The 72,089-nt window shown below is 32.7% G+C and overlaps 4 protein-coding genes and 2 pseudogenes across 4 annotated transcripts; all 6 read right to left on the bottom strand.

Annotated features, from left to right (window-relative positions):
* Positions 1-25,265: 25,265 nt before the first annotated feature.
* Positions 25,266-26,707, bottom strand: LOC132932751 (tigger transposable element-derived protein 6-like). The gene is made up of 3 exons (XM_060999116.1): positions 26,642-26,707; positions 25,655-25,883; positions 25,266-25,588 (listed from the first exon to the last, which is right to left on the bottom strand). Exons 1-3 carry the CDS (start codon positions 26,705-26,707, stop codon positions 25,266-25,268), a joined length of 618 nt encoding a protein of 205 aa, XP_060855099.1.
* A 5,504-nt stretch (positions 26,708-32,211) lies between these two features.
* On the bottom strand, positions 32,212-39,517 carry LOC132932750 (uncharacterized). The gene is made up of 12 exons (XM_060999115.1): positions 39,495-39,517; positions 38,794-38,835; positions 35,627-35,832; positions 35,410-35,547; positions 35,149-35,220; positions 34,924-35,010; positions 34,671-34,766; positions 34,230-34,247; positions 33,752-33,889; positions 33,496-33,663; positions 33,319-33,421; positions 32,212-32,274 (listed from the first exon to the last, which is right to left on the bottom strand). The coding sequence occupies exons 1-12, from the start codon at positions 39,515-39,517 to the stop codon at positions 32,259-32,261; spliced, it is 1,107 nt and encodes a 368-aa protein (XP_060855098.1). The 3' UTR covers positions 32,212-32,258.
* A 756-nt stretch (positions 39,518-40,273) lies between these two features.
* LOC132932749 (zinc finger MYM-type protein 1-like) lies at positions 40,274-42,892 on the bottom strand. Its single transcript, XM_060999114.1, has one exon. It carries the CDS (start codon positions 42,890-42,892, stop codon positions 40,274-40,276), a length of 2,619 nt encoding a protein of 872 aa, XP_060855097.1.
* An 8,418-nt stretch (positions 42,893-51,310) lies between these two features.
* LOC132932748 (uncharacterized protein K02A2.6-like) lies at positions 51,311-53,233 on the bottom strand. The gene has a single exon (XM_060999112.1). The coding sequence runs from the start codon at positions 53,231-53,233 to the stop codon at positions 51,311-51,313; it is 1,923 nt and encodes a 640-aa protein (XP_060855095.1).
* A 5,705-nt stretch (positions 53,234-58,938) lies between these two features.
* Positions 58,939-61,881, bottom strand: LOC132932746 (uncharacterized; annotated as a pseudogene).
* A 236-nt stretch (positions 61,882-62,117) lies between these two features.
* Positions 62,118-62,715, bottom strand: LOC132934390 (uncharacterized; annotated as a pseudogene).
* Positions 62,716-72,089: the final 9,374 nt, after the last annotated feature.

Here is a 72,089-nt window from a genome sequence, read left to right as displayed (position 1 = left end):
TTTGAAAAAATTCATCAAAAGTGATAAGGCGGAAGTGATAGCGAAAGGAAAATAACGAAAAAAAAAAACGTGAAAAAAAAAATTCCGGATTGACACGGCCGCCGCAAATTATCTCCAATCCCGGCGGCCGGCATCGAAACCACGACCCCCGGATCATCCGCACATACGCCTAAACCTACCTACCTACCTACTGAGTTGAAAACTGGTGTCGAATCTATGACTCTTAAGCGGTTTCGCCGTCCCGGCGAATCACGAACGCTCTCCCGGCGTTTGCAGAGGGCTTTTGAGCCGGCGATCCCACGGCTTCGGGCAGCGGACGACCGGCTCCGCCACTCCCGGACGTCAAAAACGCGATATTCGTGAAAAAAATCGAACCTTCCGACGCACGTATTTATGCCTGTATATAGTAATACCCACTCGACGGCGGCGTTCTCCGCACTCGGCTCTCGGCGTCGTCCCGCGGACCCGGGACTCGTACCGGACGAAGTACGGCCGCGCGCGGCCTATAAATTTAGCGGGGAACGCGAATAAGTCTTCGACGGGGAGGTCCGACGTCTTCAAAAGGGGTGAAACTCGAATTTAAAAAAAAAAACGTCAAATTTTCGTCAAATCCGTATATCACGATAAGGCGAAAGTGATGGCGAAAGGAAAATGACAAAAAAAAAAACGCGAAAAAAAAAAATTCCGAAATTCCCGGCGGCCGGCATCGAAACCACGACCCCCGGGTCAACCGCACCGACGCCTTACCTACCTACCTACCTACCGAGTTGAAAACTCGTGTCGAATCTATGACTCTTAAGCGGTTTCGCCGTCCCGGCGAATCGCGAACGCGGTCCCGGCGTCCGCGGAGGGCTTTTGAGCCGGCGATCCCACCGCTTCGGGCGGCGGACGACAGGCTCCGCCACCCCCGGACGTCGAAAACGCGATATTCGCGAAAAAAACTCGGACCCTCCGACGCACGTATTTACGCCTGTATATAGTAATACCTACTCGACGGCGGCGATATCGGCGCTCCGCTCTCGGCGTCGTCCCGCGGCCCCGGGACTCGTCTCGGACGAAGTACGGCCGCGCGCGGCCTATAAATTTAGCTGGGAACGCGAATATCGCGTCGACGGGGAGGTGAGACTTTCAAGAGAGCGGCGAGACGCGACTTTAGTCGAAAAAGTCGGAAAAATCGGTAAGACGGCGACGACGCCGCGCTTTCCGCTATCGTTTTCTGCGCCGCGGCGCTCTAAAATATTCGAGTACGGCCGCGCGCGACCTATAAACGTAACGGGGAACGCGAATAAGGGGCGAACGGGGAGGGCGGACGCCTCGAAGAGGGCTAAAACTCGAATTCTCGAAAAAAAAGGCAAAAAACGCACGCGACGGCGGCGCTCGGTCTGCACGTGATCGCCACCGCGGTGGGCCCGCCGGGAAAAGAGTGCGGCCGCGCGCGGTACGTAAATTTAGCGGGGAACGCGAATAAGGTCCGAGCGGGGCCTCCCGGAGACCCCCGGGGGGGTAAAACTCGAAAACGTGAAGAAATTTTGAAAATCTGGAAAAAAATCGCGAAAAGTGATAAGGCGGAAGTGATAGCGTGGCGACGGATCCGCCGCCGCGTCCCGACCGTCCCATTGGCGGGTTCTCTGTTTTCCCTCCATTATCCTCTATGCTGGTACGGGAAAACGCCATAGGGGGCGCCACACGGGTCTTCGTTTTATACTATAAGACTAGCTCTCCGAGCGTCGCTGGGGGAGACCCCCAGACCCCCCGTGGTTGGTGAGGAGTGTTGTCGATGTCGGATGCCGCAGTGGTCTTGTGGTCTGGTCGTCAACCGAAGCCGACGCGGTGTATGGGTGATACAGAGGTCTAGTGATAGGGATCTGTGAAAAAATTAAGTGATAAGGAAAGTGGATTTATGATAAGGATGGTGGATTAGTGATAAGGATTCTGGGTTAATGATAAGAATAGTGGATTGTGAATGGTGGACAATGTGCGACAACTGGGTAACTTCGTCAGGTATGCAATCCGACTGCGTCGAATCGCGGACAGCGTTCATTACTGTCACCGAGAACGGAAAAATTAATTACTTGAAAAAAAATTCAAAACATTTCGGGCTTCTATGCAAATCATATAGCAATCGTCTTTTAAGGGTGTCTAGCAGGTCAGTCACCTCAGTGGTGTGGGTAGGCAATCCGACTTCGTCAGATTGCAGACAATATGCGTCGGCCGGGTCACGTCATCAGGTATGCAATCCGACTGCGTCGAATAGCGGACAGCGTTCATAACTGTCGCCAAAAATGCAAAATTAAGTAATAAATTACGTGAAAAAAAATTATGCAAAATTCAAAACATTTCGGGCTTCTATGCAAATCATATAGCAATCGTCTTTTAAGGGTGTCTAGCAGGTCAGTCACCTCAGTGGTCCGAGTAGGCAATCGTCGGATAGCGGACAATGTGCGACGGCTGGGTAACTTCGTCAGGTATGCAATCCGACTGCGTCGAATCGCGGACAACGTTCATTACTGTCACCGAAAACGGAAAAATTAATTACGTGAAAAAAATTCAAAACATTTCGGGCTTCTATGGAAATCATATAGCAATCGTCTTTTAAGGGTGTCTAGCAGGTCAGTCACCTCGGTGGTCCGAGTAGGCAATCCGACTTCGTCGGATAGCGGACAATGTGCGACGGCTGGGTAACTTCGTCAGGTATGCAATCCGACTGCGTCGAATCGCGGACAACGTTCATAACTGTCACCGAAAACGGAAAAATTAATTACGTGAAAAAAAATTCAAAACATTTCGGGCTTCTGTGCAAATCATATAGCAATCGTCTTTTAAGGGTGTCTAGCAGGTCAGTCACTTCAGTGGTCCGAGTAGGCAATCCGACTTCGTCGGATAGCGGACAATGTGCGACGGCTGGGTAACTTCGTCAAGTATGCAATCCGACTGCGTCGAATCGCGGACAACGTTCATAACTGTTCATAACTCCCCGGGTCATCCGCACCGACGCCTTACCTACCTACCTACCTACAGAGTTGAAAACTGGCGTCGAATCTATGACTCTTAAGCCGTTTCGCCGTCCCGGCGAATCGCGAACGCGGTCCCGGCGTCCGCGGAGGGCTTTTGAGCCGGCGATCTCACCGCATCGGGCAGCGGACGACCGGCTCCGCCACCCTCGGACGTCGAAAACGCGAAAAAATCGGACCCTCCGACGCACGTATTTATGCCTGTATATAGTAATACCTACTCGACGGCGGCGATATCGGCACTCCACTCTCGGCGTCGTCCCGGACGAAGTCCGGCCGCCCGCGGCCTAGAAATTCAGCGGGGAACGCGAATATCACGTCGGCGGGGAGGTGAGACTTTCGAGAGAGCGGTGAGACGCGACTTTAGTCGAAAAACTCGGAAAACTCGGTAAGACGGCGACGACGCCGCGCTTTTCGCTATCGTTCTCTACGCCGCGGCGCTCTAAGATATTCAAGTACGGCCGCGCGCGGCCTATAAATGTAACGGGGAACGCGAATAAGTCGCGAACGGGAGGTGAGACGTTTCCAAAACAGTTAAAACTCGACTTTTCGAAAAAATTATCGAAAAACGCAGGCGACGGCGGCACTCCTATCGCACGTCGTCTCGGCCGCGGCGGGACGGGCCGAGACAAAGTACGGCCGCGCGCGGCCTCACAATTTAACGGGGAACGCGAATAAAGTCCGAACGGGGCCGTCCGAGGTGCGCGAAGGCGTTAAAACACTAATTTTGAAGAAATTTTGAAAAAATTCATCAAAAGTGATAAGGCGGAAGTGATAGCGAAAGGAAAATAACGAAAAAAAAAAACGTGAAAAAAAAATTCCGGATTAACACGGCCGCCGCAAATTATCTCCAATCCCGGCGGCCGGCATCGAAACCACGACCCCCGGATCATCCGCACATACGCCTAAACCTACCTACCTACCTACTGAGTTGAAAACTGGTGTCGAATCTATGACTCTTAAGCGGTTTCGCCGTCCCGGCGAATCGCGAACGCGGTCCCGGCGTCCGCGGAGGGCTTTTGAGCCGGCGATCCCACGGCTTCGGGCAGCGGACGACCGGCTCCGCCACTCCCGGACGTCAAAAACGCGATATTCGTGAAAAAAATCGAACCTTCCGACGCACGTATTTATGCCTGTATATAGTAATACCCACTCGACGGCGGCGTTCTCCGCACTCGGCTCTCGGCGTCGTCCCGCGGACCCGGGACTCGTACCGGACGAAGTACGGCCGCGCGCGGCCTATAAATTTAGCGGGGAACGCGAATAAGTCTTCGACGGGGAGGTCCGACGTCTTCAAAAGGGGTGAAACTCGAATTTAAAAAAAAAAACGTCAAATTTTCGTCAAATCCGTATATCACGATAAGGCGAAAGTGATGGCGAAAGGAAAATGACAAAAAAAAAAAACGCGAAAAAAAAAAATTCCGAAATTCCCGGCGGCCGGTATCGAAACCACGACCCCCGGGTCAACCGCACCGACGCCTTACCTACCTACCTACCTACCGAGTTGAAAACTCGTGTCGAATCTATGACTCTTAAGCGGTTTCGCCGTCCCGGCGAATCGCGAACGCGGTCCCGGCGTCCGCGGAGGGCTTTTGAGCCGGCGATCCCACCGCTTCGGGCGGCGGACGACAGGCTCCGCCACCCCCGGACGTCGAAAACGCGATATTCGCGAAAAAAAATCGGACCCTCCGACGCACGTATTTATGCCCGTATATAGTAATACCTACTCGACGGCGGCGATATCGGCGCTCCGCTCTCGGCGTCGTCCCGCGGCCCCGGGACTCGTCTCGGACGAAGTACGGCCGCGCGCGGCCTATAAATTTAGCTGGGAACGCGAATATCGCGTCGACGGGGAGGTGAGACTTTCGAGAGAGCGGCGAGACGCGACTTTAGTCGAAAAAGTCGGAAAAATCGGTAAGACGGCGACGACGCCGCGCTTTCCGCTATCGTTTTCTGCGCCGCGGCGCTCTAAAATATTCGAGTACGGCCGCGCGCGACCTATAAACGTAACGGGGAACGCGAATAAGGGGCAAACGGGGAGGGCGGACGCCTCGAAGAGGGCTAAAACTCGAATTCTCGAAAAAAAAAGGCGAAAAACGCGCGCGACGGCGGCGCTCGGTCCGCACGTGATCGCCACCGCGGCGGGCCCGCCGGGAAAAGAGTGCGGCCGCGCGCGGTACGTAAATTTAGCGGGGAACGCGAATAAGGTCCGAGCGGGGCCGCCCGGGGACCCCCGGGGGGGTAAAACTCGAAAACGTGAAGAAATTTTGAAAATCTGGAAAAAAATCGCGAAAAGTGATAAGGCGGAAGTGATAGCGCGGCGACGGCTCCGCCGCCGCGTCCCGACCGTCCCATTGGCGGGTTCTCTGTTTTCCCTCCATTATCCTCTATGCTGGTACGGGAAAACGCCATAGGGGGCGCCCTCGGGTTTCTGTTTTATACTATAAGATAAGAAGAAGGTAATTCTAAAATATAAATATTATTGATAAAATTGTAAGTTAGATAAATAATAATTTATTATGAATTACACTTTAATCGTAACTTACGTAGCTATTTAGAAAAAAATTATGTCACATACTTATATAGGTATACATTATATGGTAGGTTAAAATAAATTAAAATTACCGAACTTAATAAAACTATAATTATTAATTACCTGTTTGTTTTCGGATTCTATCTTCAATTTTGTAAAAATTACGGATTAAATACACGGTATAATATACGACAACTTCTCATGAGCGTCGCCAAATCGGTAATGATAATAATATGATATGCGTTTCACGCACCTACCGACCCCGTCGATTATCAATTTCACCATAATTAATATTATATATCCCAAAATAAACTATAACAATAGTTTACTTAGATAAGAGCACACCAGATTTATGTAGCAGAACTGGTTTTGACCGTTGCTGCCCGGTGTCGTGCTATTCTGAATACAATATATAAATATATTTTCCTGATTTTTAATTCTCAAGTCAAAAAAGGTGCTCTGCTGTACTGTAGGCTTACTTACAAGTGGGTCACTACTCACTGTATAATTGATGGTATTAAATTTGAATTCAATGATATAATATCATTGTATAAGAAAAACGATTCTGAGCGGAGACGGTATGTCAGTCTAGGTATAAGACATATTCTATACAAATCTAGGCATTAAAAAAAAATTGACCTATAATAGGTACTATAGGTAAATTATTCATAATATCACAATATCCATTAAGTACCTACTTATAACGCGTTATACATCAACAACAAACCATGATACTATCATAGATATATTATAATACTTAGTAGGTACCTACATTTTAGTAGTTTCAAGTAATCACGAATAAATTTATACAATCACAACAAAATAACTTAAATAATTATTCTAGGTTTTTTTTATATGTAATTCGTTCAAATTTGAACTTAAAATGACTATAAAAATAAACTAAATGTTTTGGTAACAGAAATAACTACTTACGTGGAATCTTGTTTTAAATTTACAATCCTTAGATATAAAAGTTAAACATTTTACAATTGTAATTTATAATGTTACACATGATAACATAATAACTCCTATGGTACACTGTAAGTTACAACATACAGACATAACGGAATGTACCTAAAGACTAAACGATTAAAACTGCAGATTTGGTTCCAAAAATCAAAACAGCGAGGAGTGTCGTACAAATCAATACAAACGTGGAACAAGGAATGGTATAATAATATTTTTGAAAGCCTTAATTAGGGGTGATAAGATATATGAATCCCTGAGTAACTTCTAAATTGTAAAAGCGAGCCACAAGCATATTTTAAAATTATTAGCTTTATTTGATAACCAATTATAAAATTCTCGATCGAAACAGTTGGCCCAAAATTCCCAGCTTCAAAAGCTAATGGCGGCCGCCATAGTGACTTGCAAAGTTGCAAATGTCTGTTATAATAATTACCTTTCGTTTGATACCTACCCACTTTGAAGTTTCAGGTCTTTTAGAAACAGCGAGACTACTTATAAGGAGTACTTTATACCGTAGGCGTACACAGCCTTAAATTTATGGTCAAACAATAATAGTGCCATACTGCCATAACACTTCGACTGTGCTTTCATTTTTTTCAACACATCAACATATAATCAATCATAAATTACAAAACGAATAAAATATGTGTTATTGATACCGATAAAAATAAAAAACTAATTTGAATAAAAAATGGCAACAGTAAAACTTCAAAAGTAAGAAACCACTTCTAGCGACCACCTTAATGACTTGCAAATTCTAAAACTGGACTTGCAAATACTTGCAAATGAAAAGCTATTGTTCGGTACCATTTTCAAAGTTTTAGGTCGATTTGGGTGGGCTAACTTCGTAACTTTGACAGCTCTTACTGGCCGCCCGAGTTACTTGCAAATTCTAAAAGTAGACTTGCAAATACTTGCTAATCATTAGCTTTCGTTTGATACTTATTTTGAAGTTCTGGGACAACTTGGGTGGGCCAACTTCCAAACTTTGAAAGCTCTTAGTGGCCGCCCGAGTGACTTGCAAATTCTAAAAACGAACTTGCATATTCTTGCTATTCATTAGCTTTCGTTTGATACCTATTTTGAAGTTCTGGGACAACTTGGGTGGGCCTACTTCTAAACTTTGAAAGCTCTTACTGGCCGCCCGGGTGACTTGCAAATTCTAAAACTGGACTTGCAAATACTCGCTAGTCATAAACTTTCATTTGATACCTATTTGGAAGTTCTGAGACAACTTGGGTGGGCCAACTTCCAAACTTCAAAGCTCATAGCGGTCGTACGGGGAACTTGCAAATTCTAAAACCAGACTTGCAAATTCTGGCTAATCAGTAGCTTTCATTTGGTGCTGATTTTGAAGTTCTAGGACAAAGTAGGTGGGCCAACTTCACAAGTTCAAAAGTATATAGCGGCCGCCTGATGGACTTGCAAATTTCAAAAAGGGGCTTTCAGATACTTGCTAATCATTAGCTTTCGTTTGATACCGATTTTGAAGTTCTCGGTCAAAATGGGTGGGCTACGTGAAGTTGGCCCACCTTTTCAGTTTTTGGATTCACGGTGAAAGTTTGGACTTGCAAATACTTGCAAATAACTTGCAAAATAATGGCATAGCTTTAAAAAAAATTGAAGTACTTAGGTGGGCCAACTTCACGAACGTAACTATTTCATCATACATTTCAGAAATAAGTATTTCTTCATTTTTCATACATTCATAAAATTCTTGAGCTACGTTAGGACCAGAATATTCTACAGGTGGTTTATAATCATCATTACTATATTTAATATAATAACAAAAATTATTAGGTATATGTTTCTGATAACATTTTGTAAAAGACTCTGTATCATTTGGTTGACAAGTATATATTGGTTGAAGTGTACATTCAAAGTCAGCATAAATCACAAAAGGGACTCTTAATGAATGATTATAATTTTTAAATTCTAAAGTTTTATTATAGGGTTCTAGTAGAACTATTTTAGCAGCTTAATTATTAGCACAATAATGTTTATGGTCATTTCACTTATTTTCTGTATCAAAACTATTTAAACACATTTTACACAAAAATCTTTTATGTTCATCTTTTGTAACTTGATTTCCTACTAGTTTCCATAAATCTTTAATCCAACAATAATGTCCTTTATTCACATTATCCTTATCATCCACTTTTAAATATAAAAAATCTATATGATTAGTTTTTTCGATTTTAGTTATTTCTAAAGGTGCAATTACTTTTTTATCTAAACAATAAATATAAATAGAAATATCTTTTGTTCTTTCAACAAATTTTGGAACGTCTGTGGTTTTTACTGGAAATTCAATATCTTTAAATTCTTTATCAAATTAATTTTCCCATTTTTTTATATTTAGTTACTCTTTGTCCATCTTTTTCAACAGGATGTAAAGCAGAGAGTATTGCCCAAAGAAAACATTTGTCATCTTCATTTTTAACATTTATAACAGCATGTTTATTTTGAATGTCTTTAGGTAATTTAATATACTAAGAACCTTTAAAAGGAACATATTTATTTATATTTATTCCCAAACTTAAAATTTGATGATGTCTCCATTGAGAATTTTTCATTACAAAATCTTCAATTTCATTTAGAATTTTATTTTTTTCATTTGTATAATAAACATTTAAGTCAGAATTTTTTGTTAAAATTTTATTTGTTGTTTTAAAATTACATTCTTTATATTCCATATTTTCTTTATTAGTACCTCTCTTAAATATAGCAAGAAACATAATATTAACTTTTAAATTTTGATTCTTTAGTGCTTGTTTAAGTCGTCCTATTACTGGATTATTTAAATGATTTAAAAACACTTGTACATCTTTAATACCCATGTTATTTTTAATAATATAAGTTATTAATCTACTTTTAAATGCTGTTTCTTCAGTTTTTAAAACAGGTCTAATCGTGTCGTTATTTTCAAAAATGTTTGCATTAAAATTGAAAACTTTATGTGGTTTGGGTATTCTCTTTTGTCTTGGTCTTATACCATTGTTTTGATGACGAATAGACAGCAAATGTTTAGACCAACTGTTGTATTTAACTGTTAAATTACAAATGTCACAAGTTTTATCTGCAGATCTTTGTATTCTCTCTTGTCTTGTTCTTACATTTGTTGTTGTTGTACTGTTGTACCCCTGTATGTTCGTCTAAATCGAGGTATAATTGTTTGATCTGGATCATTGTTTTGGTGACGAATAGATTTCAAATGTCTAGACCAATTTTTGTAACTAACTGTTAAGTTACATTTATCACAAGTTTTGTTATCCATTTTATTATTGTTAACATTTCCTTTAACAAAAGGTTCAATTTTATTTATATGTTCCATTTATCATATAGAATATTATTTTATTTTTACATTCATTTTTAATAGAATAATTTCTATTAAAAATATCATTTAAATAATATTAAGATCCCATACTAAATTCACATATTTTAATATGTTATTAACCTTTCCTAAATCTTGAATAAACTTAATATCATCTAGAAAATGGTGAGTATAATCACCTGTTGTAATAATTTGCTCATTAGCTGTTTTACAAAGTTCTAACCAAGTTGGTGAATGTAATAGTTTAGAAACATAAGGCTTTCCATTTCCAAAATCAACATCTCCTTGACTAATAATGAAAATATTTCCATCAATTGGAATTTTATTTAGATTATATTTAACATTCTCAGAATTTTCATAGTATTCAAAAACACAAAATTTCACATACCTAACATTTATTTTTTTTATACTTTTTTTTATATTATTTTGCATTAATTTCAAATAATTAAAATTTTTTAGTCTATATTGATAAATTGGTATACCCTTGTATGTTTTATTAAATCTAAAAGGTAAAATTGTTTGTTCTGTATCATTTTTTTGATGATTATAAGATTTTAAATGAGCAGCCCAATTTTTGGAACCAATTGTTAAATTACATTTATCACAAGTTTTAGCAGGATATTTTTTTTTATTTAATACATCCATTTTATTATTGATATCAATTTCTTTAACTAAAGATTCAATTTTATTTAATCCATCCATTCTTTATTATATTCTTTATTATTATTTTTTTACATTCATTTTTTTAATAGAATAATTTCTATTAAAAATATCATTTAAAATTTTGTTTTTTGTAACTCTTGGTTATAAAAACTCCCTATAATCTCTTCATTGTTTAAATCTATAATTTTTTAAGTAATAGGATTTGTGTATAAAATTTCATTAACTATAAATATTTCTTTTGTCCAATTATTAATAAATTTATTACCAAATGTTTTTTTAGAAGCTGTTATTCTTACTCTATCACCTACACTAAATTTAATTTTTGGTTTAGATTTGTTTTTTGTAGAAAATAATTTGTGAAAAACAACATCTTCCTTAGATTTATTTACTTCACAAGGTCTCATACCAATAGATCGATGTATGTCTTCGAAATTATATTCATCTATTAAACTTTGTAAAATTGTAATCGATTTTTTAGAATTTGTAACTTCAAAATGTAATCTCATTTTACTGTTTAATATCCTATTAAATCTTTCAATAATCGACGATTTTTCTTCATTTTGGGTGTAATACATTTTAATTCCATATTCTTGCAAAACTTTTTAAAATGTTTTTTTTCAAATTCCAAACCTTTATCTGCGTGAAGTAATTTTGGTGCTTAATGATTTCGTGATATAGCTTGTTTTATTATTTTTTCAAATGCTTCTGAAACACTAATTCCATCTTTCTTTTTGAGTTCTAAAGCCCAAGAAAATTTTGAAAACGTATCTATAACAGTTATTATATAAGAATAACCCTTATTTTCATCAGAATAATTTCTCATTATAACTAAATCAGCAGCCCATAAATCATCAATACCTTAGTAAAAATTCTTCGTTTAGGAAATTTTTTTCTAACTGGTTTATGAAGTTCTTTAGCTAATATCATTTTATCTGTATCATTTAATTTTTTATTCGAAATATTATGTCCAATTGTAAGATTTCTTATAAATTTACTTTTATTTGTGTTACATTTAAAACATTTTGATGAAATTCTCCATCTACCATTAACTGTTTGAATTTTAGTTTCATTAATATTTTTTGTTTGAATTTTACATTTAAGACAATATATAGTTTCATTCATTTTTTATATTTATATTGAAAAAAATTTTTTAAATAGAAAATTTTTAAAAAAATTATTGAAAATAAAAAAAATTTATATTTTCTAATATAAATAAGAAATGGAAATGAAAAACTTTAAAGATGCTTTAAATAAAATGAACAATGGATATACATTTATAAAACTTAATGATTTGGAACAAGGAAAACCATACAAAGTAAATAAGTTCATAATGATTGATACAATGTTTGGAAAAAGATTAACTGTTGTATTAAACGATGAATATATGTTAAATTTACCAGATAGATATACAAATGAATTTACACAAAACGAAATAACATGGTATAATACAAGTTCGGAAACAAAATTGACTCTTGTTTATAATTGTGAAAAAATTTTAAAGAATGGGAAAACAAGATATGATTTAAATTTTAAATAAAAAATAAATTTACTTTTATAAATGGTATTCATAAAAGTTAAAAATGGTTGTATTCATTTAAACAAACCTATTCACAATAATGATGGTGATCATTTTTTAGGTCTCTATTCAATAGTTTTGAGAGGCAACAATTTTATTAATATTGAATCAAACTGTTGTATAAAAATTAAACAGAATAAAATAGATATAAAAACAGGTAGATATAGTATTGAACAATTGAACAAAGAAATAGAACCACTTATTATATCATTTTCTGATGAAACTAATAGAATTACAATTAAATCTCCTTGTTATTATAAATTAGATGAAGAATTAAAAAAATATTTAGGTTTCGAAAACAGTGAATTTGATTTTTCAATAGTTAGTAGTAAACCAATAATTTATCATCCCAATTCTAATGAAAATTATATAAATATAGAACAAGATTGTAGATTTAAATTAGGTAGAAATGGTGAAATACCAATGGATACAATTTTTAAGGGAATATATACAATAAAAGAAATTGAAAATTTATTAAATTGTTACGATTTTCCTAAAATAAGTCTTGAATTAATAGATGGTTTTATAAATATTTCAGCCTCAATCGGTCTATGTTTTGATGAATATTTATCAAAATGTTTAGGTGTTGATTATCTTGGAGATTTTATAACAGAAGCAAACCCTATAAATAAAATATGGCCTGCTTCATCCGAAGTAGCACCAGATATTTCTTATAAAATAATAGGTACAAAGAAAGCAATGATTTATACACAAGGTTTTATAAAAAATATTAAAGGCATTATTTCTAATGAAAATAGTAAAACAGAATTAAAAGGAAATTATTCAATTGAACATTTAAATAGCTTATTCAATTTGATTATGAAGTTGGAAAATAATGGTGATTACATTAAAATAACAACAAAAGATTATTTTTCATTTGATAAAGATTTAAATTTAAGTTTAGGAGGGATTGATACAATATATACACATTATGGAGAAAATTCATCATTAAATAATAACAACAAAATATTAGAAGTACATTGTAATATAATTGAAGAATCTATTACACATGATATTAATGAGAAATCTCATTATGATGAAGTTTTATTTTTATTTCAATATAATTCTAATAGTGCTTTGAATAAACCTCATAAAATTATATATAGACCAGTGAGTAAAAATTGTTTTCAAAAAATAAAAATTTATTGGTGTTCTTGATCTAATCAAAAAATAAATATGAAAAGCTCTTTTTCAAGATAAAATATCTTGAAAAATTAAAGTATGAAACGATTTTTTTAATAAATTTCATCAACTATTCCTCTTTCAATATCAAACGTATACACTGAACTAGAAATTAAACAAATATAACAAATTGTTTTATCAGGTAAATTTTTGACTAACTATGATCCACATTTTATACTGGTTTATTGAACTAAAAGAAAATTTTAATTAATAAACAATTTTAATATGCTTGGTATACATATGTACATGTGTTACATAAATAACTGAAAATTAATATAATAAAGTTTGTTCTAATCAGTATTTTTTTTTTTAAATTGATAAGAATGAAAGTTATTACATTGTTATAGTCAATTAAATAATCATATTTCAGTTCTTTTTTTTACATGGTATACAAATGTTAATAGTACATACATATTATGTTTGTATTTAATATAGCTTATTACCATTATTATTTCTAATTGGAGTAATTTAATTTTGGATGACCATTTCCGCATAATACACATTAATTAATTGCAGATGACTTCTAATGTTTATAATATATTGATAGTTAATATTTTTAAAACTTAATTACTATTATTTGAACTTTGAAGTTCAAGTGATTAAACAAAAAAAATTAATTTAATAAAAATACATTTTTAAAGGTAAATTGATGATTTGAGAGTCTATTTTATTGTATAAGGTTTATATTGTCCAATTTATTAAATTAAGTTTTACCTTAACAATTGGTATAAAGTTATACCAATGTCATTTGCAAAATATCATACATAATTATACAAGTTAACATATAATATAAATAAACTATTATAATACTGTGTGTAGTAAAGGAATAGCTATAAGGTTGCTGTTTCTCGGAAATATCATAACCTTGTTTTTAATATCACTTATGTGCCAGTAATCAAAATCATCCGATAATTGTTGTACTTCATATATATTTAGGAGCAATGACCGAATTGGTTGATTGTAAAAATCTTTTTTTTGAATAAATTTCTTTCCTATTAAAACAACTTCTCCAGTTTCTTTTAAATGAGCAATATTGACTAACTTGATAATATCATTATTATTGGTACAAAAATATGACTGCATCAATTTTACTTTTAATTTTGAAACTGTCTTTTACTAAAGTACTATATTGTGGATTAATTGTTATATTATCTACCAAAGGCCCTCTATTATGAGACCCTAAAATAATATAGGTTTTTGGTTTTGTTATAGTAGGTTGGATAACTAAATTACTTCCTTCATGATATCTGTTTACAATTTGTTGTAAAGGCTTGTCTGGCTTCCTCAGCATTGTCTTTAGAACCTTCATGTAGTTTTCAAATGGAAATGCACTGCATAAATATAATGGTCCGTATCTTCGATAATCGTCAACTAAATGGATTAAGCCATGGATATTACTGGATACCAAATGTCGTCCATAAATTTGTTCAAACGATTTTACAAAATATTCCAAAAGATCTCGTGCATATTGGACAAATTCACTAAGACCTGGTGTTAGGTTAGGTTATATTAGGTCATAGCTACACTTAAAGCTTTAAAGTTTTTAAAACAGTGATCACTCAACACTTTATCCAATACTATTGGTCCAATATATAATAAAAAATATCTAAACTCAGTTGCTTTCCAACGAGCTACTTCAGATAATGTTCTAGGTTTTCTGGAAAACTCGCATACAAAAGCTGGTTTTAAATTTACTATTAAATCTGATAATTGATTAATTTTCCATGATGGCAAACGAACACTTAAGGGGCCTTTCATCCATAACATTAGAAGTTTTTTGACTACACCCAAACAGACCAAGTGCATATAATCTAACGAAAAACCTTTAAGGTGGTTCTAGCTGGTTGAAAAATTATCGCTTTTAGACCTCTGGCTGTGACAAGATTGTGAGATTTCGGTTGGTCCGATTTTTATTCTGTACAAATCTCAAGATTTCCTGACATCTTTTCTAGATCTTGATCGAGGCTTTTTTCGAAATGTAAATTTTTGCCATGGATATCCACAATTAAAAAAATTATAAATTTGGACATTTTGTTTTCATCATACCAAAGACATAAATTCATATTTCGGAAAATCCCTCGGTCAAGACCTGGAAAAGATGTCAAGCAACCTTGATGTTTTTACAGAATAAAAATCGGACCAACCAAAATCTCACAATCTTGTCACAGCGGAAGCATATTTCTGTTCAAAAAGTAAATTAGTACACGGCCGTATTTTATTATATTGACATGTGCATGCGAGTGCGGGAATGCTAGACGCGGCGCGACTCCACTGGCGTCGGACGAATATTATTTATAAACACATTAGCGATTAGATTTATAGATAGCTAATGATAAATACCGATAATATAATTTTATTTACTAGGAAATCAGTAAATCTATACATACATAATATATGTATAAAACGTATAACGATAGTGTTACACTTTTCTGTCTCGTAAATTGTATTACAATTTTGAAATGGATAATAAAATATTTTATTCTGTGTTCCAATTCATTTCCAAATTACAAAACACGCACGTGTGTTTCTAAACGTGTTCATTTAAATTGTGCTTGTGTTCCGTGTCATAAACGTTTCTTTTTGTATTGTTTTTTTACATTTGAAAAATGAATAGTAAAAGTGGTTGGCGAAAAGGTAAAAAACAGAGTTATTTTCCTAGCAAGGCTCCCAAGAGAAAGGGGAATATAGCTGAATTTAACCAAAAAAAGGTAAGTGTTAATTTGTTTAACAAAATTATAACTTATACTAAAAATAGATATACATAAAATTAAAGTACCTAATACATTATTTTTATAAAATTGAAGTTTTTAATAAATTCTCTAAAATATAAAAACGTTATAGTTTACTAGGTATCATAATTCATATCCTTATAGATTTTGAGTGAAGCTAAGAAGCTATATAAGTAGTTTTACAAAAATGTTTATTTTTTTAATATTTGTCTCCTCGAAAAAGTGCTTGGATCAGTACGTATAGACACATATGTTTCTGGTAAAGAATTTTGTTTGCATAGTACTTTATATAAATACTTTTTCATAATTCTGAATAGAATAGCTATAAGCTTAAACTACCGAAAAATTTAGTAAAAACTGGAAAAAGGGCCGTTACATTTTCATGAAATCGGTTTTAGTTATGAGGTCGTTACTCCAAAATAATGGTTAAATATTTACCAAAAAAAAAACAATTTCAAAATAATATTACCTATAATACAGATAATATTTATTTTTATTTTGTAGAAAAAAGAAATTGATCGAATTGAAAATAATGAAAATGTAATATTGAATCGTGATGTTCGTGTGTAAGTATACAATAATTTAGCCACTAGGGAAGTGTTTTTATATAAATATATAATAATATTCATATTAATTTACAATGTATTGATTTTACAATGATGTGTGTTTTTTTATTTTGTTTGTGTCTGTTATCACGTTTTGGGGCAGTAAAAGTGCTCCGATTTTCTCGACCAGCAACTTTTCTGATAGGAAAATGAATGTAGTTGATACTTTGGGGTGGTCAAAATTAAAAAATGTCCAAAAGTTTTTAAACGCGGCGGGAAAAACAAACAAAAAATCGAGAAAAATACGGGAATTTTTACGCAACGCACATTTTTGGAAAAATCGAGTTTTCTTTTTGGTGTAAAACAAAAAACAATAATCGTAGATACATGAAATTTTGACAAAATTTTTATATTTGCAATCTCAATACACTATCAAATTTTCAAAAAATCCACTTGCCCGCTTTTTTTTTAGAGTCATAAATTCTGATGACACTATGGAAGATCTGGCTTTACCTTTGGCGATGGAAAATAGTAATGACGAAGACAAAGCAGATGAAATTAATCTTGAAGGAAGGCGGATTGTGGACATAAATCACATATTTAAATCTATAAAATCAATTAATCATTCTCCATTTGATTGTACTTTCAATAATTTAACTTTTAGTCATGAAGTAAGAAATGGCTTTATAAGTTCATTTTATTTTACCTGCAATTTTTGTCACCAAAAAGAAGTTATACATTCTGAAGCACCATGTACTAAATTTAACACTAATATTGCAATGGTGACAGCTGCTGTAAATATAGGACAAGGGTAAGGTTAAATCGTCTTTTTTTACATCAGTGGCCTTATTTTTAAATGAAGAATTTTATATTATATTTTTATATTCCAATTTTTTTCGTTAACTATGCCACTTTATAACATACATTTTCAACTAATTATGGTATAATGATAATTTATTATAATTTAATGTTTAATTTTAGGCATGCACAACTTGAAGAATTAGGAGCTATAACTAACATGCCTGTTATGTCAAATAGTAAATATCAGTTACTTCATAACGATATTTCCACATATATGAATGAATTATCATGGGAAGACATGGAATTAGCTGGCAAAGAAGAAGCGAAAATTGCTATTGAAAATAATGATGTCGATGCTGAAGGTAGACCAATGATTGCTGTGATTGCAGATGGCGCTTGGTCTAAACGATCATACAAAACCAAGTACAATGCTCTTTCTGGAGTTGTAAGTTTCAATTGATTAGACTCAATAATAATTTTATATTTTGTAGAATATAAATATATCAGTTAATTTAATTTTTAGGCTTGTATTGTTGGAGCTAAAACACGAAAAATTCTGTTTATTGGCGTAAGGAATAAGTACTGCTGTGTATGTCAACGAGCTTATAAAAACAACACAGAACCTAAAGAACACATGTGTTTTAAAAATTGGAACTTTCCATCCACTGCTATGGAAGCAGATATCATTGTCGATGGTTTCAAAAAAAGTCTTGATATGCATAATTTGATATATTCACGTCTCATAGGTAATATTATTAAGATATATATTATAATATACTATATGTTTTCTAAAAGTACTTTTTTAGATACAATAATTAAAAATGTATTTGCACCAACATGTTGAAGTTCACACTCTACACATAGTTTATTATCTATAGTCCAAGTTTCATAAATTATGAATTTTTCTTTATACGTTCATTTCACGAAAAATATCAGATATCTTTACCAGGGACGGAAATCGTTTTAAATTTATTTAAATATTATGTTAAAAAGGTGGGTAAGTGGATGTCGCTCTGTTGTACAGTAGGTGACAAGTGGGTCACTGTAATGGATGGTGTTAAATTTGAATTCAATGATATAATATCATTGTATAAGAAAAACGATTCTGAGCGAAAAGTCAGTCAGTCTATGATATTACCAAGTATATATTTGATGATATTATTGTGAATAAAGTAATTTATATATAACCTATTTACGTGGAACCTTGTTTTAAATTTTTAATCCTTAGCTACAAAATTTGAACATTTTATAAATTTTTAACTACAAAATAATTATTACATTTTAAATTTGACAAATTTTGGCAAAATTTGAACTTTAAATGCTTATAAAAAAAAATTATGCCTATATATTTTCTATATTTTTCAACTGCTATTGTAACAATATATAAGGGGCCTTATATTAAATTTTCACGCTTTTTTACCCAACAAATAAAATTTTATTGATATTTATAGAAAAAAAAAACTAAAAAAATTGAAAACTGACAATATCCGTAAACAGTTCAAAAAGAATCATATTATTTTCAAATTTTTATCGTGTATAGAAAATGCAAATATAAACAACCAGTGAAAATTTCATGCAAAAAACTATAATATTTAGATGAAATGAATAACATTTATGTAATAAAATTTAATTTATATTTGATTTTGAACGAAGTGATGAATGTATTGATTTTACAATGTTTTGTGTTTTTTTGTGTTGGTGTGTTTTGAGTGTTTTGTGTCTGTGTACACTGTACAGCATAACTAGTCAAAATAATCTAAGGTTAAAAAATTCAATACTAAGTTTTCCATAAGTTTTCCTTCGAATAGCTATAGAGAAAACTTGAAACGTAATTATATACGTATTATATATAACCAATAGGGGATTTTAAAGCTATGCTTCTTTTTCTTATATATGAGATAGAAATATAATTTTTATATATAAATTCGTTTCACGTCATTCTTTAATTATATTCAGTATAATTAATGTTATTATAGGTGATGGTGACAGTAGTGTCATGAATAAACTGCATTTGGCCAAACCCTATGGAAGTGATTTTGTTATAAAAAAAATTGAATGTTCGAATCATATTTTACGTAATTACGTAAACAAATTAAAAGACATTGCTACAAAAAGAAGAATAAATAGAGGCGTGAATATTCCTGGTAATATTAGACAAACAATAAAAGACAGAGTTTTGCGTCTGAGGTATGCAATTACTGAAGCTGTGAAGTATTGGAAAAATCAAAAAGACATCTCGTTTGAAGAAAAATTGTTGAATTTAAAAAAAGATTTAATAAATGGCCATAGTCATGTTTTTGGTGAGCATACAAACTGTAGAGTTTATTTTTGCAACGGGACAAAAGATGGTGAAATAAATGTAGTACCAGAAATGAAGTCTTTAGGGATTTGGGATGAATTAGTGGCAGCTAAAAGTCTCATTTTATTTCACGCAGAAAGTTTATTGTATAAAGTAAATAATAATGCAGCAGTCGTATAACTCCATTTTGGCAAAATTTATTGGCGGTAAACGGGTAAATTGTTCAATGCGTGGATCATATAGTTTACGATGTAATGCCGCGGTGACATCCTACAATGAAGGCCCTAGACGTTTGTACTCATTACATAAAAAAATTTCTAAGCGTAGTCCTGGAATATTTACTAAAAAGTACATATCAAAATCTATTTTAAAAAGTGAATCCAGAAGTAAACGACGACTCTTTCATCCTCCTGTCTATAATAAAACAGTACATGGACCAGATGAACATTATGGAGCTACAGCGGATTTAACTACTTCTCCAGATATGTCTAAAGAAGAATATGAAATTAAAAAAGATATTTTTTTATCTCGTTTGAAACTTACCGGAGAACAAATAGAGCAAATTGAAAAAGGTATATGATTCATGATTAAACCTTACATATTTTTTTAAATAAAATATATTTAAAATAAAATTATTTCATAATATTAATTTTGATTTTAGACACACGGCGACAAAATGAATGCAAAGAGTGGCATCTGCACAGGAAAAAAAGATTAACTGCTTCTTATTTCGGTAAAATATGCAAACTTAGAGTTAAAACATCACGAGCTAAAACTGTTTCGAATATTTTGTACGGTTCATTTAGTGGAAATAATGCAACAAAATATGGAACACAAAACGAAGAAAACGCAAAATGTGCATTATCTGGAATTTTAAATAAAACTATTGTACCGTCGGGATTAATTATTGATAAAGATTTGCCGTTTTTAGCTGCTTCTCCAGATGGTCTGATTGATGGAGATTCACTGGTTGAAATCAAGTGTCCAATAACTTCTAAAGACCTAACTCCTGAAGAAGGTATAACAAGAAAAAAAATTACAAGTTGTGAAATTGTGAATGGGCAGCTTCGATTGAAACGTACGGATACATTTTATTACCAAGTACAAGGTCAACTTCATATTTCAAAGAGACAATTTTGTTATTTTTGTATTTGGACACCTCGAGGTATGCTGCATGAAAAAATTAAAAGAGACGACAATTTTTGGTCAGAAAAAATGTTACAACAATTAACTAACTTCTACTATCACTGTTTATTGCCAGAAATGGTTGATTCTCGATTTGATAGAAATTTACCTATTAGGGATGGACTTGCATCAGAAAATGAAGATAGTTCCTAGTTGGTAAATTATTACATTTATAATTATTATTTCATTTATTTAATTATCATTTAATTTGTATTTTTAATTTTACGTGATGCAACATATTTTATTCAGTTCAAAATAAAATAATGTATATTGTATTTGTATATTATATTAATGAACAAAAGGCATATTATATATATTTTTATTTCAAATTGTAATACACCTAGCTGATATTATAGCTAATTATTGTTTTAATGTATCCAAACTAAGAGGTATAAGAACAATCAAACTGAAAATATGATTTCACGGAAAAACTAAAAAAATTGTTGACGTGAAAATAAGCTAAACGCGTAGTTAGTATGTATAATAAACTAATTAATTGGTGACTTAATAGTGTAGAATGCATAATGTATTATAAAACTACGTAATATAATATATAGACATATAGTCACAAAAAACATCAAACTATGACACAGAATTAAAAAAATAAAAATAAGTAAAGAAATATATTTTATGGTTTAACCATCTACGTAAATATTAACGAAACTGTATGGACTATAATATTCTAATTATTGCTTTTATAAAACTTTTTTCCAAGCTACGGAAACATAGGTAATTCGATGTATTATTAGAGATGACACGTAACTGAAAAACTGAGTGGTCTCCCATCTAAGAACTATAAGCAAATCATATTTGCAAAAGCATTTTTCTCGTTATGTGTCACCCGCCAATAAATAATAATAAAAAGATCATTGACCCTTCATTGTATATTATATTGATTGTAGTTTGATTTTGTTAGATAAGATAAAATTAAAAATAGCACTCCGTAATGACACAGTACGCGCCACGCGGCTTGACATATATATATAGATTATAGATATATAGGAGAACTGATACGGGTCGCGGGCGCGATAAAATATAACACACACACACTAATGTAATTTTACTTTTCACACACTAACAAGTCCTATCGCAAAGGTCTAATGTATTGCCTATACAACATTCCTTAGAATATGACTGACTAGAACCACCTTAACGATATCAAATCTGGGTATTTCTACCAAACATGAATTATTAGAAAACACATGATGACTAATTTGAGCTCGTTGAACATAATCATGGTGTGTCCTTTCAGATGGTCGGTTACATGGTTCAGAATAAGGATAGCACAACCGGTTTTCAATATATTCCCCTTCAATTTTGCAACGTGTACACGAATAAAATCCATTATGTCCTTTAATTTTTAAAACAAATGATTTTGCTGGAACATCACAACAAAGAACATCCAGCACAACTTTGTAAAACTTTCCATTGATGAAATACCGTTTAAAATTAATTGTTCAGCTTCAATGACAAAGTCTTTTAGATAATCATTACTGTCATTAGGTTTTTGTGTTCCACAATAAACTCCAATAGGAAAAACATTATTGGAAGTTGAACGTATGTATGCCAATATAGGCCAAAATTGAGTGGAACTGCTCTTAGAAATAGGTAATCCATATACCTACTACTAATTTAATTTCTTCATTTGAAATACTATCAAGAAAATGGCGTATAATACCGTTTTCAATCCCAAAATGATAGTATGTACCCGGATTGACTTTTTTAATACTGCATTCGACAGACTTTGTTTTTAACAATGTTCTAGCGTCTTTGGGTAAACAAGAAAAACATTCATGTTTTTTTAAAATGGTTAAAATTCCATTGAGTGCAGTATGCGTTATCTTGTAATGTAAAGCCCACTGTGCTAATTCTGACTCAAATAAATAACTATTTATCTCTATGTCATCATTTGATACATTTGAATACTGTCGTTGTTCATCAAGTATCTCAGGCCTAATAGTATTTTGTTCAATATCTGAACTAAAAGTGTGTTGTCTTTTTTTTCCACATTCGACTTCATGATTATAACTGTTTGTTATTGGCATGTATCTAACCAAACTACTACCTACTGGCTGAGATTCTAAATCTGATGATGAAATATCTAAGTAAAAATAGTGAAAAATAAACAAAAATGAATCCAAAAATACCTACATATTATTATAATTATAATAAGATAACCTAAATTGTATACTTAAACAACTGTAGGGTTCTGGAGCAGTATCTGGAATAAAAGCTTCTACCTCCTCTTTAATTTTTCTCCTTTTGGAAGGAGCACTCAAATATTTATACATTTTTTTTATAAACCTATTTTAGAACAATGTTTTTAATAATAGTTAATAATAAAATTCTAAGGTTTTAAATTGCAAATTTTTTTCATTTTATTATTACTTATAGGTAGGTATCTTATACTATCATTTAACATCAGAGAAATAAAATAATAAAATAGTTATTAGTTATTACAAATAGGTAGGTACCTAATAGTTTAATTAAAAAACTATTATAGGAACAAGAAATAGGTACCTACAATAAATAAACCCAAAACAATGCATCATTTTTAGGTAAGTAGTGAAAAACAATAATTGAACATTGAACAATGAATAACTAGAAATTATAAATACTTAAACAAAAAAAGCAAAGTATATAGTTATATAAACAAAATAACTCCCGAAACAACTTACAACATGCATTATTCTATCATTTGTGAGCTAGGTATAAGTACTTATCTACAAACACCCACCATTGTCTATCAATTATAATTTATCATTTAATAATAACATATGTTTTAGAAATGGGTACCTCAATGCATCTTATTTAATTTTTAGAGAAATAATATTAAAACTTCAGACAACAAATGTAAATTAATACAGTGTTATACAGCTAATTCACTTAAAAATAGTTGATGAGAGTCTGATTAACAAATCTTAAGTCCAGGAATTCAGATACAAAAGAGGCCTCACACAAAATTGTGAACTAAATATTTCTAACAAAAAAAGCTAATCATAACACAAAAATGATGAACCTACCTATTATAGTAATTAGTCCTATTATTAATATTATAATCACTTAAGGTATAGGTATACAAAATATTTAAATAATGCCTACGTTTTGGGGGGGTATTTGGTAGTGAAGGTGCTACAAAGTGAATGGTTAATAAATTTTAATTAACTGTTGTCAATAAGTCATAAATATGTGTACCTAAAGGTATATAAACAGTTATTGCTGTGGAAGGTGTGCCATACCGACATAACGATGGTAGCGATGGTTTTCTGCCGGGCAAGTCACACCAGTAAGATACTAAGCTGGATCAGTATCAGTGTAATTTGCCTCATAAATCATGAGCACAGTTACCTAATAGGTACATATATAGGTATATTATTATATTATGCTTATATTAATTCCTATTATAGTTAATACATAATAATATACACAATATTGTTTATACATGTTATATAAACATTTTAATTTTTAAAATTACAATGATTCTTTGCACACTATGTATTATCTTTGTATGGTTATATAAAATTTTAATATATTTAGGTAACTCGCTAGCATGCAAAACGAATATTTTATATTATAGCTTACCTTATAGATCTCGATCAAGTTGAAACACAACACAATTTAACAATACAACAATAACAATATAGGTACAGCACTATAGCTGAAAACAATTTGTACGGTTAAAACTTAAAGTTATTACAGTACGCGTGGACTAAAATAAGTAACAATATACGCGAGATATGCGACTACGATAGTCGGATAGTGCGATGGCAAACACTATCAAGTGCGACAAGTCACAACACAGCGGCACAAAAAATATAAGCACACACAATATTTATTGTAAGAATTATGAGCCCGTTACTGGAAATCCATTTATTTATAGAATAATAACAATAGGCACGTATTGAGAGTTGGAGAAACGAGCGAAGAACTCACACGTACGCCAAGTGCCAACATCATAATACAGTAAAACCTCTGAATAGCGGACACTCACGGGACCGACCAAATTGTCCGCTATTGAGAGGTGTCCGCTATTGGGAAAAATTGATAAAATAATATGTATTGTATTTATGTCTGAAAATTTAAAATTTATTGACTTTTTAAATATTTATTTATCATTACATAATTTATTATAATTAGACGTAATAAAATTTTATTGACTTTTTAAACATTTATTTATCATTACATAATTTATTATACATAATTAGACGTAATAAAATATGTTATACAAAATTACTTATTGAAAAAAAAAATCTGAAATTTTAGTTTGTTTTTTTTCTTGTATTGCAATTGCCTCAAAATTAGACTGGAGTTGATTAACTAGTGACAATGAAACTGCATCACTCTTATTGAGACAAAACGTCTTCAGTTTATTCGCTAACTGTAATGCTTCTTTGAGTGTTATTTTTTCTTCGTCTACACCGTCTGTACTATCTTCTTCTTATTCCACGTCATGACTTTCATCCTCACTCATGCCATCATTGATTATGTCTTCAATGTTCAATGATAAGTCTTCGGTTTGTAAGCATTCATCTATTGACGAATAGTCCTGTGCATTTGTTGGATATATTGTTGAAACTAGTTTCGTTAACTCATTACTCAGATCCTCTACTTGTGTTAATTTACCAATATTATCTGACCCCGGAAACCCGGCTTTTATGAAACATTTACTGACCGTTTCCTTGTTTATTTTTTTTAAAGCTGCTGTGGTCCACATAACTGCCTCAAGAACTGTCACATTTGGTTTTTTTATATTTTCGTTATCTATAGACGAAATTACGTGTTTTAAAAAATTTATGCGGTAATGAGTTTTGAAATTTTTTATAATGCCTAGGTCAAGAGGTTGGCAAGTTGAAGTTACATTTGGTGGAAAGAATGCGAGTTTCACATTCTGTAAATTCAAATGAGGATGACTAGTCGCATTATCAAGAACAAGGATAACCTTCCGGCCTTGCATTTTTCTATCGAAATTCGATAACCATTCTTTCATTAATTCTTGTGTCATCCAAGCTTTACGATTAGCCTTCCACGTTACTCCAAGATCGTTGACGATTATGTTCTTAAAACACCGGGGTTTTAACGCCTATACATATTGTACATATGGTACATATTGTATTGTATACCTACACAATAAGTTTGTATTTCTTGGACAGCTGTCCGTTATTTAGATATATTTAAACACTTCGGACTACCTAACCTGTCCGCGTCCGTTATTCAGAGGTGTCCGCTATTTAGAGGAGCATTATCTATTATTTTCAACGGGACTATGCCGGGACCGGAAATTATGTCCGTTATTGAGAGGTGTCCGCTAATTAGAGGTGTCCGTTAAGAGAGGTTTCACTGTATTATAAATCATAAATGCTGATTAGTGGTTACTGATTACAGACTCAACTAATAAGTAATAAGTAATAAGTAATAAGTATACACTATAAGTTATAACTGCGTTTACGGTTAGAATCATAGACATATAAATAAATGGACTGCGCTCAGAGAGAAGTCAGGGGTACGAAATAGAGTAAAAGAGAAAAGAGAACGTGGGGGAAGTATAGTATTAGTTTCATATTATGTTAATGATTACCCTCTTTATGTTCTTTCTCTCTTTAATCTCTTCGTTCTTTGTTCTTTCTTTCGCTATGTGATTCCCGTGCATTGATGGCAGGGTGGAGTGGAATGCGCTGTCCATTAAACTATTATAGGTCTATGCCCCCAACAGTTTCTATCTCACTCACACAATTTACATTTCAGATTCGGATAGATGGTGGTGGTGAGGAAAGCGCAGTCCATTTATTAATACGCGTCTATGGTTAGAATATATACCGCTTTCGCGCCCCAAGACTGAGCTGCCGATAATCGCTTTGCGTTCTGTGATTGGCTGATAGACATCGGAATCCGTCGTTGATCAGAGAATCATAAAAACATCGCAGCTTTGGCGATTGTTAAACAATAACAAAATGTACAAACAAAAAAGGTAATAATTAGCAAAGGAATATTATTGTATGTAAATAAAATACATGTGTGATAATCGCAAGAGTAAACGTATACGCCGCGAGTTCGCAACAGGAAACATCGCGTTGCTTCGGTGTGAGAATATTCATTATTTTCTACGAGATTAATCAAATATTATTGCTTATCGACGATTGCTTGTTGCTCGTTGCCTATTGCTCCGGTGTGAGAGCCGCCTAATAGTGTGATAACTGATAATACAACTCACTACCTACGTATACAGATGCAGTTCCGTGGCGGCCGACATTAACGCTCGCTGTAGTGTCCGTTTTATGGGCACGAACAAGATGAGTTTTGGTCGGCCAAGTGGTTTATTCTTAAAGTGAACGGAGTATAGTAAACCTTTGGCGGCGGGATATATGATTATTTGAAGTAATTGCTTCATGTCTGAACTGGGCGGGTGTAAAAATATATATATATATAATCGTAAGACCTCAACACAAATATCATGGCAAATATACTACATAATAATATGAACTACAAAAATACAAAAATATTTTTAAAAAAGAAGAGGTACTCCACCCCTTTGTATTCAAACACAGTTCCACAGTATAATATTATAATGTATACATTTTAATATACCACTATTTACTAATTACTATAATACCTACCTAGGATTTAGGACTAGCATAATAATAATATACTAAACTCATTATCAATTGTTGTTAGTTTGTAAATAATTTATTTAGATGATGATCATGGTAATACATTTTGAGTGTGCAAACTCCCTGTAATTTTAAAATACGGTAAATATTTTGTTTAAGTGGAGAATTCGTGGACAAAAATGCGAAATCTCCCTGTAAAATGCTATACGGTAAATATTTTTGTGTGGGTGGCAAATAGGTGGACAACGAGTGAGAAATCTCCCCGAGATTTGTATTAAGGTAAAATCAGTGTGTTCGAGCGGGATATCTTCTCTTGAACGTAGTGAAATTACCGCGGTGAAAAAAAAACATACTGTGAACATACAAAATATGTATACTAAACTGGGCAAGAGGTGCGAGGAAAATTAATGTACATATAGGTACATACCTATACTCTTTCACCTTTGTGTATAGCATTATTATATGGCTATCTATATATATATAATATTATAGAACCAGCGAATTACACATAATCATAATAATATTATACTTTCAATATTATAATATTTTAAAATAATATTAATAATACCGTATGTTGAAAACATTAAAATATTATTATTAACTAATTTTACTAAAAATATTATAATAATTATATTATAATTTCTATAAAATAATATTTTTATTACCGTATAAAAAAAATATTAAAATAATATTATTATTAAATGACTGAAAAAATATTATGTTAATTGGATAATTATGTTATTATAATAATATTATTTTTATAACAATATTTGTGTACTGTAAAAATAATAATATTATATTATTATCATTACACAATTGCTATCTGGGATATTAATTACGCCGTATTTGCGGCGCTGCAGCGGCAAAAAACGCACGTGTGCATCGAGCCTAAGCCCAGTACACTTGTTAATCAATTAAAATCATTTTTGAAAATTGAATACACTTCTTAAATTAATAATTTATTACCTAGTAAAATTATTAAATTAATTTCTGATTTTATTAATAACTGTTTAATTCTTTAATTACCCACCTAATAATAAATGATTTCAAAATTATTATATAGACAGTTTTATTAGTTTTCATGTTCCAGTATAAATTTAAGAAGGAGGTTCAAAAAGTTCTAATAATATCTGGATGAATGTAACAAACTAACATTACACTATTTTAAATTAGCAATTATAAAATTGATTTTGCAAACTGAATTTTTTGAATTAAAATTATGGAAGCGTAAATTAAATAAATGTGAAAAGCTTCCAAAATCTGGTCTCCAAGCACTTATTATGTGTGATGAACAAATTTATCCCAACATATTTTTGCTCTTAAAAATATTATGTACATTGCCAGTCTCGACCACTTCACCAGAGCGTATGTTTTCTACTTTAAAAAGAGTAAAAACTTATCTCAGAAACACAATGGGTCAGGTAATAATCATTATTTTTGTAAATTATATTATAATTATGAACTTTTACTAACTTAAATACCTACTTAATAGGAACGCTTGAAAGGACTTACGATGTTATCAGTGCATCGGGATATTAAGTTGAACCCCGATGACATACTGGATATTTTGGCGAAAAAAACAAAAAGAAAACTTGAAATAATTTTATAATTTATGAAAAATATATTTAGCTTAATTTAATTGTTTACTTTATTGTCATTGAAAACCATTATTATTTACCTCCTTTAATTAATTTATAATAATGAATTAATATAATATTGATGAGATTTAATGGCCAATGGGGGGGGGGGGGGGGGCATAGCCCACTAGAACGACAGTATAAACTTATATCCTAATCCCACCCCAGAACCAATTCCAAATTACGCCATTGCCAACTATCAACGTTTACTATTCATGGCCTACGGGAATCATGAGTCATGATTAAACATACCTATAGTATAGTCGACTAGACTCGAGCTAGGATATTTTATTAAATAATTAATATTTATATGTTTATTTATTATAATATATACATGTACCTACCTAGTACCTACAGACCGATACAATGGTTATATCGTGTATATTTATGCTAAATCAAATATGTATATAAAAACCAATATAAAGAAGCCACGGCGTGACCGAGTAGGCAAAAGAACAAAAGGCAGTAAAATATAATATAATAATAACGCAGTTTATTGAATCAAAAAAAATCAATAAAAAAAATGTATATAGTAATACCTACGCGACGTAAAGTGGTAAAACTAAACTTTTCTAAAAAATTATCGATAAACACGCGCGACGGCGGCACTCGGTTTGCACGTTATCTCCGCCGCAGCGGGCCCACCGTGAACAAAGTACGACCGCGCGCGGCCTGTAAATTTAGCGGGTGTAACGAACCAACTACTTCAGCTCAAATAATGGAAGTGTTTTGAAATAAATTAACAAGTTGACTGTATGAGTTATGTATATTTATTTGTATTTTAACGTAAATATTCTAAGTCCAAAATAATTAACTAATAACTTTGGTAAACGAGATGTGACTTAATAATTGACTTGGTGGTTTCTCTGCTGGTGCTCGTCTGATGGACACTTGTCCATCGACGTACCTCGTCGGTTATTCCTAATAGCTCCCTCCTATGGCATTTTAGTATAAAAACGGTATTACTTTCCGGGATTACTGATATTACTACTATTAGTTTTATCGATGTATGCCGCCCGGGGTTACGTGCTCCCTGCAGCATTTATGTCTATTATTGAATATATCATTATTATTATTATATACGTAGTCACAGCTCGTTACACGGGGAACGCGAATAAGGTCCGAGCGAGGACGCGGGAAGTCCTCAAAGGGGGTAAAGATGAAAAATCTGAAGAAATTGATATCTTCATATATAAACTAAATCATTTATATTAATAGATTAATAAATAAGCTAATCAATAAAATATATTAGTTTTTATCTTTAAATATAAATACAGTTCCGTAGTGACCGTCGCCCGATGCACACTTGCTTATCGCTGTGTCCCTCGTACAAATTGTGCTATCAAACGTGTTCATCATTTTTAAACAAATGTGATATGCTCATCAATGTCTCGTTAACGTTATTTTTTTTTCTCTTTAGTTATTTTCCTTCGGAATTTCATCGAGTGCTGAACGTATGCGTCAAACGACTAAAATATAAATTAAATAATCTATTTATTTTACATTATTACGCAACACTTCTGTACAGTTGCGTTGCGTTTTTATCTAAGGCCGTCGCCCGACGGTCTAATTACCTTAATCACCCATCGCTATCGCCACAATGTCTACTACGCATACCACTATCAAAAACAAAAATAATTCTAACACACTGTCACTATCAAATAAAATCAAAAATAAAACAAGCCAGAATAACAATTCGAATAAAACGAATATAACCAACAACTCAAACACGTCGCTACTAAATTCCGCTGAAAAAAACGGATGGACTACTAAACGACAAAAAGAACTCATTCAAGCTCTTCGTACACAACCTCGGATCTACCGCTCTCACCCCAAGAGAGCCTACATGTCAATAAAAAAACTATTCTCGTCAAGAAATCGCTACGAAGTATTCAGTTTAATGGAACAATCACCCAACCCCTCTGCAGAGGACGCACAGACTTCTTCTACAGAACCTGTAGCAAATACAATTATTAAACATATTATACCTCCCCCTATTTTCATAAAAGGCGTGGACGATTTTCCGGGCGTGTGCACAGAACTGATTGACCTGATTGGTGTTGATAATTTCCATTGCAAATCAACAGCCGACCGACTAAAAATTCAAACAACTAATCCTGAGTCGTATAGAGCGCTTGTTCAATTTCTAAGAAAAGAAAATGCAGAATTCCACACTTACCAACTTCAAGAGGACAAACCGATTCGAGTGGTAATTCGTAATATACACCCAACCACACCTTGTGAGCTAATAAAAGAAGAACTAGTCACGCGATTATTTGAGGTCAGACAAGTAACATCAGTCCTACACAGACTCAACAAAAACCCGTTACCTCTCTTTTTCGTTGACTTAGAACCCACAACTCACTCAAACGAAATTTTTCAACTTACTTCTTTACTTCCCCAAGCAGCAAAGAAATGTTTTTGCAACATTTTAAAAAATGTATGAAAAATATTTATTTATTCTATTAAAAATGTTTTTAAAATGTCTTAATGATCGCATTTACATTACTTTAAAAATGTTTGGTAAACATTTTAAATATGTTGTAAATACATTTTGTTTTTATAGTGATAAAAATATTTTTAAAACCATTTCTAATATTTTTTTTCATATATATAAAAATTAATTTTTGCTGTTTTTATACATTTATTTATGCAACACACCAATCTATAATTATTTATTACCTATATATAATATGTGTATAAACTATTAGATTAACCAACGTGAAGTCGAGATTTATTTTGAAGGGAGTGCTTTAATTTTATATTTAAATTAGGTACCTATTTTGTAAACATATTGCTTGGTTATAGGTTAGGTGTTATACTCTATTACATTTAGTCATCAATCTTTGAATTACAATAATGTCAAATATAAAATAGAATTATATCTATATCTGACAAAATAGTTTTTAGAAATCTGAAGTGTATACTGCATAGTAAATGTTTGTTGAACATTATTTTGGAAACAGGGAAAAGGGTCAACACCCAAAACACCTCCTTCCTGTGCTGCTAAATCATATACATATTTTATAAAAAGGATTTAGGAAAATAAAAAAACCAGTGACTGTTATTTGAATAATAAATGAATATTATTATTATAGTAACTTTAAAATATATTTTATGAATTAAAATGTATTATAATCATCTAATAATGGCGATGATTGTCCTGGTGGTATGTTTTCTGCAGACTTTTTATTTCTTTTTTCGTCTGTATTAAATAAAACAAAATAAAAATTCAACATAAGTATATGATTATAATTACAGAATACCTCTATACTGGGGTTAAAATGTATTATATAATATATCTATAATTTATTGTATATATGTAGTAGTCTAATAAGCTATTTATTTACTTTATAAATATATCATTGTTTCCTTGGGCCCTTTTATAAAATAAATTTAAAATATAATACATAAGCTAAGACTTTAGAAAATGTAAAGGCTAGATTTTCAAAAGTTATCAAACGTATCAGTACTTCAACTTATATTTGAGCCTGTTGTTCTAAAATCAATGGCTATTATGGTTCTCAATAAAAGCACAAACCACCAGTTATTATTTTTTTGTTTTCAACAATGTGACCAAAATAATTTATAAGTATTCCATATATGTAATGCCATATAATAATGTTTTACTCTCGAACTAACTAATTTAAATAGTTTATTGAAAGTTTAATTATTATCAACTATATGTTTATGAATTAATAAATACAATTACATTTCAATGTTTAAGCAAGTTGGCCGTTCTCAATATTTTTAGAACCACGACCCAAATTGCCCACCTAAAATCTTTCACGACCCACATGAAATTAATTATTTTAATGATTACGACAGTGTTTTGTAAATAATTATATGACGCAAATTATTATAAATAATAATTTTAAAACCCAAATAATGCAATTTGATGCTCACGACCCATCAAAAATTAACTAGCGACCCAGTTAAGAAATGGTGGTTTAAGCTATAATATTGAACTAACATTTTAAAAAAATTATAAGAAACTTTTAAATAATTGAATTATTTAAGCTAATGAACTTTTGTTAGGTGAGTTAAAAAACAATAGAACTGACACATTCTCATTATTTCTATAATATTATAATAGAGGTATACCTAACCTATACATTATATCCATATAATAGACATTTGTATATAGATACAAAAAACATATTTCAGAAATCAATATGAACGATTATTAATGTTGTATTATATGTATTGATAGTATACTATAATATATATTATGCATATGATAACATACCTAAGAGTTCTGGTAGGTGCTTGTGCAAACCAATTCATGACACTTGCAATGACATCCATCTTATAATGTTCAGCAGAATTAGGAAACTTTTTCCCCACACAGTCTGTAACAATAATTAGACAAATTATGCATACTTAAATAGTATAAAATTATAATATGAATAATAAAGATAATTACTTATAATAACTTTGAAAATTTTATAATTTTCCAATTTCTTTTTTTTTTTTTGCCCTTTCCAGCTGTAGTCAGATGCAAATGTATCAGTAAATATTGTCCTTAGTAAGCTGTTGGTTACTTTGGAAATCGATTTACCTTCAGAAGCAAACATAAATGCTGATACCTGTTATACATATTATATTATATATACAAATAATAACACCATTTAGTACAATAATATATACTTATAAAGAAAAGTTTTACCAATTTATCATTATATCCAAATATCCAAGGTCATAAGATGTCAGCTTTGATTCTATAGCCAAAAGCTTTTCTTCATCATTAATTGGAAAAGTTGATAATATATCATCAGTTTTTTCTTGATTGAATGTATTATTTTTAAGTGTTGAAGCCTCTTTATTTTCAATGAATGAATGAATTCAAGTTTTAAATAATTCATGTTTGATTTGAATTTTAGAAAGTCAGCTGTAATTTTTAAAACATTTAATTAATATATTTTCATGTATGCTAGTATACATTAGTGTGAATAACATATAGATTTATATGTAGTTAAAATAATAATAATTAATTTGTTGTTTTTATTATATTACCAGATAGTCGACAAAGTTGATGTCCTAACTATACCAACAGTTGATAGGTTTCATCTTTATTTGCATTGTTATTTTGAGGTTCAAATGAACAATAATGATTATTTTTTTTATTTAATTTGCACTTATTCTCAGTAATATTATCACTTATGAGGACTGAATCATCTTAAATTAAATCAAACAATAATTATAGATAAAATATAAATATATAGCGCATATCAATAATAAATAACAGTGCATAATATACTCAAATTCTGTGCATGTAATTTATGAGATATGTAATTAAAGTTTATATGAGCGGAGTGGTGTGGTAGGGGCTACAATACTGCAAAAAATAGTTGGTCGGTCCACTACTCTGCTCTCTTAAAATACTTAAAAGTTATTACTTAATTACTAGTTTAAAATCTGATTCAGTTTCAAAAAAAAAAGTAAAAACTTAAAAATGTTAAATGTAAAAGGTTTACTATCTATTATGTAACTTATTCTATATAATGCTTGAATTACAATAAATAATTCACTTAGATAAAAACTTAAAAATGTTTGTTTCATTAGTACCAATATTTATTCATTAACATAAAATATACTTACAGTTGTTATATACTGCACTATTGAGAGTATTTATATCTGCTGCATCTATTAATAGATGATTAACAGCTGATGATGTACTTGTATTTGCAGAAAATCCTGTTTATTGAAAAAGTTACATTTATGATTTAATAATAGTTTAAAATCTAGTAAATAATCACATTACACAAACTTATAATAATAAAGCTATTAAAATATCAGCTGTATTATAACTATATAAACTGTATTTTATTATTTTAAATATAAAAATATTTACCATTATCAATGACATAAGAATATGACATATTTTCCAATTCCACTTTTGATGCTGATGATGATGATTCTCCTGCAGGTGTGGTACTACCTATAATAAACAATAAACATTTAAAATATGTAATAGTATTATACAAGCAAACTGCACTTCATAATTACTTTTGAAAACCAAGTGTCAAACAACTTTAATGCAAATGTAACTACTAAAAAGTCTTTTAACTATACATACCTAACTTAATGCTTTGGTGGGGAGTGCTTGTTTTTTCTGCACATACAGCATTATTTTCAGAATCATGATTTTCTAAAAAAAAAAAAAAAAAGATTAAATGATTAAACTAAATACCTAACAATAATAATATTAATTAATACCTTTTTTTTTTGGGGGGGAAATTAGGATAGTCTAATTGGTTATATGATGATGACTTCTGTTTGACACTCATATGGAAAGCCTTAGAGTTATCAGAGTCAGATGATAAATTGGAGAATAAACCTTGAATGTTATTATCTTCATTATATTGTAATTTTTTTCTCATTCCACGTCCCTTTAATTCAGCATCAGAGTGTAAATTATTTTTATTTTTGTTTTTCAATAATTTATACATAAGTTTTACACCGTAATCATAATTATCTGTAAATTAGTAAAGAATAAATTTAAAAAAAAATTAACAATAAATAAATATGTATGTATATTATATTAAATTATATACCTATGTTTTTCTCAACTATTTTGATTTTAAATTTTTCCCAATCATTTTTATTTGGTTTTGATTTTTCTTTAGCAAGAGATTTTATCTTTGATAACCGAAACGACATAGGATACCAACATGTGTTGTCATCGATTATCCATACATTTGGAATTAAATCCGGAGTCTTTGCATTTGGAGGCTCATACAAATGTATGAGTGTCCACAGACTGAAATATAAAAATAAATAAATACATAAATCATGTTATTGTCTTTTTATTAAACATTAAAATAAATTAGTAGTTAGGTACCTATATAATTTAAATTCTTCACATAAATTGTAAAATAATTAGAAGAGAAGAGAACTAAATAAAAAATGCTAGATAATGTTATATTATATCAACAGGTATTTATAGAAGAGTAGTGAATTAGATACTATAATAATAATTTATATACAATAATGTACATAATATAATGTGTTTGAAAATAAATTGTTGGCTTATTATGCTGTATGCAATAGGGGGAAAACAACATAAATATGTTTGAGCTTGAAATATACATACTTTTTACAAATAAATGAAATGGGCCACAATTCAGGCTCTGATAATTTTTCGACTTCATAAACACCTATTATTGAGCTATCACAAGGAATTTTGAAAAAGTTTCTTTTAATTAAAAATTTTCTACCAATAATTACAGCACAGTTTAAATCAATAGAATGACATACATTTTCTATCATGACTATGTCTCCACAATCTAGACCACAGCAGTTATTTGGGAATTCAATTTTTAAGCTAAAATTGGGAAAATGTATTTTCTTGTACTGTGGACCCATACATTTGAGAGGTAATGGACCTTTATTGTAATGAATACGGGATAGTGAAGGAAATTGTTGATTCTGAGTCGCTAAGGATGGCAAAGACAAACTAACATCACAAAATAATTCAGCCATTCGGTTTCCAATCTGCTCTAGAGGCTTATTTCTGCCTCTAACCATTGACTTAATTTTTTGTAAGTAATTTTCAAACGGAAATGCTGAAATCTTATCCAATGTAAATTCATTGATTTTTGATGAAAAATAGTCAGCATCATCAACCAAGTGGATCAATCCGTGAAAGTTATGAGTTATAAAACTTTCATCATATATTTCAATAAATGATTGAACAAAATGTCTTAATAATTGTCTTGCATAGTTTCTTAAATCTAAATCCCCACAACTATTTGGGCTAAGTAAAATGGAAATTGCCACATTTAACGTCATGAAATTATTATATTTTTCTCTGTCTAAAACCCCTCTTGTGGCAACTGGTCCACTGTATAATAAAAATTAACGAAATTCAGTAGCTTTCCAACGGAGGAGATACTTTAATGCTCTTGGTTTTCTTACAAATTCTTCTGGAAGATTTTGGATTTCCATAAAATCTGATATCTTTTTAATTAACTGTCGTGATAATTTATAAGAAATGTCCCCCTGGTACCACGTTGTTAGCATAGTTCGCATAACTCCTAAATATATTAAATGCATGGGATCTAATATAATAGAATTTACAAAATTAATCTCGGGAATTCTGATTAAAGCAGTATTGCGAAGACGATAATTAGAATCAGCCCAGTTAATAAAATCTTCATGTGTTCTAGCTGTACAATTTAAGTCTGTAAATACTCTTTTATGACTAACAGTAGAACCACGAACAGTACAGTACAGTACAGTACAGTACAGTACATTTGGTGCATGAAAAATATCCTCCATGACCTTTAATTCCTAGCAAATCTTTTTTTACTGGTGCATCACAAACAAAACCAATAATTTTTATAGAAAATGATATACCATTGTTATTTGTTATGCCATGTTCGGATAGTTCCACTATTTCTGTAATAAACGAATCTAAAAACATATTCATATCACTTGGTTTTTCTAAACCATAATACAATCCAACTGGCAGAACAGTTTTTTTCAAATGAGGTATGTTGATTATTGTAACTAAAATAGGAATCACTTGACCGGATGAACTTTTAAACAATGGCAAGCCATCAACATTTACTAATAAATTAAGTTCATTTATATCATTAAATGAATAATTGTTTATCAACATTTTCAAATTGTGTTTCAAGCCAAAATGAATATAGTTTCCAGGTTCCAAAACTTTTTTTAATAAAGACATATTAGTTTTTAATAATGTTCTCGCATCAGTTGGAAGTTCATTATTTAAACAGTTAACATTATTTTTTAATCCAGTTAATAGATCAGTAACTGCAGTTGCAGTTACATTATGTTTAATTGCCCAAGACCGAAGAAAATTTTTTATATCCATGGGTGATTTTTCAGTATTCAAAGTTAGAGGTCCTTTTAAATTGTTAACTGTAAGTAAATTGTTTTCTTCAGACGTATCATTATAACTTGAAGTTGAATTAAAAACAAAATTTTCAATTTCATTAGATTCGGTTAGATTACAGTTATTTGTAATACATAGTTTATCACTATCTGTATCAGTTGATTCAACAATATAATTAGAATGACCAATATAAGATGATGTTTTATAAACTGGATCAGATGAGGAAGAAGAACTATTATCTGAATAATTAGAAGTTGAATCAACATTGATGTGTCTTCTTTTGGATCGCTCAGATAATTGATGAAAATAAGGACGTTTTCTGTTCATTTTCTAAAATAATGTAGAATATTTATATATTCAGTGAAGATTCAGGGTAATTATTGGGTTAGTAAATTATGTGCTTACATCAAACCTAATACAATCTACATTCTACAATACCTACATAATATACTATACAATAAATAATATTTTTTTAGGTACCTAATTAAAAGTTTAGAACTGAAACGATGATAAATAATTAAATTCTTTACTAAGAGCAGGTAGGTGTACCTATAATAATAAGTGATCTTCAAAGTATTATGCACCATAAAGACAAAACTTACAATTATAGCCAACTATAATAATATTATGCAGAATAAGAATATAACATTTTTGTATAAAATTGGTTCAATTTGAAATACTGACATTAATACTCTTGAGCCCTGTGCATATTAGATTCTTTCTAACCTATGAATCTACAAGAATTTCTTCATGTATATACATTTATACGTAGGTATTAAAATAAATTCCGGTAAATATAGTAAATATTATTGGAAAATGATAAATAATTAAGTTTTATTTAGGTGGTAGATACATTACCTGTTTTTTAATTCTTTCTGTGCTGTACTAGTCTGTGAAATACTGAAATGTGAATATTGGAGTGGAAATGTAGAATTATAAACCGCTGTAGGTACTTATTACCGCACCGAGAGTCGAGAGACAAAGAGACGGTCGTATACAGTCGTCGAGTCAACGGTTTTGGGTTTATTTCATTCGCCTTATCGGTGTTTACTATATTGTAATGCGAAAGCGGTGCGCGGCGCGCGCGGTTACAGACGACAGTTGCTAATCTATTTATTGGATATTCCATTTCAAGCTATTTTTAGGGTGTCCAAGTATCAAGTCTTTCCCATTTAATTTTGTGGTAGGTATATTATTATATATACAATATACTCATTAATAGTAAAGATAAGCATACACTTTTATGCCAACGTAACGGAGAGAAACAATGGTTTCGAATGTTTCTCACTCGCACTCGCACAGAAAAGCTTCCGAGTGACAATGAAACTATAATTTCCGTGACCCGTGAGAGAAAAGATATTATATAATATGTTGTCTGTATGTGTTAGCGTAAGCCGCGTCGAGACCAAAGAAACATTTGTCGGAAACACGTGTTTTCGACATTGTCGTCGACAATGTTTCCGATTTCCGCTCATAAGCGGTAACATAAATATTTGTCGATGACAAAGTCGGAAATAAATGTCGCTGACTAGTTTTTCTTGGTGTGGACGCGGCTTTACAGAAGTGTATACAATGTCGGCATGTCGCATATTAGCTATAGGTATATAAGTTAAAATATATGTATACACTAATTACACTAGTAGGTACACTACAGCTATAGTACTGCCTGTACTATACTACAAATATATTTTTATTATCGTAAAAAACATACAGATAAGTTTATTCAAAATAGGTTGATTCACTTTAATTTTTAAAGTAACGATGCTAAACGTTACTGCTGATCGTAAATTATTTTGGTATAATATGTTACGCACTTGTAAGATGGATACAAAACAAATGCGTGTGTATATATAGCGTACCTACCTATATATTATCTCAATAAATATTTGACATAATATAATTTGTGATATTATAAATTATAATAAACTATTGTATATTTTTATCACATAAAATGCATAAATTTAAAATTATAAAATATCATCAGTAGTAGTATAGTGGTTCGTGGCTTGTAGGCAGGGCCGGGCCGATCAATAGCAGCGCTCCTGGCAAAATAAAAATTTGCGCCCCCCTTCCTAAAAAAAAAATAATTAAATGTTAACTTATTTACCTATAAGCATAAATAATATTTACTTTAAAGCTTAAGAGTTAAGTTTATTATTTTATTAAATTAAAATAACAACATTTTAAGAATATTTTAAATTCAAAATAAAAATAACGAAGTTAATTAATTTATATTACCTACTTTGGTATGACTTTAATAACAAATTACAAAAAAAACAGTAGCACATAAACAAGAATTGTATAAAAAATGTAAATACAATTTAGTTTAACATATTTATTAAACAAATTTAACTTTTCTGGCTTTTTTGGAAGCAAATTCTTCGATGATTGAAGTGTAGTCTATCTTAGATGCAATTTCTTGTTCAATTGAAATTATAGCTAAATTTGATAGACGTTCTTGACCCATGGTGGAACGGAGATAATTTTTTATAATCTTTAATTTGCTAAAACTTCTCTCGCAAGTAGCTGTAGTAACAGGCATTGTTAAAAAAATTCGTAATGCCACTTCCAAATTTGGGTATACATCTTTTAGAGAATGTTGATGTATACATTTTAAAAAGTCATAACAGGTTGCAGTTTTAAATGATTCTATTAATCTAGAAGCTTGAAACTTGAAACTTTGAACTTCTGTGTATAGCTCACCGCCATTCAAATCAACACTGTATAATAACGCTAGATCATCAGACCATTTTTTGATATCATCAATTCCCATTGTAGATAAATTTCGACCAGACAAAAATGAGAAGTTTGAAGATATATTAGACATTTTTTCAAATCTCCATTTTAGACTTGTAATAATAGAATCTAAAGACTGATAGCATTGTAGCTTCACAATAGTTTCACTCGATTTATTAGTTTCTGTTTCATTTGACTCCAAGTTATATTTTTTACGTTTTATTTTTCTGGTAGTTAGAAATTCAGTGGGTATGTTTATTAAAATTGCAATTTTTTTAGCTTCATTCAATGCATTTTCAAAACCATTTTCTCGTATATTTTGTATGCATTCAATTAAACCTTCTAAACTTTTTGTGGCCACATCAATAGTCTGATTTTGATTCTGTAAAGATAAATTTACTTTGTCAATTTGTCCTAGTATAGAATCCCAAAAATGAAGGAGGCATAAAAACTTTAAATTTATTTGCTTCAGAATTTGCTGAGCAGATGTTGTTGTGTTTTTATTAAAATCATTCATGTTGGTCACTATATTGTTTAGTATATCATAAACGTGCTTAAAATTTAATTTTAGAGCACTCACTGCTTGTTTTTTTGTACTCCAACGTGTGTCACAATGAGATTTTAAAGTGATTTTCATAGTTTGCATTAAGAGTTTCCATCTACTTGTCGAGCCAGAAAAAAATAAGTATATATTTTGAATTAAGCCAAAAAATGTGATCATCATAGGTGAAACTTCTGCAGCATGAACACCTACTAGGTTTAGGCTATGAGCTGAACATGGTAAAAATGTTGCTAGTTCATTTACACGTAAAATATGTGATTGTACACCATTAATACTTCCAGCCATATTTGCGCCGTTGTCATAGCACTGTCCTCTACAGTCCATTATATCAAGTCCATTATTTCTTATAGTGTTTAATATTTCATTAGAAATCCCTGATCCTGATTTTTCGTTAGTACATATAAAATCAATAAATGATTCTTTAATCATAATCTCTCCATTGGAAATGTAGACATACCTGATTATTTGTGACATTTGTTCCTGGTGAGATTTATCGGGAGTGCAATCGAAAAGAATTGAGAAGTATTTTGATTTTTTGATTTGTTCAAATATAGTTTGTCTTACTTGTTGACCCATTATACAGATTATTTCATTTTGAATTTTATGAGAAAAATAACTAATAGTTGGTTTATTACTATCTGTAATATGTTTTACGTGAGCTAATAAAATAGGGTTGTAATGACTTATTACTTCCATTAAGCTTAAAAAAATACCACAATTTGCTTCTCCTATTTTGTCTGACGAACCTCTTAAGGCCAGATTATTTTTAGCGCAAAATAAAATTCCGTCAACAATAACTTTAAGAATACAAAACCATTTTTCTTTTTCATTTTTAATAGAATTTTGAAGCACATAATCAATTGTTTTACAGTCCCGTAATCTTTTTTCTAACTCCTTCCAGTCCAAAAAATTTTGTTTATGGTTCTTACTATTCTCATGCTCAGCAACAGAGGGATTTAAATGTTTCCAATCTTTAAAACCATTATTCGAACATGTGGATTTCCTAATGTCATTATTTGAAAAAAGGAGGCATGCAAAACAAAAAATTGCATTTTTTGATTTACTGTATAATAGCCATTGTCTTCGAACTTTTTCTCCGTTATTTAAAAATTTATAGAACCATTTACCGTCAAAATGTCTACCATCCTCATCATTTACTGGAAAATAATTATTTTGATCCATAAGGTATGGTCCTCTTTCCACCATTAAATCTCTAAATCTAGAAGTCATAGTCGGCCAACAACCAGGATCATTAAAATTAATGTTAATTTCATTACTTTCTTGGCTAGTAGTAGGTTCATTGTAATCATTGTTTTGTGTACTATCTTCAATTAAGTTGTAACGATCGTCAATTGTACTTTCAATTTCAATATTATTAATATAAAGTTCATTATTTACTTGGCTAGTAGTAGGGTCATTGTTATCATTGTTTTGTATACTATCTTCAGTTAAGTTGTAACGATCGTCAATTATTGTACTTTCAATATTAGTAACCGGTGTATCGTCTTTTTTTTGTTCAGTATTAATTGTATTATCCTCATCATATTTTTTATTAATCCAGCTACTCAACATTATGGATGATTTGATGTTGTTTTTCGGTCTTTCTTTTCTTTTTTTCTCAAACCAAGCCCCAGAAGGTTTTTTTTTTGAGGGGGACATATTTAATAGGTGATGGTCTAAACAACAACTAACTAACACATTGTTATTTCCTGCGGCTTGTATGCGGGTTGAAATTTATACATTGTTATAAATAAAATATATTACTTTACGATATCAGTTATATTGTCTATCGCCATGGTTGAAAATTAATTTCGACAATCAATATTCAATAGTAAATTTCGGCCTAGATTTTCAAATATAATTATATCAAATTTTGCACCCCCATTCCTACTCTATATTTTGCGCCCCTGGCAGGCGCCCACCTTGCCAGGCCATCGGCCCGGCCCTGCTTGTAGGTTTGAAAATGAATGAAAGGTGGTAATAATAATACAATTTACTAATTTATGAATAGGTAATAATTACAGAATTTAATAATTATTTATATATTATGTATCAATGTAAAACATCTTTATTATTGTAAAATGTAAATACTAAATAGTATACCACCTACCTAGTTAAAACTAATTAATTTATTATTATTTTTGCGTATATACTTTTTTGATACCTACTTAATAGATTTATTAACAAACTACGCGTATGGCATGTATACATTCGTATCATATATATAGTCCGATAGTCGTACGACGTACACTCGTTACTCGTACTGTCGTACCTATATGTGGCATTGTGGCTATATATGTATAACTACTGGCTACTATATTTCATTATATTATATAATATCAGCAGCTACTTATATATATAAACAATAATAGTATACTATATACAGTGGTGTATAAATTAGTATAATCATTGAGTATAGCGAATATAGATAGAATTTTATACTATCTATAGGTACTCAAAAGTATAATATAATAATATATAATTATAATCATTATAATAATCTATAGGTGTATTAAATTATTTATTCATCGATGACCAATATACTTATATATTATTATTATTAAGTAGTCATATTAAATTAAAATATAATAATTATATACCTACCTATATAATGAAATTTTAATAAAGCAATTCATTTATATTATATAATATATTAAACATATTATATTATATTTTATTAGTGTTTTAAACTATATTATTTTTAATATTATAAATATTTAAAAAATACTTTATAGTATATAATACTATGTAAATAGCTATATAGCTAGAATAAAATTATATTAAATATATAATTATATATATAATAATATAATTTAATACATTACTTTACAAAAACATGTTTTTAAAATGTAATCAAAAAAAATATTTTTCAGACAATATATTTTAAATGAGAATAATAAAATATATCATGAAATATATTTAATTGTTGTAAAAAAAATATTATTACAAAAATATTTAAAAAATGATGTTTTTAAACCTTTTAAAAAGATTATTCTTGCAACTCATTGCAACAGCAATGGTGTAATGTTTTAAATACATTTCTAAAACATTTCTTTGCTGCTTGGGTCACACCAAAATCATTGTTGAAGAACCTTACAAACCCAAAACAATTTCTCAATGTGCGAACTGCCAGGATTACGGACATACCAACTATGGGTACTCGCCTCGCTGCGTACGCTGCGGTAATGACCATCATTCATCTTCCTGCCGAAATTCACGTGATGAACCTCCTAAATATGCTCTTTGCCAAGAAAATCATCCTGCGAGCTACAAAGGATGCTCAGTCTACAAAAATCTGCAACGTCGTAAGAACCCAAATACTATAAATAATAACAAAAATTTAACTGTAAAAACTAATTATAATCTTAAATCTAAAAATGTACAAGATAGTCACCCATCAAACCACTCCATGCACCTTCCTGATCAACCAATAACTTATGCAGCTGCAACTTCCGGCCTATCCTCCAATCCTACTCCACCTCCTCAAGATCCAGTCACACCCCCCTCAGCCACTGATATAAATATTCTGTTGACAAGTTTCTTAAGTGAATTCAAAACTCTTTTAAATCCATTAATTTCTCTACTTACAAAAGTAATCACCAGTCTTTTAGATAATAAAAATAAATAACTCAATCACAAACAATTCCCTCCTAATTTTACTATTTAACGCAAATGGTCTCAAAAACCACATAAACGAGCTCCAATCTGTTTTGTACAATAGTCGTATTGACATTGCATTGATAACAGAAACCCACTTCACTAAGTATTCTAAATTCAATATCCCAGGATTTCATCTAATAAAAACTAACCATCCAGATAATTCAGCACATGGCGGAGTAGCCATACTAATTAAAACTTCCTTATTTTTTCAACCTCTTCCTGAATATTGCCATGATTATATTCAATCTTGCTTCATCCAAATTAAATTGAATAACATCCCAATCACCATAGGTGCTCTCTACTCTCCCCCTCGTCACAACATCACCAGAGCTTTACTCAATGATTTTTTTGGTTCAATTAAAAACAACTTAATTATCGGGGGTGATTATAATGCTAAACATCAAAGCTGGGGCTGTCGTATAAATAACCCTCGTGGTTTTATTTTACACAGCTTTTCCAACAAAAAAAAATTTAATATCTTCTCACCACCTGGACCTACTTATTGGCCTACCTCACTTAAAAAAAAACCTGACATTCTTGATCTTTTTGCCGCCAAGATACCCAGCAACATACATTTCTGTACTAAAAACATACTGGATTTAAACTCTGATCATTCCTCAGTTCTCCTAACTATTTCAGCCACGCCACTTGCACGTATTAAGCCACCCAAATTATTCTCAACCCTTACGGATCACATCAAATTTCACGATACAGTAAATGAAAATATTAACCTAAATATCAGGATGAAATCCAATCTTGATATTGACGAAGCAGTCAACAATTTCACAACTCTAATTCAATCGGCAGCCTGGACTGCCATAAAACCTGCTAAAACTGTTAACTCAAACAATATATTAAACTCTAATTTAAATTACCCAATAATACTAGTAGAAATTCGAAGTTTAATTGTGGAAAAACGCAGAGCAAGAGCAAGATACCACCTCTATTGTCTTCCTTCACACAAATCCGCCTATAACAAACTTGCTAATTCCTTGAAAAAAATCCTTACAAAACATAAAGCCAATGCTTTCGAGCAAAAATTGCACAACCTTTCTGTCGCCGACTGTTCCCTTTGGAGAGAAACTAAACAGCTTTTAAAACTTAAATCTCCCTCAACTCCTCTTAAAAATGCAGACAATACACTAGCTATCAGTGACGCAGAAAAAGCAGAAGTATTCAAAACGCATTTATCAAATATTTTTAAACCTCATGCTGATATTCTTCTAGACCCTCAACACTTAGATAATGTTAGAAAATATTTAGACTCTCCGTTACCTAATGGACCTCCCGTGAAATACACCACACCAAACGAGGTCAAAAATATAATTTTAAAACATTCGAATAAAAAATCTCCCGGTTTTGACCTTATAACAGCAGAGGTAGCAAAATGTCTACCTAAAAAGGCAATAGTCCTTTTGACTTATATATTTAATGCAATATTTCGTCTATCATATTTCCCTCTTATGTGGGAACACATTGTCATGTTTGCAAAGCCAAACAAACCTCCAGACGCTCCAAATTCATATAGACCTATAAGCCTCTTACCTTTTTTTTCAAAAATTTGCAAAAGGCTTATTCTTCAACGACTATCCCCATATGTTATCTCAAATAACATTCTTCCTTCATCTCAATTCGGATTTCGCGCTAAACACAACACAATTCATCAAGTACACCGCCTGGTTGATTCTATATCAACCTCGTTGGAACGTAAACAATACTGTTCCTGTATTTTTTTAGATATCTCACAGGCATTCGATCGGGTTTGGCACGATAGCTTACTTTTTAAACTTCGCAACTTTCTTCCACCTTCCCTGTTTCTCCTAACTAAATCCTACCTTACCGATCGATACTTTCAAATCCGCATCGGAACTTGTACTTCACAGATGGCTATGATAAATGCAGGCGTACCCCAAGGTGGTATTCTATCTCCATTATTGTTTAACATCTATGCCTCTGATCAACCCGTCACTGAAAACACCATTGTTGCGGATTACGCTGATGACAAAGCTTTAATTTCAATTCATTAAAATCCCCTAATAGCCTCTGGTAACCTACAAACTCATCTCAATCTTATTTCATCTTGGTACACCAAATGAAGAATAAAACTGAATCACGCCAAGTCAATTCATACCACCTTCACCTTGAGACACGGCCTTTGTCCTCCAGTTTCACTGGATAACATACCTATACCCGCTTCCGAGACAGTAAAATATTTAGGCCTTACCTTAGACAAAAGATTGACCTGGAATCCACACATCCGATCCAAAAGATTAATTTTAAACTCTCGTTCTCGTATGCTTAAATCCTTGTTATCAAAAAATAAATGCACAAGTTTAAAAAATAAACTGCTAATTTACAAAGCATTTTTAAGACCAATCTGGACTTATGGTCTACAACTCTGGGGTGCGTCAAAGAAATCGAATCTTAATAAAATTCAATCTTATCAGAATATCACTCTACGTCAACTCACCAACGCTCCACCATACATTTCTAATTTAACACTCCACAACGATCTACATATTAAAAGACCGAAGAATCTGTTTTATATTATAAGCGTTTCTTCTCACGTCTAGTAAACCACAATAACCCTAATCAGCAACCTAAATATCTTAACACTTCCCGATAATCCTCGCCGTCGACTGAAAAGGAGATGGTGTATAGACCTTTTACTTTAATCTTAATCACCACTCACTCTTCTCCCTCTCTCTACAAAAAAAAAAAAAAAAATAATAAAAAAAAAATAAAATAACTATTACATTTTCCTTCCAAATCTCCCATCACGCAAAGAGTCACTAGTGGGTGACTTCTTAATTCAAGTATACCATGTTTTTTCTGTCACTTTTCACTTTTACTATTTGTGCTATTAAGTATAGATTGTATAAATATTATAAAAATAAAAAAAATAAAAATATAAATACAAAGTTCTTCGTAAAAATAACTTTTTTTTTCTGATACATATAATATTACAAATCAGAGAACTGGGGGACCGCCCATAGAATTTTTTCATTGGCCATCTCTTACGCTAGTACAAAAAATCGCCAGAGGAGCGCCACACGGGTCTCTGCTTTATAGTTTTAGACTAGCTCTTCGAGCGTCGCTGAGGGAGACCCCCAAACCACCCGGGGTTAGCGAGGGGTGTGATCGATGTCGGAAACCGCAGTGGTCTTGTGGTCTGGTCGTCAACTCGAGCCGACGCGGTGTATGGGTGATACAGAGGTCTGGTGATAATGATCTGTGATAAAAATTAGTGATAAGGATTTTGGATTGTAGTGTCGGTCGTCGTGAGGTTACCAATGTTGGTAGCTACCTACTAGGTGTTCCGTGGCACGGTGTACCGGCAGGACACTATCTTTTTACCAGATTAGGAGGTTTTAACAATAAAGTCAACGCAAGTTGTTTTGGCGATATGAAATAATTTACTATAACAAACAAACAAAATAATTATTTTGGTATATAAAAATATTTAATTATCGTGGGGATACGCGAAAATGTCGAACGGTCGTCGGAGTGGAGAGCCGTGACGTAGGGCTACTCGCGTCGAGTAGCGTCGAGTCGAGAGCGTGAAAAAAAAAACTAGCGAGGCGAGTGAAAACGAATTCGAGCCCGTAACGGCGAAAAAGTCGGCGTGCGAGGCGGGAGAAAGAGTTGCGGCGGCGCGTCGTAGCGCGGCAAAAGACAATACAAAAAGAGATATATAATTCACGGCTGCGTACATATATGGACAAAAACGTTAACATATTACATATAATTCAAAGTTAGGCACAAAAAGGTAACAATAAGAAAACGGACGCGCTAGCGTAAGTGGTGATAACGCGTCGTAATCACCACATTACTCCCCCTCGTTGGGAAAAAAACAGACGCGTTTTTTTGGGGGGCGTTCGATTGATTGCGCGGCGTACGTATGGTTACGTATGGCGTACGTATGGTCGGCGGTTGGATCTTCACGTGCGATGAATGCTGGCTTGAGTCGGTCGATGGAAATCCACGTCGTTGATCGGTGGCGTTGTCCTTGTATGTTTTTTCACGGCGTTCCAAAACTGCAAACGGGCCCTCGTATCGTGGCTGGAGCGGCGACTGGACGGCGTCGATTCGGAGGAAAACGTGACTGACCTGGCTCAGATCATTCGGTACGAACGTAGCGCGTCGTGTACTGTGGTTGGTACCTGTAATAATTGTATAACAAGTTTTAAATCTTATAACGAACTGATATATTTTTATTATTCAAAAGAGAGAACATAAAACAATATCCTTTTTAGGTTATATTATTATTGTTGTTATCTTATGATAACAATTACAAATCTCATATCATTACATCTCTCCCCTGCTACATGTTTAACAAACATAATATTATAATATTATAAATTATAAAATACAAATTATGATATGTTGGACAAATAGTGAAAATCTTAATAATAATAATAAATTTTAAATAATACATGATTCATAAAATTTTAACAGTAACATTGTGTAGTTGTCAATATACTTTATTTTTTTTTTCTAAACAATGAAGTCTTCAAAATGTTTTGGAGTGCTCTTCATTCTTTTACCTCTCCTCGGTTCTTCTGTAGTGATTCTTTTGAAGTGTGATGCGTTCCTGGTTACTTGTCTTTTGTCAGGTCTTGCGCCAGTGATCATTGTTCCTTTTACTTCCACTATCTTCAGAGGTTCTGGATTGAACGGTGTTGAGTATTTATTTATTGCATTCTGTTTTATTAGTACCGTGTCTCCAACTTCCAGTCCATGTTGTGTTGCTGCACGTCTCACATCACTGTTTGTTGCGCTTATGTTTTTGTTCCTTGCATCATTGTCTCTTATTATTGTATCGGTTTCTTCGTCATCTTCATTTGTGTCAATGTTTTTCATTTCTGGTAACCAAGTCCTAAATTTTCCTCTAAAAATTAGTGATGCTGGTGTTGCCCTTGTGGTAGTGTGTGGTGTTGTTCGATATGACATTAGAAACTCATCAATTGCTTCTTCCCATTTCTTATTAGATATAATTGACGTTTTAATTGCTTTTCCGAGAGTTCTCATGAATCGCTCTACCGTTCCATTTGCTTGTGGCCAACATGGCATTATTTTCCTGTGTTTTATTCCGAATGATTGTAAAAACTGACTGAACTGTGTTCCATTCATTGGTGGTCCGTTATCCGTTTTAATGTACTCAGGTAAACCAAATTCCATGAACATTTTTTCTAATTCATGAGTTACAGTTTCAGTTTTTAGATTGTTTATTACTCTTACTAATGGGTATCTGGAATATTCATCAATAATTACCAATGTATATTTACCATTTGGAAATGGTCCGCCAAAGTCTAAGTCTAACTTTTCCCATGGTCCTAGCGGTAGTTCTGTACTCAATATTGGATCATTATTTGTTTTTGGCATTGCTGCTTGACATGGAATGCATGTACTAGTTTCCTCTGTTGCCATTTTATTCATGTTTGGGAACCATACCTTGCTTCTTAACAATGTTTTAGTCTTCTCTATTCCTTGATGTCCAGTATGTGCCAGCTTGACTACCTTCTTTTGTAGGACCTTTGGTATGACTATCTTATTTTGTTTTAATACAAGTCCATCATTTGTGATTGTCAATTCATCTTTGAATGGCCTATATACTGATTCTAGCATAGTGTTCTCCAATAATGCTACTTTTAATTTTGTTAGTTCTTTCTCACTGTTTGTGTGCTCTGCAACCTCTTTTCTTGTCATTGTTTTTGGTATGCTTAATTCTGCTATAGTATTGACATGTTCTTCTATTCCCATTTCCCAGCCATTTGTTTGCCGTTGGTTTAGAGGATGTCTTGACATAAAGTCTGATGGATTTGTGTTACCTTTTGTATGTATGACTTTATAGTTATATCCTTGAATCTTTAGTCTTAGGCGTTCTAACCTTGCTGATGTCTCCTTTGTTTGACTGCTTAAAATTGAGACTGACGGTTTGTTGTCTGTCTTTAAAATGAATTCTTTTCCAAACAAAAAGAGTTTGAAGTGTTGAATGGCCCACACCACAGCTAACATCTCTTTTTCAATCTGTGAATATCTTTTTTCAACAGAGTTCAAAGTCTTTCTTGCACAAGCAATAATGTTGTGTGGTAATTGTGCTAAAATGGCAGCAACTCCTTCAGGTCCAGCATCAACAATTAGTTCTGTTTCTTTTTGTGTGTCATAATAGGAATTACTTACATTTTTCACAATATTTTCTTTTAAGTTATTGAATGCTGTTTTTTCTGTACTGCTCCATGACCATTTTCTATTTGCTATTGTCAGGTCTCTTAATGGTTTTGTTTTATCTGCTAAGTTTGGAATAAATCTGCCACAGTAATTGATCATACCTAGTATACTCCTTACTTCAGATACGTTAGATGGTGGCTTGAGTTGTATGAATGCCTCTATTTTTCTTTCATCTATTTTAACGCCTTATTCGCTGAATTGGTACCCAAAAAATGTGAGCTTTTTGACACTAAAAAGACATTTTTCATAATTTAATGTGAGTCCTTTTTCTTCTAAACGATTTAGTACTTTTTTTAAAGTAATATCATGTTCTTCTTGTGATTTGCCATATATTAGTATGTCATCACTAACGTTCATCACGTTGGGAATGTTTACAAGCACTTGTCTTATTTCATCTTGGAATACTTCTGCCGCAGAATTTATTCCAAAACTCAACCTTTTGTACCGTCTAAGTCCAACGTGAGTGCTAAATGTTGTGATAAATCTTGATGCACAATCCAACTCCAACTGGTGGTAGCCCTCATTAAGATCCAATTTTGAAAATACTTTTGACCCATTTACCGCACTTATTATGTCATCAATGGTTGGAGTCACATGACGCACTCTTTCGATGGCTGCATTTGGTCTTCTCATGTCTACACATAGTCTGACTTCTCCGTTTTTTTTTGGAACTAAAACAATAGGAGAGACCCAAGGTGTTGGTCCATCAACTTTTTCAATTATATCCAATTTTTCAAGTCTTGTAAGTTCATTTTCTAATTGTTTTCTTAAATGTATCGGAATACGTCTATGTTGTTGAGCAACCGGGCTGATATTTTCATTGATGCGAAGTTGTATTTGTTTTTCTTTTAATTTTCCAATCCCATTGAACAGATTTGGATATTCACTTTTGTATGAACTAATTTTTGATGTTATTTCATTTATATTTAAACCAATTTTTAACAGTCCTAACTTCACTGACGTTTCATACCCTAGTAGTGACTGATTATTACCTTTAACTACAAAAATGTCTACTACTTCTTCATGGTCTAATATCTTAATTGTTGTTATAACTTTTTTTATAACTTGAAGTGGTGCTTTACTTGAGTATGCAAATAGCTTTTGAGATACTTCACTTTCCTTTTTAATGTAGTTAATTTTGTTTCTTTTCCAGGTTTGTTCTGAAATAATATTACAACTAGATCCCGAATCAATTAGGAACTTGATATGTGTGCCACCAACTTCACATGTTACCTCATTTGTCACCAAACCTTTCTTCTTTGTTATCTGGAATACTATGGCATCGTCATCACTTCTTGCTTCTTTTACCGCATTTATTTTATTGTTCCGCGATGTTTGTTGTGGATACTTTTTCCATGGTTCTTTTGTATTCGTGGGCAACTTTGTTTTGCAGTACGCTTTAAAATGCCCGATTAAACCACATCGACCACATTTTTTATCTTTTGCCGGGCAACTAGGATCATTTTTAAAATGATTTTCGTTTCCGCATCTATAACATGCCTTGTTTTTGGTTTTAGACTTTTCCATTTTGTGATACTTTTGCTTTTCATACTTTGTGACTTTATTTACCGTTTCTTTTTCATTCTTGCATAATGTATCAGCCTGTTGTGTTACTAACTCGAATCGTTTAGCCTCTTCAATGATTTCTGACAAATTTAAATTGTTTTTTTCAAGTAACTTCCGTCTAAGTTCATCAGATGTACAATGTTCTATAATTTGATCGCACATTTCCGTGTCAGCATCAGCAAAATCACATTTACCTACTTGCTGTCTTAGTTTTGATATGAACTGCCCAACTGACTCATTAACTTCTTGTCTTATTTTTCTGAAAACGTGTCTTTCATACACTGGGTTCACTTTTGGTATGAAATGCTGATCTAACAGATTTATGGTATGTTCGAACACTGTTGTTCCTTGTGGTGGATTACCATGTTCTGGTATTCCAAAGAATACATCTTGTAGTTCTTGTCCACCTTTATGCAGTATTATAGCTTGTTTTTGAGTATCCTTTGTTATGTTTTGCGATAAAATATAGATCATTATAGATCTCTTCCATTTCTCCCAATTGGAGGGTTCAAAACGTAAGATACAATCTTTATCCTGTTCCATCGCGTTTCCCTTTTTTTTCTCGTTGACCGATTTAACACTATACTACCTTTATAACAATCTTATTGAAAAAAAAAACTAAAATCGCATTTTTACCGACTGCGCCATTGTAATAATTGTATAACACGTTTTAAATCTTATAACGAACTGATATATTTTTATTATTCAAAAGAGAGAACATTAAACAATATCCTTTTTAGGTTATATTATTATTGTTGTTATCTTATAATAACAATTACAAATCTCATATCATTACAGTACCTGGAGTGAAACGTAACTCAGCCATGTAGTTGCGGAGCGTTGCTACCAGTTCGGCGGTGGAGGTTCCGCGGCCGCAGCGTGAAACATTTCGCCGGGAAGTCGAAGTGTCGCGCCGTAGATCAACTCGGCCGGAGTGTGTTCGAAACCGGCTTTCACTGTGTTGCGTAGTGCAAGGAGGACGATCGGCAACTTCGTTGACCACTGCGTTGATTCGTGTGCAGTGAGCGCGGACTTCAGGGTTCGGTGAAAACGTTCGACCAAGCCATTCGACTGAGGGTGATAAGGTGAAGTTCTCGAGTGTTGAATACCGAATGTTGAAAAAAGAGAGCGGTATAAGTCGGATTCGAACTGTCTTCCCTGGTCGGTGGTGATGTTGTCGGGGACGCCGAATCGTGCGATCCAATTCACGGTAAGCGACTGAGCGACAGCGTGAGCTGACATATTCTCGAGTGGCCAGGCTTCCGGCCAGCGAGTGAATCGATCGATGATGGTGAGCAGGTACTTAAAATTGTTGGACGGCGGCAGAGGTCCGACGAGGTCGACATGAATGTGTCCAAAACGTCGTTCGGGCGGCGCGAAAGGTGGGATCGGAGAAACGGTGTGTTTATGTACCTTAAGGTACGTTTTCCTAGGAGCGCGTTTTTTTCGCCGCAGAAACCGATCACGTCGGCGTGAGCGTAAAACGTATTACGCGGCGTAAAAGTGTTTTCCTATAAAATATAGTGGTGGCGCGTTGAACAATTCAGTTGACTACTGAAAGTGTGATCATTGTGTAGTGTATTTGTAATAATTTATTAAGTAAATACAATATTACTAGTACAGTATTATTATAAATTATTATTATATTATTATAGTTATTAATTAATAATTTTGCAATTGCAATGAATCGTCTTGAAAGAAAGAAAAAACTAATTGCACTGCTTATTCTTCGACATTTAATAATCGATGACGAAGATGAAGAATATATGCTCCATGAACATTGGAATTTAAGAAAGAAAGTCAGTGAGATTTATAATAAACGAGAAAACGAGGGTATTTTCAAAATGTTGATAAATAACCACCTTGTCGATGAAGAGCAACGATTTAAAAGTTAATCGTACATGATTTTAGTAATAATTTCTATTATTTTAGTTATTTCGAGAGTTGTGAAAGGTTCTTCAATGTTATTATTTGCAGTATTGATATGACCTACAAAACACCTCGGTGTGTTTTCCGGCCCTATAGTATATGTTTCATGTAATTCTTGTTGGAGTGCCATTTCAAGTTCCAAAATGAATTTCCTTTGTCTGTCCCTAAAATTAAAATTTATCTATAATTTTTATTATTATTATTTTTTCTGCTTAAAGAATATTTAGAAAAAATGTTTAATTCTACATTGGTTGTATTATGCTTCCTATTTAGTTTTATTCTTAAAATTAAATTAATAATTTACACGTTAATTAAGTATATATTTACTATATATATATATTTTTTTAATCGGCTTGTGCATTATTATAATATTTTTTTACATTATTTTTATCAACAGTGATGCTTCGCCGCCCACGCTGTATATACTACATTTTCATTTCCCACTATTGCTATGACTTCGTATGGCCCTAATCATAATGGATCGAGTTTTGTTCTATAATTATTATCCTTTAGGAGTACTAAATCCTTAACATGTATTTCTTGTGGGTTTTCGTTTCTATCGTATCTTTCTTTACTTTTTATTTTATTTTTAATTAATTGTTCCCTAGCCATCAAATGTGACACTTGCATGTTTTCCTTTAAATCAAATAAATAATCATCGTAATTGTATCGTGGTTCTGGTTCGGTTTTTAATTTAATCAGTACCTTCAATGCGAGTCCGTAAACTAGTGCGGCTGGAAGTTAGTAGATGAATGTACTGTCGAATTATATACAAAAAATGCAAAGGGTAATAAATTATCCCAATTATTTAAATTCTTGTCTACATAATGTCGTAAGTACTCAGCTAAGGTCCTATGAGCATGTTCAACAGGATTACCCTGTGGCCTAAAAGTACTAGTGTTAACTTTTTCTATCTTTAATAACTTGCAAACTTCAGTAAACGTTTTACTAAGGAAATTGGTGCCCTGATCAGTTAATATCGTTCCCGGTATGCCATGTACACAAACGAAGTGTATAACAAAGGCTTCCGCGACCGTCTTCGCTTTTTGGTCAGGAATTGGAACCCCCAAAGTGTAACGCGTTCGATCATTTTCCATAGTTAAAATATAAATATTATTAGATAAGGTTGTCGGCAAAGTGTAACGAGATAAAACGGAGTGCCCATTTAGGTGGCGCACTCTCGTTACTCGTTACTGCGTTTCTGCCCCGTTGTACCACCGCGCGCTCACGCCACGACCGAAACACCGTCGAACGCGCAACAGCGACTGTTCGCAATAAATATAGATAGCGTACCGCGCAGTATACTGTTTCCGAACGGCCGCCGCCCTCCGGGAAATAGTCCACTACAAGAAAACCCCAAGACTTAAAACCAAAGTCTTTCAAGATTCTAAATCAGTAGAAGTGCATCTACCTTCTAGAATTTTGCAAAGGGTTTTAAGTCTAACAGCATGAACAGGATGCACAAATACCGCCACACATGAATTACATACATCACAACGGCCAGGTATACCATAAGTAGAGGCCAGCGGACCCAGTGCAGACCCCCTTGCTCCCTGCTCAGTGCAGTGAATGTTCAAGCCGGACGATACTTTGAGATCGTTAGACACGGATGCAATCACTGTACTTACAACAGCACCACTCTCTGGCCTGCATAAGCCGGACGGTACGCGTGACTGTTAGACACGGATATGCTACAGGCTTTAACCACCAACCTACGACTTCTTTAAGTCTAGTTGGCCCCCCTGTTCCCCTTCTCGTGCCGTGAGAAGTCACAGCGTCCGAGTCCGTAACCGTTCAGTGAATCGAGAACGCCGAGCCATCGCCGCCGCCGTCCGATCGTTATACGCAGTTGAGTGAATCAAGAACGCCGAGCCATCGCCGCCGCCGTCCCATCGTTATACGCAGTTCAGTGAATTGAGAACGCCGAGCCATCGTCGCCGCTGTCCGATCAGAACTGCCTAACCCGTTGAACCAGGGCGTGAGTATTCCTAGCCCAGCTGCCATCATAGGGAGCCTACCCGTCCAGCATACCACGGCACTTATTGAGGAGCATCCGTACTCTACCAGCGAGACGGATATTGCCAAGAAAACAGTCATCCACCAACACACAGGAATAAACCGTGAGTTTCATGTATGTTTCCCACCCTTTTATGTAATCCCTATATAAAATATTTTAACTCTAAACATTTTTGAGTATAAAACATATGATATCGATAAAAGAAAATACTGTAAAATACAACATCAATTATTGTATCATAAAGTTTAATTAAAATAAACGTTGATTGAGTTATAATACAAGTAACAACGAGTCAGTTTTCATTACATTGGCGCCCAACTGCAGTGCTCGATTCAGAAGAAATTCTACTTCGGCCTACGAGATTAAATTAAGAAGAAATACTACATGGTGCTCTTGAGAAGAAATACTACATCTTTAAAATGGCACCCAAGAAAAATGTATCCGAAGAAGCATTTAATGCATTTAAAGCGGAGGTAGAGAGAAATAGCCGATATTTAGTAGAACAATTCTTGCAAAAATCAACAAACTAGAAGAAAAGTGTAGCAATTTGGAAGACGTGAATAATCGGAAAATTGAAGAAATTGAAGGAATATGCACAGAAATCGAAAGTCAACATAAAAGTGAAATCGAAAAATTAAAAGAAAACTATTACAGAGAACTACAGAACTTAGAACAACAAAACAATGACAACATTCAAAATCTAAAAAAAATGTTGGTTGATCAAAAACAAAACACAAATATTATGAACAACGAGCATAAAAGTTCAAATGTTGAAATATCCAAACCACTGTTCTACGCTAACAGCAAAGACCAACATCCTATCTAATTTTTACAGAGCTTAGAAGAATATTTCAAAGTAAAGCAGATGACTAAAGAAGAAAAACTAATTATTATCAGGGATTGCCTGAAGGGCACCGCCGGTAATTGGTACTCAACGGTGAAATTCCAAATACGTGACTATGCAGATTTTCGAGACGTATTTATTGATGAATTTTGGTCGAGACAACGACAAATACAAACATGGAGCAATTGTCTCAACACCACATAAGTACCGGACAATGTCACATATAGGGAACATTTCTCCCAGTGGGCATCCAAACTACGTCACCTACAAGGTCCTGAACTATCAGATGAAGAAATTGTGAGTAACATAGCAAATCATTACCCGGGTTACTTGCGTGCAATACTAGTATCGTTACCAGACAAATCAGTGATCAATGCAATGAAGGTACTAGGTGCGGAGGAGAGCCGACGAAACAAACCGTCAACCACAGAAAATAGTGCAACAAAAAACAACAACAACAATTGGAACAACCAGCGGTATAATGGTTGGAACAACATGCCACCACGCAACAACCGTTGGAACAACCAACCATACCGCAACAATGACAAACGAGGAGAGACCCAACAGAACAACACACCACAAACTGAAAAAATCCAACAGGTGTCAACGAATAATGAAAAGCAAGCAGGACCTAGTGGTAATGAGCAACACTCAATCAACTCGTTGAATACCACCAATCAATCCGTGAGTCCGTATATTCAATGTACCATAGAAGGGGAGGACGTTACCTTACTCATCGACACCGGAGCAACGATCAGTGTACTTACTAAGGAGGTGGTAGACATTATCACAAACAAAAATCCAAAAACCCCACAGCTTCCAGTGACAGGAATCCAAATAAGTAACGCGGTCGGGAAAAAAATATGCAAAGTATCAAAGCAGATTTTTTGTGAATGCAAAATCGGAACGAGTACATCTAAACCAATTTCATTTAGGTGGAGAATCTAAATGAAAAAGGGATAATTGGGGTTGACATTTAAAAAAAAATATGATTCCCAAATTAAATTCAGAGAACGAATTATTCAATTCAAGATTGACAAAACCATACACACCATACCGTTCGCAAACCAGAAACCAAGGTTGATCAACTTCCAGGAGCACCTACTTAATGTTGAAATAAACGAAAATCCGGAAGAGGACCAAGTATCTCTTACCAGCGACGAGAGACAAAAATGTGTGTCATTACTTGACAAATATGACGAAATCTTTTCAGGCAAACCAGGAAAAATTGAAGCATTCCAATGTCAGACACAAGTGAAGGCAGGGGACCTTATCCATCAAAGACAATATCCCATACCGGTAGCCAGGATACCCAAGGTGGACGCGGAAATACAAAGAATGCTAAAATTAGAAATCATCGAAAAATCTACATCACTTTGGTCATCACCTATTGTCTGCACGAAAAAAAAAATGGCGACATCCGACTATGTTTGGACGCACGAAAAATCAACACCATGATCATACTCGAGTAGCATTTTCAGTGCTGTCAGTGTTTAATATATTAAGATGTGTTGGTGCAGAGTACGGTGTAAATCCTGTTCAGTGAACCGTTTTTTTTCTGATTTTGAATACCGAATTTTTATACAGGTTAAACCGTGTATTTGGAGTGCTGATATCGGTGTAATGACCGTGCATCAGTGCTCCTCAATTTGTTTAATACACCGTGTTCCTTTGATTTAATTTCTTGTGTAATAACAGTTCAATTTTCTTTGATTCAACGGGGTTTATACATTGTTTTATCAATTAGTATATAACAGTTCAATGTTAATACAGTAACCGTGCATACTATGTAATCAGCAACGTATTTACGGGGGGGGGGGGGGGAGGATTTTGGGGATAAATCCACCCCTTGGTCTTTTTTTATTATTAAGAATTTACCTATATATACCTGACACTAAATCGTGTTTATAGTATTTTTATGTGTAACATTCAATGGCTCATTCCCTCCCAATAACTATTCCTAAATACGCCGCTGTATATAATATATACATGTATATGTATATATATATTTGTATATATATATATTAGCAATGCAATTTCATATGCTATATTCCCCTCAACTCTATCATGAAGACCTTTATTTAAAAATGTCTATGCTAGATTGACCATTTACTACTCCCCCTCCCCAGACCATAATAAAAAAAATAAATTAAATCCTGACTATGAAATAGGTTGATTAGCTTATAATTTTAACCAGATTGAAAGGGTTCAACAAAAGTTTTTCAGATTCACCAGCTGTATTATATGTTGTTTCAGAATATATATATATATATATATATAATATATATATTGCTTGTCACAAACATAGTTCCATTATTATGATATAATAGGTAAATTATTTAACTATAAAATTAAACTAAAAAACATGAATTAGGAACAAATATTTATTAAATTCATTATAAAATGTGTATAATAATATGTTTAGTAAGATTAATAATATTTTAATTGCTTTTGTCTTTAAAATTATAAATACATAATTATAGTAGGTTCCCCTTAACCTAACTAAAATAACTAAAAGAACAAAATATAAACAGTACATAATTATTTGAAATGTTAAAATATATAGTAGCAAAGGCATATTAGCGATTTATATAACCAATATTATATTTAAATACAATATATGTTTATGGTATAAAATAAGAAAAAATCATAGTTGATATAATAGAATAAAAGTAAAAAACCGTGTTAAGTAAATAATAATAATTAATTAGATATGTAGCTTAATAAATAAAACACTTCATCAAAATTAAAAATGCACATTATTATGAAAAAAAAAAAAATAATAATAATAATGTTTAGATTAGGTACTTCCTAAGCCATTTATAAGTAGGTATATATATAATTACTATAATAATACTTGCACCCAATAGGTACATTTTTTTATATAAGAATACTCACCATAAATGATGGAGAATAATTTTAAATTAACAAAACCTCGTTTTGTTTTCCCTTTATAACTGAAGGCAGATAATATTTTATAAATAAAGCATGTGTCAATTGCTTGTCGTATTGCTGCACTAATGGAATTAATACTTCCAAATTTCATATAAACATAAGTTTTCTGAAATTTCAAAAATTATGACTCATATTTTAAAGTATTTTAAAGAGATATTTAAGCTATAACAATATTGATGCATAATACTTAGTTCAAGTTTTAGACAAAGTTTTAGACATGAAGTAAGTTATTTAAGTAAATATTTAAAATACATAAAAATATGATTCAAAAAGAATATATACTCACTAATTCTTCTTGATTCTTTAACCCATCAGTCTCATCTGATAAAAGAGATTCTAGTAAATCTACTTCTTCAATGGATTTTGCCGGTAGTAAATTAATGAAAGCAGTGGGTAATGTGGGAATAGGTAGAGCTAAAGATTTCATTCTAGAATCCGATTTCATAATAATTTGTACTTTTTGGTCCAAATTTTTTATGGCATTCACTATTTTAGTGTTTGAGGTATTTGTCATGTGTAATTGTATCAAGATCTGTTTTAACATCGATTTTGTTGTCTTTTCATTTTTTTCTATAACAGATTTTTGCAACAATAGTTATCTAGAACAAACATTCTGAATAATATTTTTCCAACAACAATTTACTTAATGGAATACAAACCATTTATGTTTACACTTTCAGTCAAACTACAACTAGTTGAATTTTCAACATTTTTAATTACATCATTGTCAATCATAAAATTGCATTCATCACCAGAGTTGCATATAAATTCAGCTATTTCATTAATGTCACCTAAATGATTGCTTAATATCAGAACAAATTTTAAAATAGGCAATTTATGTTACTTAATAATAACTTAGTGCTTAGATAGTATTTAATTGTACATTCTTTATTAACAGAATTTTCTTGGAATATATTATTTAAAGATGTATACTCAGCTGGCGTCAATAAAATATCATCATATGGTTCACCTTAAAAATAAATTTGATCTTATTATTTATCTATTTGAAACTAATAAAACCTATGATAAATTGTATGCATAACTTATAAGTATTTATAACCTACTTGTAGAATGAGTTTCTTTAGGATAACTCTTTGAATCTGAATTATTTTGTTCATAACTAGAACAGGATGGACTAGTAAATCTAGTAGTAACTAATAATTTTTAAAATTGATAAGTATAGGTGTTGCATTATGTAACTTAATTAAAAATAAGAATGCATAAATTATAATTTATAAATATATTGGTAGATACATACAGGATTCAATATTTTCTTTAGGAGTACTCTTAAAGCTTGAGCTCAAATTTTGAAATTTATTTGTAATTGTATTGGATACTTGTAATGGACTAACATTAATATCATCTATACTCGAATGTTTATCTATAATATCTTAAGTAATCTATAATTACATTTTTAATTGACAAACTTTTACCAAATTCCAACATATTATATAAGTGTAATTTATATATTTACTTTTTTCCACATTTTCTATATTTTTTGGACTGGTTGCATTATTTGAACTACCCAATATGTTCGAACTAAGTACAAATGACTGTAGTATCTATATTTATATAATAGGTAACAATAAAAAACTAATTAGTTTAAAATATTTTATAAATTAATAAGTAAAATTGATTTTGTTATTATCAACAAATAACTAAATAGTCATCATAGTACAATACTACATACTATTCATATTATTTTCTTTATATTCATCGATTGAGCTGGTATGCTGGATGCCTTGTAGTACATCATTTGTCTCTGACAAAACAGAACCAAAATGTGTACTAGATCTAGTTGCTATAACATTGAGAAAAGTTACAAATATTTTTAAATACCTATATTTCTAAGTTATACAATTTATTAATATTACATATAGGTGTGGTAGGTGGTTTAGGTGGTTCCAGAAATTCCTTTTCAAGTTGGCGATTACATTTTGGTATTATTTTCCTTTTTTTAGGAGATGATCTTATTTGAGATATATAACTACCATCATCTGACGTATCTGGTTCTGACCAAGCTTTGGATAATTTTTTTGCTTGACTTTATTTTTCTTAAAATTAGCAAGTATTTAAGTACATATATATATATATATACACATATAAATTCATCACTAATTTATTCTAATATATTAGTAACATTATTAAGACATATTTATTAGAAAAATATAGTTAATTTTTATTACCAAACGGTCCTGCAACTGATTTCACTTTATAATTTGCACCATCTTTGGAATTGGGGGCCGTATGTTTCGATATCATATTAGCAACTTGTGACATAGAGAAATATACTTCATTTTGCTCTTTTTGGAGGTATGGGAACCAACAAATCGTCTTATTTACTAACCATGTGTTTGGAACATGTTGGACCTAAGAAACCACAATACTTTGATACAAAATATAAACAAATGAAATATATTTATTTTAAATAAGTATCATTTATGAACTGATAATAAATTGATTGTTATTTATTTTACTACAAAGTTCAAAATCTATATACATATTTTAACACTATCTAAAAAATATTTACCCAACTATTATTGTATAGTATCCTTTGCATAGGTATACAACACTGAACAATCTCAACATAAGGATTTTAAGGATAACAAAAACCATTTTCAATATAATACATTATAGAATAAATTAACTATACAAAAATAAATTAGTAACTATATTATTTACAAAATTTCTAATTTTATATATACATAATAAGAAATATTTAATTTTTAAATATAAAATATAGGTGTTATTTTATTGTAAATTCAGTAAAGGCAAAATTACAAAAACATTAATATTAGTCAATGGAAGACGCATAATTTTTTCTTTAATATCACTTAACTTCCAAGACTGAAGATGACTAAGATTAGATGCACTTTCTATATCTAATAAACGTGAAGAACAAGGATTATCAAAAAAGTTTGTTAACTTATTAAACTTCCGTCCAATTATTAATATATCATCACTATTCAGTTTGGAGGTAACAATATTTTCTATCAGTACAATATCTCCGTTTTAGTTTTTATACAACTGTCAGCTTTATTTAATTTTAAAACAAAATTTTTCATTTTCCAACCTGTAAATTGGGGTTCACAACTATTATCAGTAAATGGACGATTTTTATTTTTACACTGAAAGTTAAAAGGCACATTATAATTTTCAGTTTTTGATGTTCGACTATCCCAAAGTATTTTTTCTTCAGTATAGCGTCGTACCAGTTGCTGTAACACCAGTTTTACAACACTTTTAATTTTTTTTTTTAATGGTTGCATATAGCTTTCAAAAGGAAATGCCGAAAATTTATTTAAGGACCCAAATTTCTTGACATCATCAGATAAATGATGTAATGTATGAATATTATGGGACATGTAACACTTTCCATAAATATGGGCAAATGAAGCAACAAAGTGATAAATTCATTTTTTGGAAAATTCATTGTACTCATCAGATATATTATCAATAGAAAGAATTCTTATAGCAACACAAAGTTCCAAAAAATTATTATAAACTTCTTTACTAATTACATCATGAAAAATAACCATGCCAGTATAAAGTAAAATTTTCCTCAGTTCTGTGGCCTTAAGACGAGATGCATCATGAATTGGGTGTTTTCTACTATTCTCGTTTGGAGATCTTTGAAATTCATGAGGTAAATACTGTCCTAAACTGTTTAATTTTGTATCTAAAACAAATAACACATTTTTTGGAAGAGCTAAGTAGTGTCGTTTCACACCTCCAGTCCAAAACAGCAAAATTTTTTTCATAACTCCAATGCAAACACTGCATATAATCAAATGGAGTAGGTACTATTTATAATATCAAACTCAGGTATTTTTGAAACAACAGTTTCACCGCAATGAAACTCTGTATCAATACATGCCACAACATCACTACAAGTCCTTAAGTTAGAAATTAAATCTGGAAAATAAACACGGTTGTTTTCATATTGACCAATTGAGGATGGTCATGAAGTTAGCCCCCCTACTTTGTCCGATCCGTTCCAAACCAACGCCAATATTTAGCAAATTAATTGCAAATAATTGCAAATTAGTTTTTAGAATTTGCAAATCAAAATTGGAATTTTGGCGAATTTTTTTGCAAATTTGGTCAGCCCCCCCACTTTGTCCGATCCATTCCAAACCAACACCAATATTTAGCAAATTAATTGCAAATAATTGCAAATTGGTTTTTAGAATTTGCAAATCAAAATTGGAATTTTGGCGAATTTTTTTGCAAATTTTGTCAGCCCCCCCACTTCGTCCGATCCGTTCCAAACCAACACCAATATTTAGCAAATTAATTGCAAATAATTGCAAATTGGTTTTTAGAATTTGCAAATCAAAATTGGAATTTTGGCGAATTTTTTTGCAAATTTTGTCAGCCCCCCACTTCGTCCGATCCGTTCCAAACCAACGCTAATATTTAGCAAATTAATTGCAAATTGGTTTTTAGAATTTGCAAATCAAAATTGGAATTTTGGTGAATTTTTTTAAAAATCGATGATAGTCGCATTTTTTTATAAAGTACGAATTTTTTTATCAAAAATCGATTTTTTTTTTATTAATTTTCCTTGAAATACAGATTTTTATTGATTTTTATCCAACACAGTGGCGGATTTTCAAAATTTTTCTGGGGGGGGGTCCTAAAAAATAATATGCATTTCAAATGTGTTATTTTTATTTTTATAAAAACAAATGTGTTATATTATATTGTGCTTATGTATATAATATATATACTATATTGTCTATATTCATAAAATTTACAAAATAAAATCTAATCTTCTTTTGGTTTTGCCTAGTTCTGCCAAGACTGCGTCAACTGTTAAGCATTGCTCATCCCTATGAATCGACATCATTGCCAAGCCGTTTAGTCTAGCCTGAAATCAAAATATTTTTTTGTTGATGTATTTTGCATAATATTTGATTATTTATTCTTACCTCGTTCATAGAATTCCGTAGATATGTTTTGATTCTTTTCAAATTTGAAAAGGAGCGCTCATTTGATGCAGTAGAAACTGGTATAGTAGCAAGGATCTGAAGGAGTTTGAAGACACTTGGGTACATTTCTTTATTGTAAAATGTCATTGCTTGGAGTGCAAAATTTTGTATGATAAAACATTTTTTCGTTTGGGATGTATGAAAAAATCTCGAATTTCGCCAATCAAGCTTAAACAATTCATGATTGGTCGCACACCACATGATTTAGAGACAACAAGGTTTAAAATATGTGCAGAGCAATGAACATACATCGCAGAAGGATATATTTGTCTTATGTGAGATTGAACGCCGTTATAGATTCCCGTCATAGAAGCAGCACCGTCATAACCTTGTCCACGAAGAAATTCAAGCTCTACACCGAATTGCTTAAGAGTTTCTAATATTAAATTTGCTAAACCTTTACCTGTTGTATCATGTGCTGGTACAAATTGTAAAAACTCTTCACAAAGCACAAGTTTATTTAAATCAACAAATCTGACACGATCGGACTAGGACCTATTAAAAAATATAATTTCAGTTTTGATAATAAGTAACAAACTGATCTTTTAAATTGTTAATATAAAAATAAATACTAGTATATTAAAAATAAGATGGTACTTATATAAGTTATAATACTATAACCATATTTAAACAATAAAATTAACGGTTCAAAACACACATAAAGATAAATAATACTAAATATTATTACCTATAGGTATAATAATAGTCCAGTGAAATTAAGTTTTCAGCTTGGAAAAATTCCCACCTAGCTGAATTTTGGTACATATCTTTATTACATCGTTGTAAACAATGTCTAAAAAGTCTACCTCGATAATCATGTACGCGTTAAAGGTTATTCGAGGTCAAAGGTCACGAAATTGGCCTTTTTTTAATATCTCGTTTTTTATTGGTCGTACAAAAAAAAGTTTTGGATACAAATTGTAGAGGAGGTAATTATCTACAAAAATGGTCTCTTGACATTTTCACGTCAAGTTGATAGTTTTTCCGTTATAAGGCCAACAATGTGTACACTTTTAATGAAATATGATTTTTTTGCTAAAAACAAGTAGCCTTTGCGTTAATATCTCGCTTTATACTGTTTGTACGATAAAAAATCTCGAACAAAAATTGTAGAGGACAAAATTCTCTACAAAATGGTTGTGTATATATATATATCCAATCGCACTTGCGGTATACAAATTTTAATGTTTACCAGACAAAATTACAATAATATAATATAATATTATATCATATTATAATAACGATAATAAGAATGCATTCGTTTCCACACCACCATTGAGGTAGAAGCATGGTGCGTTTTTTTTTTTCATGGTTTCCCTGGTAGGCCTAGTCCATGTAGTCAACAAGAATTGTTAAATAATTATTATAGGTATCATAGTTATCTAATCGTCAAAACAAAGTAATAAATATTACATTCAAATTATTATTAATCATCATCGCTCTCGTCTTCATGAATTTCTTCTTCTTCTTCGTAATTTTGATGTTCTTAATTTTTTTCAAAATTATATGTATTGTCTTCTCCCGTTAAATCCGCTGACAAAACGTCAAGTGTGTCTATATTGCCATCTAAAGCATTGTTGGAACTTGAATTGAAACACGACTGCCCACGACAATGTCCACAAATAACTGGACATTTGATATCAATTTTTTTGCAACTGCAGTTAGTACCACAGTCTTTTTTACAGTAACAAAAAATCATATTCACCAATTCATCGGGTGCGGGTGGTAACAATGTCATTATAGGCTCCAAAACATTGTTATTCATTATCCACCCCCAGTTTTCCGGGTTTAATTTGTTGCCCAACCAAATTTGTACCTGGTAATAAACTCGAAGCAGATGCTGTTGGGTGGCGCTATTTGTTGGTGGTAGAGAGACTAAAAAGTCACAATTTCTCAAAAGTCAAATCTTCTTTTTAGGACATATAATTTCAGAGAAAGGGATTACCATGGACCCAGATAAAATCCAGGTAATAAAAATCTTTCAACCCCCTAAAACAAAGAAGCAGATCCAATCATTCCTAGGGTTCATAAACTTCTACCGTAAATTTATCAGAGATTTATCCCAAGACACGGAACAGTACCTAAACGAAAAAGGGCTTAGAGTGGACGTGGGGAAGTCAACAGCAACAGGCCTTCGAGAGCATTAAGACTAAATTTTTGGAGGACATCATAATTCAATTCCCCGACTTCACGCGGGAGTTTTATGTCAATACCGACGCCTCAACCACCCACGTGGGAGCTGAACTATATCAACTGAATGAAGAAGGACATCACCAATCCCTGGGATTCGCCAGCAGAACACTAAATGCGGCCGAACGGAATTACAACACCACTGAACTCCAGCTGTTAACTATCGTATTCACGTGTAAAAAGTTCCGTCACTATTTATTAGGACACAAGGTCAAAGTGTTAACTGATCATCACGCTTTGACTTTCCTAAACACCTGTCAATTGTTGAATGCAAGACTAGTAAGATGGTCCACGTTCCTACAGAAGTATCAGCTCGAAATAATCCATGTACCAGGCCGAGAGAATATCCGAGCCGACACACTGACACGCTACCCGCAGTCACCCACGGAAGAGACGCCAACCAGTAATAGAACTATCATCATTAACAAGTTAGTCCTGTTAGACTATAGCCCGGAATTAAGGAAAAAAATCAAGGAGCTACACACACTACAACAGCAGATGAACACATTACCAAGTTGAAACAGCGCTTGGATAACCGAGCCGATCACAACTTAATCATACATAATAAATTACTATTTCGAAAATCTCACCAAGGGGAGTACCAGATCATTGTTCCAAAAGAACTAGTACAACCACTTGTAATCGAGACTCACCAGATCTATGGACACTGCGGTACCTATAAAACGTATCAACTGCTGCAACAAAACCACCAGTTCCAGAGTATGTACCACACCGTAAAACGTATTGTCAAAGCGTGTGACTTATGTCAACGGACAAAATTCAGCAATATCACAGCCAGGGGACCAACATTGAACCTACTTCCTGAACAACCACTCGAGATGGTTTCCGCTGATTTCATGGGACCACTGCCCAGGGGACAGAGGGGATGCAAATACATCCTGGCCATCCTTGACATTTTTTCCAAGTACATCTACCCACTGAAGAGAGCCACCACCGATTCAATTATCAAAAGGATAGTAAGTGACTACATCCCAACCATGGCATTATTCAAGAAAATACTCACCGACAATGGCACCCAATTTACCAGTCAAAAATGGACCAGAATAATGGAAGGACTGAAAATAAAAAGTGTGCATACTACCGTTTATCATCCTGAGAGAGTAACCCGGTTGAACGCGCCAACCGTGAAATCGGGAGACTGCTTCGTACCTATTGCCACGAGCAATACATGAATTGGCTCCGCTGGTTGGATAATATTGAATTTTGGATCAACAACACGACACACACGACCATCGGATACACACCCCAGCATATCATATATGGAAAAAAACACTCCGTTATCTATCACAAAACTAGTGAAATTCCCTAAATATGAATCAACAGACCCGGTACCAGACATCATTCAAAATATTATGAAGAAAACCAAGACTAAGGCACAGTTAAGAAGTAACTATAAGGATAAAGACAAGAAATTCCCCACATATGAAACAGGTATGAAGATCTTGGTAAAAGAACACCGGCTATCTTCAGCTGAAGACCATGAGACTCATAAACTATTCCTTCTATACCATGGCCCTTACCAGATTTGTGAGGTACACAATAATAATACTGTTACTGTACGAAATCAATCTGGACATCAGAAAACATATAACTACAAGAATATCAAACCATATCACGAGTATGACCAACCAACTCGGATATCCACCAGTTCAGAACAATAAATGATTTTACAATAATACAAATAAAAAAAAAAAACTACATATGTGAAAAGAAATGTAACCAATATATGTGTTCCGCTTGTGAATCTACAAAAAAAAAAAATGTATAAAAAATAACTAACGCACCCCTCCCTAGAAAGAAAAAATGGAAATGACTATCCAGATTCCGTTGGGAAAGTTGAAACGGACTCAACCAATAAATAGATTGGAACTCATCAGTATTGACCAACATTTGAGTACCGAGCAGAAGAAACAAATTGCCAGGTTTTTCAGGGAAGAAGCCGCGAAAAGGACAAAAATACACAATTGAACCCACATGGAACATGCCCGAATCCGTACAGGCAGTATCAGAGACCAAGGAAGAAGTCCAGGAGAGCATAACACAATCATCGCCCAGTACATTTGTTACTGATAGTGAAGACTTAGAAAATAACGAAAAGGAAACATTAGAAATCACCAATAGCAGAGAGCAATAGCGAAACGGAACCTAGCAGTAATGAGGAACATAGCCCAGCAGAGGATCTACTGAAAAGAACCGTTAGAAATCTATGGTCGAAAAACCAAGGCTCATATAGCTCACTGAAGGAAAATCTATTTACAGTCAAAAAATTTGTAAAAGGGTTCGGCGACATGTCAAACACTCAACTTAAAAAACGCATATACAAAGAAAAAATGAAGCATATTAAAGCCCTGAAGAGACAACACCAACCTTAACCACTATCTCAAGTCAGCCACCATCACATACAAAGTTTCCATTCTCTCAAAATATCTCAAGCCTCCATATTTTGTGAAAATGAAAAGAGGACTATGTTACGAGAAAAATGTGCCCATTTAGGTGGCTAAAGTAACTCTCGTTACTCGTTACTGCGTTTCTGCCCCGTTGTACCACCGCGCGCTCACGCCACGACCGAAACACCGTCGAATGCGCAACAGCGACTGTTCGCAATAAATATAGATAGCGTACCGCACAGTATACTGTTCCCGAACGGCCGCCGCCCTCCGGGAAATAGTCCACTACAAGAAAACCCCAAGACTTAAAACCAAAGTCTTTCAAGATTCTAAATCAGTAGAAGTGCATCTACCTTCTAGAATTTTGTAAAGGGTTTTAAGTCTAACAGCATGAACAGGATGCACAAATACCGCCACACATGAATTACATACATCACAACGGCCAGGTATACCATAAGTAGAGGCCAGCGGACCCAGTGCAGACCACCTTGTTCCCTGCTCAGTGCAGTGAATGTTCAAGCCAGACGATACTTTGAGATCGTTAGACACGGATGCAATCACTGTACTTACAACAGCACCACTCTCTGGCCTGCATAAGCCGGACGGTACGCGTGACTGTTAGACACGGATATGCTACAGGCTTTAACCACCAACCTACGACTTCTGTAAGTCTAGTTGGCCCCCCTGTTCCCCTTCTCGTGCCGTGAGAAGTCGCAGCGTCCGAGTCCGTAATCGTTGTAGTAAACCATGTTTACTCGTATTATAGTTTGACGTTTCCTGGTATTAGGTATTTTTACATATTATTTTTTCCTTTGACCTTTTTTGATTAGGAAACGCGTATTCATGGATACTGAGAAAAACGTAATCTGAAATATTACATTAATTATAAATGTTTTTGTAACTATTGCTTATTCATGAATATTCGGGGTAAACAACTCCTATGCATGTATTTTAATGAGCCTATCCGGTGGCTTTGTCGGGGTCACGCCACGGATAAGAGGTCATGTGTATATAAGGGTATTAAATTAGTACATAGATTTAGAATTACTTTTTAATAGCTTACTGCACGTAGTTCTCAGGTACCGAGCGTAAACTCTGCCTACAAATTTTAAGTGCAAATGTATTTTACTTTGTGACTATTTTATTTTACATTATTTTATTAAACTTACTGTTTAATGTATAATACAATCTTGAATTTATTTACTATTTCCAAACATACCTTTGTGACTCTACCAATTTATCAACAACAGGACATCGAAGCACGTCATTAAATAATTAAAGTGTACAAGTGTAGCACGAGAGTACTACATACGTAACTTTTTGGTGTCAGGTGTGGGGTTACACCAAGTGAAAATTTTGATTTATCAAAAAGTAACTTAGGAACTCACTGACGAACTTCGAAAACCACGTTCTTGATATACTACGAACACTACACCAGAAACCCAATTATTTATAATTGGTCTACGCGCCAGCAGTTTCGTAGGTAGATCGTTGAGCCACTTCGAGTATCAATTTTTGCAGTCAGGACCAGACCAGGCAACCAATCCAGAGCTTTTTGATCGACGCATACAGCAACACAGAGGAGGTTTCCAATTAATTTCCTAACCTAACGAGGACCAGACCAATACTCACTTTACTAACATGAACACTGTGTAAGTTATTTTTAAAGTAGTATCTTAATTTTATGTCTGACAGTCCGCGTAATAATTGGCAAATCGTTGCATATAACCCTGTTAATTTACGTATAATTATGGCCGCCACTACTTTAGGTCTTGAAACCGCTAATAGGCAGGCACCTTCTTTCTCAGGGGGCACAGATAGTCAACTTTCCATTTTTATAACGAAATGTGAATTTCTTTTCGGTAACGTAACCGAAACCGTTAAACCACCGTTACTACAGGCAATTTTAGCCAACATTGAGGGGGGTGCGCATGAATACATTAAATATCACGAATTTAATACTTGGGAACAATTAAAAAGTCATTTGAAAACAATATATCAAACTTCGCATTCCATTAATTACTTGCAAAAACAATTGACATCTATGCGACAACGTAATGAC

The sequence above is a fragment of the Metopolophium dirhodum genome, chromosome 1 (genome assembly GCF_019925205.1).
Source record: "Metopolophium dirhodum isolate CAU chromosome 1, ASM1992520v1, whole genome shotgun sequence".
NCBI classification, from domain to species: Eukaryota; Metazoa; Arthropoda; class Insecta; order Hemiptera; family Aphididae; genus Metopolophium; species Metopolophium dirhodum.
Note: the sequence above shows the minus strand (reverse complement) of the source record. Positions and strands in the feature narration are given on the sequence as shown.

Bases quoted from the DNA above. Each gene is read 5' to 3' on its own strand.
- LOC132932750 (XM_060999115.1), bottom strand. From the start codon at position 39,517: ATGCCGACATTGTATACACTTCT. The intron at 35,833-38,793 runs GTAATGTATCTA...TTTATATTTCAG, and splicing joins CAGAAAGAATTAAAAAACAG to TCTGTGGACACTCATACATT. The intron at 33,422-33,495 runs GTAATTATCTTT...TTATTGTTACAG, and splicing joins AATTTTCAAAGTTATTATAA to ACTGTGTGGGGAAAAAGTTT.
- LOC132932751 (XM_060999116.1), bottom strand. From the start codon at position 26,707: ATGTCTATCAGCCAATCACAGAACGCAAAGCGATTATCGGCAGCTCAG. The intron at 25,884-26,641 runs GTATATATTCTA...CGGTGTTTTAAG, and splicing joins AGTCTTGGGGCGCGAAAGCG to AACATAATCGTCAACGATCT. The intron at 25,589-25,654 runs GCATTATAAAAA...TTTCGTCTATAG, and splicing joins TTGCCAACCTCTTGACCTAG to ATAACGAAAATATAAAAAAA.
- LOC132932749 (XM_060999114.1), bottom strand. From the start codon at position 42,892: ATGTCCCCCTCAAAAAAAAAACCTTCTGGGGCTTGGTTTGAGAAAAAA.
- LOC132932748 (XM_060999112.1), bottom strand. From the start codon at position 53,233: ATGGAACAGGATAAAGATTGTATCTTACGTTTTGAACCCTCCAATTGG.